This window comes from Patella vulgata, chromosome 2 (assembly GCF_932274485.2).
Source record: "Patella vulgata chromosome 2, xgPatVulg1.2, whole genome shotgun sequence".
NCBI lineage: Eukaryota > Metazoa > Mollusca > Gastropoda > Patellidae > Patella > Patella vulgata.
This window is the reverse complement of record NC_065880.2, coordinates 74,705,195-74,766,142: the sequence shown is the minus strand read 5'-3', so window position 1 is coordinate 74,766,142 and position 60,948 is coordinate 74,705,195. Positions and strand designations below refer to the sequence as shown.

At 33.8% G+C, this 60,948-nt stretch overlaps 3 protein-coding genes across 5 annotated transcripts; 2 read left to right on the top strand and 1 right to left on the bottom strand.

Moving 5' to 3' along the window:
* Window positions 1-7,686: 7,686 nt before the first annotated feature.
* LOC126811414 (ubiquitin-conjugating enzyme E2 J1) lies at window positions 7,687-16,170 on the bottom strand. 3 transcript variants are annotated; one of them, XM_050537012.2, is made up of 6 exons: window positions 15,994-16,170; window positions 13,613-13,686; window positions 12,897-13,028; window positions 11,713-11,797; window positions 11,374-11,479; window positions 7,687-10,786 (listed from the first exon to the last, which is right to left on the bottom strand). In XM_050537012.2, exons 1-6 carry the CDS (start codon window positions 16,022-16,024, stop codon window positions 9,856-9,858), a joined length of 1,359 nt encoding a protein of 452 aa, XP_050392969.2. In that variant the 5' UTR covers window positions 16,025-16,170; the 3' UTR covers window positions 7,687-9,855. The 3 variants fall into 3 exon arrangements, with proteins under 3 accessions (XP_050392969.2, XP_050392971.2, XP_050392970.2); XM_050537014.2 differs by lacking the exons at window positions 12,897-13,028; window positions 13,613-13,686; window positions 15,994-16,170 and adding an exon at window positions 12,713-12,731; XM_050537013.2 differs by lacking the exons at window positions 12,897-13,028; window positions 13,613-13,686; window positions 15,994-16,170 and adding an exon at window positions 12,467-12,485.
* A 154-nt stretch (window positions 16,171-16,324) lies between these two features.
* LOC126811547 (5-methylcytosine rRNA methyltransferase NSUN4) lies at window positions 16,325-21,140 on the top strand. The gene is made up of 6 exons (XM_050537232.2): window positions 16,325-16,441; window positions 17,205-17,820; window positions 18,685-18,816; window positions 19,227-19,369; window positions 19,857-19,984; window positions 20,767-21,140. The coding sequence occupies exons 1-6, from the start codon at window positions 16,343-16,345 to the stop codon at window positions 21,041-21,043; spliced, it is 1,395 nt and encodes a 464-aa protein (XP_050393189.1). The 5' UTR covers window positions 16,325-16,342; the 3' UTR covers window positions 21,044-21,140.
* Window positions 21,141-22,493: 1,353 nt separating this feature from the next.
* On the top strand, window positions 22,494-39,215 carry LOC126811463 (probable ATP-dependent RNA helicase DDX10). The gene is made up of 18 exons (XM_056099197.1): window positions 22,494-22,670; window positions 23,545-23,605; window positions 23,755-23,885; window positions 24,911-25,069; window positions 26,894-27,014; window positions 27,756-27,870; window positions 28,937-29,033; window positions 30,258-30,362; window positions 30,799-31,046; window positions 32,629-32,730; window positions 32,969-33,056; window positions 33,700-33,788; window positions 34,452-34,761; window positions 36,125-36,265; window positions 36,805-36,927; window positions 37,837-37,890; window positions 38,372-38,550; window positions 39,040-39,215. The coding sequence occupies exons 1-18, from the start codon at window positions 22,515-22,517 to the stop codon at window positions 39,197-39,199; spliced, it is 2,439 nt and encodes an 812-aa protein (XP_055955172.1). The 5' UTR covers window positions 22,494-22,514; the 3' UTR covers window positions 39,200-39,215.
* Window positions 39,216-60,948: the final 21,733 nt, after the last annotated feature.

Sequence of the window (60,948 nt, the reverse complement as noted above, 5' to 3'; positions counted from 1 at the left end):
TTATTTATATAAAATGTTTATAAACATGTTGATGATGGTGCTTGTGTCAGATATTAACCATTATTATGAAACATACTACACGAGCTGGACAAATAACACACTGTAGTTATATGCAAAGGTTGCTTTTTTCTGCATACAAAATTCCATTATTAAAGTATCCTATATTTAAGTAGATTTGAATACTTATTTTAGTCAATATTTTGACTACAATTTATCGGAAAACTCCAATGGAACAAGTGTTATGGCCACACCCATCTGATGGGTTGAGTGGCCAAATGGTTAACGCATGCTCGTTTGATCACAAGGTCTGTCATTGAGTCAGGTAGCGTGGTTTCGATTCTCCCGTTTGTACGTGACAAGGAGTAAGGTCGTTTGTACGTGACAAGGAGTAAGGTCGTTTGTCCAACCTTGTGGGTTTTCTCTGTGTCCTCAGGTTTCCTCCCACTGCTTAAGACCCCTACACGCTTGCGAATTATTGAAGTATAATTGAACCATATGTTAGTCCTGAAAAGACCTTGTTTGTATCGAATGAACATTAAACCCCTTTTCTCTCTCTCTCTCTCTCTCTCTCTCTCTCTCTCTCGCTCTCTCTCACGAATCTGAATTTTTGTTCTTCGGGAACGTATTAAAATTTTGATAGTAGATTCAAATACCATAATAGGGTCCTGATTATTTAAAATATTTATGATATAGTGAAATTTAGGCATCCTGCCATATTGTACATCATTAGCATGTGGCAGAGTTAAGCAGAGGGAGCATCCAGGGGGTATCCACTCAATGAAATAAGTTTTTAGAAGTTTTAAATTTTTGCTGTTAACTTTATTGCACAAGCTGTCCTACTTAATTTGAATAAAAAATTTTGTTTCATCTGTTTTTACACATCTAAAGTGTCTACCTTTCTTACATTTCTCACTACATTAGGCCCTATCCTTGAATCTTGGGAGCATATAATTAAAGATTTGGTCCAGCGTACTATTAAATACATAATGACATTCCCATTCCTTAAAACTGTAATAAAAAATTTGATTCCCCGGTTGTACATGACAAGGAGAAGGGGCGCCTGTCAAACCTTGTGGGGTTTCTCCGGTTCTTCTGGTTTCCCCCCACTGCTAAAGACCCCTACGCGCAAGCGAATTATTGAAATAAAATTGAACCATGTGTTAGTCCCGAAATGACCTAGTTTGTGTCGAACGGGCGCTAAACCCCATTTCTCTCTCTCTCTAATAAAAAAAAAAGTTTATTCTTAAAAAAAAAGAAAATACTGATATCCACAGTTTAGGGCAGTATAGGTGTATATATACTGTTATCAAACAGCATAAAAAAAAATATATTAGAAATTCTATTAGAATGTCTAATGAAAATATATCTCTCCATTTGTAAGTGTACATGTTTCATAGTTTGAAAGCATGTCTTTTGAGAATTAGTGTGTGCATTAATATTACACGGTACTAAAGTATAAAGTGTGTTCTTTGATAGTTTAGAAGAAAAGAGATTGATTGTTGATTATTTTGTGATTGTGTATTTTGGAAATCATATATTTTATGTTGTTGTGAATGGTGTGAATTATGAATGCAATATTTTTATAAACATGTATATATATTATTAATATATCATGATGATATTTTCGTATTACATTTATTGTCTAAACCTGATTTTTGACTCAATAAGATCAAGTCTATTTTTTGTTATAATACTATTATATAACACTGTAAACCAGGTATCATTTTATCTTGTGTATTTGGCATTAATTTCTTTCACATTCATTTAATATGAAATCATTGTTAGGGTTTCGTTAAAATCATTAAAATCACCAAAAATCATCCAATTTGTACTTGTGTCCAGTTTAAGGTAGACCATTCAATTTTGATAATGGATGTCCAATTTACAAGCGTTTAATTTCTCGATCACAGTTAAAGTATTAACAAACCAATTGATGTATATTGATTAAGTTTTGAACAGTGATCAGGAAATTAAATACTTGTAAATTGGACACTCATTATCAAAATTAATCAGTCAGCTCTAAAACTGGATGCAACTATAAATTAGATGATTTTAGGAGATTTTAAATGATTTTTACGAATTTTGAAACAAAGATTTGATATTAAACAAATGTGAAAGAAATTAGTGCTGGATACACAAGATTAAATGATACTCGGGTTACAGTGTAAGGGACCGTCTCAAAATTTCAAACGAATAACAGGCGGATAGATCTTGACCTACTTACCCATCCGTGCCATTGGAGTAAGAAAATGTTTACATATTTCCATTTATGATTCAATAACAACCATCAACATTTAATTTGTCATTTTCTATCTGTGGTGTTCTTCAGTTAACTCACCCACCAGTTCAGCCAGTTATTCGTTTGGATGCAAGTCTTGAAAATTTGTGACTGTCCCTAAGCATATTTATCGTTATATTAAAAAGACTCTTTCAGGTATTCTAAAGAGAAAATTATAAACATAAAGGGCTTTTTATTAAATAATTCATTTGTTTTCTCATTTCAATATACCATGGTAAATATATAATGGAATCGAACAGAATATTTATCTTTTATAGAGTCTTTTCAGATATTCCGAAGAGAGAATGAAATGCATTAGGAAACATTCTTTTGCTTTCTTCACATTTCATTGTACTATCATTAATATATAATGGAATTGGATGTTTTTTTAGAACATTTTGTAAACAATTCTGTAAGTATCAGTGGAAAAGCATGTTTTTGCAGCAATATGACAAATTTTATTGACTTTAAATACATTTTATTGCATCGACATTAGGCCAATTAAAAAAAATATTCTGATTCTCAGATAATCCTGCTTTACTTAAAATGGGCCGCATGACAGTCTCATGTTTTATCCCATTACAGGAAGTTGTAAAAAAAAAAAAAAAAAAATATTTGAATCAATCCTGAAATCTGGCATAGGCTCAATTATCAAGTACACAACCCTGATAATGATACTGACAATCATAAATGATACTGGATAATCACACATTCCTGTTAAAACAACATCATGAGATAAATGTATTGCCTTGAGTTGAAATATGATGTTTATGAGATGTTATTTGGTCTGCTATATCACTTTGGTGGAAGCACACTCATTTAGCCCAATAGTGATCCTTTGATAAAATAAAAACCTCCTTCCCGCATTGTCTGAGGACCAGAATATTTTTTTTTTTGTATGGCCTTACCTTGTACAAGGCAAAGAGATGAAACAAAACTTAATAACTTATAACACCTTCTCTTTGAAAATTTATTTCAAACAATGCTGTTAAAAACTCCTTATTTTTTAACTCATCCGAAAAGATTTATTATTGTAAATAAAGAAATATTAATTATTATGGATCATACTAGATTAAGCCTCACAAAAAAAAATTTTCAATTCATCCAAAAAGACTTATTATTGTAAATAAAGAAACATTATTTGTTATGGGTAATTGTTAAATTAAGCCAGACAAAATTTGTTGCATTTTATATCTAAATTGTTATTAAGGCACACCTCAAGTTATATTGAAATATCACAGTTGATCTGAACTCATTTATTACAATGGCAGAATTTTATTATTGATTTTCTTGATCATCAACTAAATCAGGGCAATATTTATTATTTTTGTTTTTAATTTATTATTATTATTATGACTGAGTAAGGCTAAAAAGAATAATACCTGTGTTTGCTGTCCCCAAAAAAGGGACAGTCAGTCTGATGATAGCGTTGGTCGGATAACAATAAACACAGATATTAATTTTTTTAATCCAAAAGAAAATTGAATATTTGAAATAATATAGATTATCATGCCAACACCTGAGTGACATTTAGTAATTGGACAGTAACACACTAAAAACTATTTCGTCGGTGAAGTGTCAAAAGGGTGTATCTAAGAATTTCTAAAGATTAAGAAATAGTACCTCTTGCATTTCAAAATTTCCACAAATCAAGATACAACATTTGGACACATGATACCCAGAACAGTTCTAATTGGCGTAGAGATAATCAGCTTAAGACAGAAATGTGAATATTAATTGGGAGGGTTTAAAAATGCAAAAAAGTGTATTTGACTAATTTCCTGAGATACACCTTTTTGACACTTCACCGACGATTTATGGAATAACAATCATTGGTTAATAAAGTCCAAACCAGTAAGCCTGATTTGCCCTCTTAGGGTGGAGCAGGACGGAGGGCTTGGCAAGGACAGCATCAAGTCATTTGGATTTGACGAAAAACCAAGGTCCTATTCACATATTGGCGTGCCCGTAAAAGAACACTTGACAGTTGGAATTCAAAATAAGAGTACACAATAGTGTCGCTGTCCAGGTAAAATTTCCGTCATAGCACACTGTATGGCTTGAGCTCATCTTCATTATCCCAGTCAGTGCAATAAAGTAGGATGACATTTATAAACCAGTGATTTTTATTCCATATAAAGTTAATTATGATAAAACTACATTTAGTATTCAACCACTAAAGTCTGTTTATTGTCTATATCTGGGTATACATATGTTTTAGGTTTTAATTCATCACCAGTTCAGTATGTAAGACATGTGCTGTATTTGTTATTAAGGCTACACCAATTTGATTTTCTGTTCTTCTGGAACACCTGTCAAATTTCCCTTCTTATTTCTTCACAGAAAAAGACTAATTTAAGACCCAAAGCACTTGATTGTGGAGTTAAAAACCTTTTTGTTCCACAATTTTTAAGTTTTAAAATTTAAACATAACATCTTTCAAGTGGTTTAAATGGCTGTGTGTTTATCGATTCCCCAAAGAGCTGAAAATTAAATTGCTTTGGCCTAATTTGTTTATGTTTTTAAATTATAAGATTCTTTTTGAAAAAAACTTGTTGATTTTATAATATCAGTAGATTGAATAATTTTGTTAAAAGCCTACTTTGATGTGGGAGAAATTGTTGTTACCCCTGCAGTCTGTCTGTTTACAGCCATTGTACATAGTACATACTCGCTCAACAGGTCTGAGTTTTGGAGATTCTTATTTTCAAAATACTTGAATTGTTTGGCTAGTTATATAAGGATGAACTGAAATGATATTTATAATTGTGTATTAAAGATACATTATGTAAGATTTAGATAAAGAGCTAGCCATTTTTGCTATAATATTTCGAAAATAGATAATGTAACATGAATAATTTGAAAATTTTATTCAAATTACTCTATTGCGAGCGAAGATATTAGCCTTTGAAGGCTTGACAAGACGTGTGCAATAATTTCAACCACCGTACTGGTTGTTCGGAGCTAAGTCTCGCTTCTTCATTTTTAGCTTAAATCAAAATATGGCTGAACTGTTCTAATCTATTTAATATCGGAGAAATCTGATGCCATCAAGAGTTGATTATGGCCTGGATAAGTTATTTAATGTCTAATTAATAATTTAGAAAACATTTCAGGCCTAAAGATGGACCTGCAATAGGCAAATTTAGCTCTTGCATAATGTATGTTTAATTTTATGCTGAGTTAGCATCAATCTCGGTCACCAAAACAATCCCTCGTATGCACTGGCCTTTATACTTGATTTATACATGAATTCTATTTTGATGATAAGTAAATCTGCATTAACATTTAATTTGTATTTGAGATTTTAAATATTTATCAATGACTAAATAGTAATTATGAATGTTAATGCACAGTAATATGCTTGTATAAGTATGTAAAACAAGAAATGGTTGGATTGTATTGAACCACATTATTGTGAGATAGGTTCCTATTAAAAACTTCAGGTAGAACTCTTCAAAGTATTAATGCAACATTTTGTTAATATTTAGTTCATCCTGGAGTGTGTCGCCATCCATATCCTGATTTTATGATCTAATTACACATGGGTACTCATGGGTACGGTGCTTGCTCGCCAATCAGGAGGTTGCAGGTTCGCTTCTTGTGTTGGGCAAGAAAGTTCTTCAGGATTTTGCAGCATGGTTTCAATTGGTCAATGTCACAGTACAGAGGGCCTTACAAGAGACAGCATCTAGTTATTTGGATGGGGTGATTAAGCGAGGTCCTGTGTTCTTTTACATGGATGCCAGCGAGTACACAGGTGGACCTGTTGTTTTTTTTGTCCCATCCAAATAACTATACACTTTTTCTTTGGCTGCAGACATTAATATTTTTATATTTTAAGACATTATGTGAAGCCAGCTGAATGTAGGTTTAGATAGAATTACCATTGTAGCACATTTTCTGAAGCCAGTTGAATGTCTATTTAGATAGAATTACCATTGCAGCACAATTAGTGAAGCAGCACATTTAGTAAAGCCACTTGAATGTCTATTTAAATATAATTACCATTGTAGCACATTTAGTGAAGCCACTTGAATGTCTATTTAGATAGAATTACCATTGTAGCACATTTAGTGAAGCCAGTTGAAATTTCTATTTAAAGCATAAGATAAATAGATAGAATTGCCTAAGTAAACAGGCAAAAACAACCTGATAAAATAAATAAATGTAATCTTGTTAAACGAGTGTATAAATTGTTAATTTGTTTTGTGTATTGTTATAATTGTGGTTATTGTATATATGTAATATACTATAAATTATTTTAACCCTAATTAAAGTATCTAAAATAATGTTCAGAAAAAAAATATAAAAATAAACAAAAAACAAAGATGCTATTATACTTCAGTGTGTTTTGTTATTTCATTTGTATATTTTAAAGGAGCTGTTCGCTTATTCTTGAAAGGGGGTGGGGTGGGGTGCAAATGGTGTAATACAGATAGGCGTACCAGGCAGGGGGGAGCAGCTTCCCCCCTAACTTTCGGGCAAGCTGAATTTTCAGGCAGACGCTTAAAGTGAAAAGAAATTTTTATTTCATCTACTTGGCAAAATAAAGTGCCCGAAATCTAATAAAACACTAATTTTTACAGGCTGGAATAGCAGTAAAACATGTTCGCGGCCGTCAAATATTCCAAAATTTTCTTGGGGGGGGGGGGGGTCCACACGAGGTCAGCTCTGCTTCTTCACCTGTCTGTAAACCTAAAATTTCTTCTGGCATTTCTAGTTTTGCTTCCCTAACCGTCATCGAGCCTTAATAAAACACTAATTTTACTTTTCTTTAAATTGAATACCACAAATTTGTGCTGAGTTGACTATGGATTAAAACATTTTGTCTGGAGCCACTCTATTTTGTGAGACTTTTTTCCGGGGAATCAAAACCACACTAAAGCAAAGATACGCTAAACAGTAAATCTTATGCAAGAACCAATAGGAAAGCAAACATGGATAGGATAAACCAGCACGCGGCAGTTGTCATCAACCCTTCCTTGAAGTGTCAAATTTGACAATGAACCCCTCCTACGTGTATGGGTTGCGTGTCGCACTTGCAGCTCAGTGATTCTGTTGAGGCGATAAGTTCTTCATCTGTGAACATACTCTTAAAGCATGTCAAGTGTCCATGACTATTTATCATATCACAACCTGCATAAATATTTGAATTTCAATATCCCCTACTTTTTTTGAAGAGTATATATCATTGGCACATAATTAAATGGTCTAGCTAGTAATGTCCATGTTTAGCTAAATTAAAGCAGCTAAAAAAAATTGAAAGTTTTGATCGACCGACTAGTAATCTTTTGCTCTAATTAGGATAAATGTCTTTCTGTTCCAATACTTGACTGGTAGGGGTACAATACTTGCCCAAGCTACTCCACTGCTTACAAAATCAGAAGTAAAATCAACAAAATATATAAAAGTTATAATTACTGTAATTATTTACATATTTAATATACAATAACGTACAAATATCACACAAAGGAAATTATTTTCACAGAATTAACAAAATCTATCACCTTTTGTTATTTTAACATGGCCTACACATTGACAATCATAACAAATACAATACAACATCATGCATAACCAAAGGTAGGGATATTGTTGATATACATATAAAGACGAAATGCTGATTTAATTACATCCAATAATAAGGTTTTTAGATTATTGTCATACTCCTTGCAGTGTTTCGTTTGATTAGAGCTAATCCCACTAAACACTGCTTTAATGGAAGCAAATTTCTGTTCCAAATTATGACTGGTCAATAGTCCGATTAACAACCAATAGCTAACTGCTTAACAATATCGTTACATTTTAAACAAAGCTCCAAATTGGACCAAATATGTTTACATAACGTTACGTCATGACTCACGATTTTAATATGCCCAATTAACCAGTGCATAGCAGAATATTGCAGAAAAACTAATTGTATGACAAACAAGGCTATCAACACGAATACAATGTAAACAATACTGTATGGAGACGGACAATACTTTCACCGTTTTTAATACCTTAAATCACTGTCCAAAGTTTTAGGGAAGACCCCAGATTAAACGAAGGGCTGTCATGCTGCTGTACTTGGGATAGATTTGATTGAATGGGAAGAATATACACACTCCCTCAAAAGCTCAAGTATCAGAAGCCAATTCAACAATGGCCAGACAGGGATTTCTCGGACCATTGCTTCAGGAATATGAGATATTATCAGCATCCTTATTTCCCCAGCCCAGAGCATGTCTACCCCACACTGTGTGTAAAAATACAAAGGGCATATTATTTATATTCCCAAATATTGTTACATAATATTAAGCAGCTGTGGCTTATAGCTATGAGTTGGAGGTACATTTAGTTAGGTTATTAGTCACTATCTCCTCATATTATTAGATAATATTATATGATTGTCCGTTAAATGGAGGCCACTAATGTATATGTATTATAACTTGTGAATGGCTGTTAAATACTAATAAGGTTGTTGATAACACCTTGATCGTTATAAATGATCTGAGGTAGAAGCATAACTTAGACAAGCTTACAGAGAGACTGCTGTACAAGACAAAACGATTGAAGCAGTCGTGAATTTGGACGATGGCCGTTATGTCTACAATCTGTTATATATATTATGTGCCTGTGTGATGTATTAGTTGTTAGCATAATTCTTGAAATAACTTTTAATGTTTGTTTCTGCATTCTTCAAATAAAGAAGTCGAATCCACAGTCACCATTATCATACTATGTTACAACATACCTTCGAACTAAATGAATTAAATAGGGCTTGACATCCTAGTTTCAACTAAATAAATTAACAGATACATAAATGTAGAGTCATGTTTGCCCTTGAAGTTCTTCAAAATAACATTTAAATTGCAATTGAAATGTCAAATACGAAAAGAACAAACTCTTCTTAATAAATTGTGAACAAGCCAACAGTGAGGCTGATGCCCCCCGCCGAAATCCCAAAATAAATAGATGACACATATTAATTTATTGCACATTTTTTTTTTCAAAAGTATCAAGCAATTAAACTGATTATCAACTATACACTAAGTTTCATCACTCTCTATCAGATAGAAGCGAAGTTATCTTGTCCTAAAGCATTGACCAATCAAATTGCTTAGCTTTAACTCGAAATGTTAATCATTGAACTCAGTCAAGACATTCACTTAATGAACATCAACATCAAGTTTAAACATTCTACCTCAATTAAAAGCAGAGTTTTCATGTTCCAAAGTCTTGACCAATCAAATTGCTTATTGCTCCTTAGCCTAAGCAGAAAATTCTCACCATCGAACTTAGTCAAGGTAATGATATAATGAATCTATACTCAGAGTTTCATCACTCTCACTTAATTATTACCAAAGTTATTGGACGAACCCATTTTAATAGTCCCCTGATTTCTTCGAAAGGCGGGGGGACAAAAACTGATTATTTAATAAAAATACCATAATCCAACCAAAAGTATACCAGGTACTTGGGATACATAATGTTATGTAAGTCAAAGGTAATTAACAATAATTTAACAATTCAATTCAGTATTTCACAGACCATTGGTCAATTAAAAGTCCCAAATTTATTAGTAGTCTATTGTATTAACGAAATAGTAGATTCCATTCAAATGATAAATACAGTCTACGGAATACTAATAAACCAATAGCACATATTAGTATTATAATTAACACTAATGAAAGTTTTCCATCAGATCTTTGAGGCGGGAGGTTAGCAGATTGAAAAGCTTGTCTTATAGTTGGGTTAATCTGTGGAGGTGGGCTTGCACCTGTTCGCCGTCTGGGACCGTCTGTTGATGTTGTCTGGGGATCAGTGTTTGTCGACGTGGGTGGGGGTCTCGTCGTCGGGGGTGAACTAGGAGTGGGACTACTTGTTGTTACTGTAGATGTAGATGTTACAGTTGTTGTATTCGTAGATGCCAATTGACTAGAAGAACTTGTTGTGTGTGATGTAGTGGTGTTTGTTGAGTTGGTACTAATGACTGTACTAGCAGAAGTTTTTGGTGATTCTGGTGGGATATTCAGAGTTGGTTGCTGAGGAAGCCAACCACTATTATTTGTTAAATTATAACCTGGATACATCTGAGGTGGAAACATTGGAGCATAGCATGGTAAGGGAAATCTTGGTACCATTTGATTAGGATTACCAGGTGGATATTGCATGGGAAATGGTAAGCCATATGGTGGCATCATTTGTGGAGGGGCACCTGCCATGAAAGCATTCCAAGGAAATTGTGTGAGCTGAGCATTTGGTGTGGTTGGAGTACTGGTTTCTGAAGCTGTTGTTGGTGTAGTCGATAAAACAGATGTTTTAGTCCCCTGGTTAGCAAAAGATGTTTCCGATGATTCTTTACTCGTATCTGCAGATGTATCAGAGTTTTTGACTTTTTCTCCTTGAAAGTCAATTTGTGTGGCCAATTCCTTTGCTTCCTGTGTTGTTTTTTCTGAGGCCTGTGTAACGGGAGGAAGAATGTGACCTATGGCGCCACAATTTTGACATTTCCAGTCTTGTGATCTGAAGAAAAATGGCACAGAGTAATGTTTCAACTCATAAATTTGAAAATCAGTTTTACTTTAAAGATGCATTATGTAAGATTTAGATAAAGATGCATTATGTAAGATTTAGATAAAGATGCATTATGTAAGATTTAGATAAAGGTGCATTATGTAAGATTTAGATAAAGAGCTAGCCGTTCTTGCCATAACAGTTCAATAGGAAGATTTAGCCCTTAGATAATGCATCTTTAAAGGCAAAACAGCATAAATCAGAAACAGTCTTATCCTTTACTATAAAAATAACCACACAATAGAAAGTATTTTTTTAAAATTTATATTTCACGAGAGATCAACGATTATTGGCAGAACTGAGAGGCCCAGTGCCTAAAGCGCTGGCTCAGTGACTAAAGTGCTGGCTCAGTGACTAAAGCGCTGACTCAGTGCCTAAAACACTGGCTCGCTAACCACAGTGTTGGCTGAGTAGTTCAGAGACAGACTCAGTTTATAAGTTTTTTACTAGAAACTGTCAACAACATTAAGTAATTCCTCAGATATTTTTAATATTCAATTTATTATATGAATGAAAATCAAGGAAAGGTAACTCACTTTTTGGCGAGGACTTTCCTTTCTTCTGGTGTATAATCTAAAGATCCTATAGCTCCAGCACCATGAGTTGGCATAAAACCTATTATAGCTAACAATGCTGTTCTTACTATAAAAAAAACAAAAAATAATTGATATCATTTGTAAGCATTATCTTTAGGTTAAACCAATTTAATTTTTTGTTCTTCTCGGATGTGATAAACAAAAACCCACTCAATAAACAGTTATTGTATTCCATATAATTATGACGTGTGTATTTCCAGTTCAATTACTAAATGTCATTAAAATAACTTAAATATTTTGTGTCTAAAATTGAACGATATTAAATATTTATAATCTTACTTGACCAAGATGGTTGCCATGATTCTGGATGATGGCCAGAGATACTCAGACAAATTTTCTTAAATATCTCAAAACGGCCATTTGGCTAAAATATAGAAGAATTAATTTAGAAAATATAAATTTATTACAATAAATTAAATAAAATCTCCAAAAGATGTATACCTCCGACATATGTTATCAATTTTTGGGATTAAGTTTAACACTCTACTTTCCTGAGCTAAAGAATCGAGTATCAGTATACGCAAGGCAGTGATTTATGTGGAAATTTTGCCAGGACAGCAGCGCTAGGGCATACGTTTATTTTGAATTCCAACTGTCAAGAGCTTTTTTTTATGTGCACCCCAATGTGTAGACAGGAACTCTGTATTTCATACTATTCAAACAACTAGACACTGTTCCTTGCCAGGCCCGCCATCCTACACCACTGACAAGGAGAAACCATGCTAGAAAATCCTAAAAAAGTTTCTCTGCCAACAGCAGGATTGAACCCAGGACCTTGCCAGCACCTTTCTCACTTAAAACAGATTCTTGATGGAATGACATATTAAACTTTGTGCCACAATATTCCTGTACTTTATATCTATTCTTTTAACGACAACACATCAGTTTTCATTTCTTTGAAATAATTAACATGATAGATTAAGTTACTGGGAGGTTTCATATAATACCTACTGCTAATAATTTAATACTGGGAGGTTTCATTTAACACCTATTGTTAATGATATAATACTTGGAGGTTTCATTAAATACCTACTGTTAATAATATAATACTGGGAGGTTACATGTAATACCCACTGTTAATAATATAATACTTAGAGGTTTCATGAAATACCCACTGTTAATAATTTAATATTGGAAGATTTCATTAAATACCTACTGTTAATAATATAATACTTAGAGGTTTTATTAAATACCTACTGGTAATAATATAATACTTAGAGGTTTCATTAAATACCTACTGTTAATAATATAATACTTAGAGGTTTCATTAAATACCTACTGTTAATAATATAATACTGGGAGGTTTCCTTTAATACATATTGTTAATAATATAATACTGGGAGGTTTCCTTTAATACATATTGTTAATAATATAATACTTAGAGGTTTCATTAAATACTGGGAGATTTCATGTAATACCCACTGTTAATAATCTAATACTGGGAGATTTCATTAAATACCTACTGTTAATAATATAATACTGGGAGGTTTCATTGGATAATCTGGAGGTAAAATAATTCTGCCATGATAAATTCCACCATCAAAATCAGAATCGGCCGGACCTCGGATAGTAAAATGCCATTCAAATAAATTATCCTGAAATAAAAATTTATCACATTTTTTCTCATTTCGGATTGTGGTTCAACAATTAGTTCTAGCATTTCATTTACGTTCCAATACCTATTTTCTGGTACTTTGAAGTGTGTAAAAGATTTTGATGTAAGGGGCAATAACTCGGGGTTTAACATCCACTCAACACAAACTAGGACATTACAAGACTAACAAATGGTAAATCTTCATTTCAATAATGAGCTTGCCCGCCGTTGGAAGAAACCAGAGAAAACAACCAAGAAGAGGCAGATGGCCCTCTGGGATCTAAACCAAGACACTCAACTCTATGGCAGACCATATGATCCAGAGTGCATGTATTTGCCACCCTGTCTAACCCCCCAATAACTCAGAGAAACTCCCTCCAAGTCCTTGAATAATGTTAACCTTCTTATATCAGAAATCTGAACAGTTACCTTTTTAGTTAACAAAAAAAAAGCATGAAAAAAAAGCATTTTCAAATGGGGATTTTACAAGGTTATAAAACTTTGTATTGTACTGTGTAGCCTATGTGTCACAGCTTCAACACATCTGTTTGAAGAAAAATTTACATTTTGTCAGAAACTACCTACATCTAAGGGTTGAACATGGTATTGTTCAGTTGGTTGGCTTAATTCTTGAGCTTCTTTCATCAGCCGCTTGACAGCTGTTGATTATTAAAAAAAAAAAATTAAATTAAATGAAATAGGGTTTAAAGATACTTTATGGGAGATTTTAATAGAGAGTTGGCCATTCTTGCTATAACAGTTCGAAAAGAGATGATGAAAGAAGAATATATTGAAAATTTCAGTCAAATTACTTTATTCTGAACAAAGTTATCACTATTGTAATTTTAGAAATAGGAGTCAACTCTCTCTTCACCGTCTCCTAGAACAGGCGATCGTTTGATTGACACTCCACCTACATAATCTCGATTATCAAGTAACGTTTTCAATGGCTGTGGTTTGAGACGGGGTTGCAATTCAATTCGTATCACATTTATTTCTACTACAAATTAAAAATAAGACTTTTATATAAGAAGCGAAAGTTTGAAAGGAATGGACCAAATCAATGAGGCATAATTATAGCCGACTTCTTGTTAGCCTGCGTGTACTCTTATACTGTAACTGGTAGGCCTACGTAACTCCCGAACAGTGATCCAATGGAGCTGCAATTCAACTGGGGTGATGTTAGCTGCGTTGTTTATCAATTTCTATATTTTTTCTGTTAACTGCAAGTGACAAAAGAGCGTACAATATCGACATCCAAACTCTCATTTTAACAACAACTAAACATAATATCAAGGCCGTATATATCGAACTTTCAATCAAATTGACTGACATGCGGCCTCGCTCAACAGCGGCCTTGCTTCGTACAATCTATCATTTAGCCTCGATCTAAAATTATTTCCGGGAGTATGACGTCAACGTAACGGTTAATCTCCGCTTACTACGCCATTTAAAAATTTAATCAATCAACAAAATCCTGTTTAAATCCAAGCCGAATCCAAGCCATACGTGGGTCTACGGAGTTGATTTTGTGCTTGTTGTGTAAATAAAGATCTAATTTATAATTTCTATGACATCTGAAGCCTAAATAAAGACTTGCAATAATCAGATTTAGCTCTTGCATAATGTATGTTTAACTTCCTACTTTTCTACACTAATGTAATATAATTAGGGATTGCTGCCATCTAGAGGTCTAATGTGCTATAAACATCATAACAACCTGACCTAAAAAGATCTCTGTTTGGATATGTGTTTTTTCAAATTTCAATTAGGATGTTTTGTAGATGCATCTTTGACCAACATATAAATGTAGCATAAATAAAATGCAATCTACATTCCAGGTCAGTTGTCGAACCATAAAATATATAAGATGTAGTTTTACATACGGTAATCTGTGTTTGGTTAATTCTCTGCATATTTAGACATATTCAACCTATCAAATTGATACCTGCATGTATTGTTTTTGGTGCTGTTTTGTATGAGTATATGCCATGCAGTGTGTTATGAGGATAAATTTGACCAGACAGCGACGCTACATCCTTCACTCATTTCAAAGTTCAACTATCAAGGGTTCTCTTATGTTCATGCCAACATGTACACAGGACCTCACTTTTTTGTCCTATCCGAATGACTATAAACACCCTTCCTTGCCAGGCCCCTCGTCAGATTATAATAAGATATAATTTTTTTTTTTTTAGTATTTTACTTTGCTATGACAACTCTTTAATATAAAATATTTATGACCTGTACAACATGAAACATGTCTGTGGTCTGCATGTCTGTCCATCGAATCATTTCAGGTCTGATAACCATTATAATAATGGGCTATAAAGACATGTCTAAATGCAGTGTCTTGAGAGGGACCTTAGTTTTTTATCTCCTCCAAACAAATACACTGTTCTTGCCAAGCCCCCCATACTGCACCACTGACAAAGGGAAACAATTATTAAAGAATTAAAGAATCTATAAAAAATATCAAAAAAAAATATTATATTCCATTAGCGAAATAGTTTTTAGATGATTGATTGAGTCAACAATCGGCTCAGGGACCTTCACAATGACTGTCAGCTGCACCGGTAAGATGCATATGTTAGCAGGTTTGTTTTATTCCTCTACATACATGTAGACTACATCATGTATTATAAGGTCCATGAACCTACTAAGTTATAGGTGCCTATGGCATGGGTTTTGTTTTTTAGTTTTTATGTGGTGAAGTCCTCCTGCATTTATTTACTTTATGATTGTGAAATGGTACCCTGATTTGCACTGCAGCTTTTAATATAACAATGCGACATTTCAACAGACTGCAGACAGATTAAAAAATTAAAACTTTCTTTTCATGGTCCTTTTAAAATAGTAAATCACTAAAATATAAAACATAAAACGAAAGTAGCACAACAAATTGATTGTCAAATTACAACCTACGTTCAGTGATTAATTATTTACATAAATTAGAGTCTACCTACCCGGACTTCGCATATTATATTGACTCTGCATTGTATTTGGTTTTAGGCTTTAATAGACATATACTATAATCTCACAAAATTATTTCATCACACTGCAATAATCAGTTAATGCCAATTTGATATGAAACGTATCTGATAACTGTACGTGTACTTTCTCAGAGAATCGACGTTCAATAACATTCACTCCCCGTCTGCATGGTAATTGATTGGTTAGTATAAATAGAATGACATTGATTATCCAATCAAAGAAAAGCTAACATATGGAATCAGAAAACGAATCCCTTCTTCCGACGGAAACACGTGGGTCTATTTATATATTGCTAAAGTCAAAGTCGGAAGGCATGGGAAAATGTTGACAAACGTCTTTCCCAAATGTTTAATCTACCGACAATCAAAACGAATTGATAGTAGCGTCTTGATCAAAAGATACAAACAGAAGAAGAAAAGGGTAGAATAAATCTTGACATTAAAACAGATAGGAAATAACAAAATTAGGCATTTATTTCTTTGAAACCAGATTTAGATCTACAAATTCTAGGCATCATATATTTCCATCATCCATGTACACGTCCATTTAACTTTTCAGCATCGACCGGGATAATGAAGAAGGGCATTGTGTGCTTAGGGAACATGTACACCTACACAAGACTACAATTTTTTTGTCCAATCCGAAGGACTTGTCGTTGTTCCGTGCCAGGCCCTCGTGCCACAGCATTCACAAGGGGAAACTCGAGAAACTTCTCAGCCAACACGTTGGATCGAGGCATTGGATCAAGCCCAGGGCCTCGTTGTCAGGCATGGCCTACATAAATCACATGTATTACACGTGACATATTTCATTTTTCAAATTTAAAATATCACTTTTATATATCCTGCTAAAAAATGAAATGTGGAAAAACGTCCTACTTTTCTGCACCGACTGGGTTAATAAAGATGGGCATGCCATATGCTATGAGGGAACTTCTGCCCAGACAGCGGCGCTACACCCTACACTCTAATATCAAATTCCAACTGTCAAGGGTTCTTTTACATGCACTCCAATGTGAACACAGTACCTTGTTTTTTTTTCGTCCCATCAGGAGGACTTTATATGTAGTATTTTGCCAGCTAGGCCCTATAGCTCTGTCTTGCATATATCACTGACAAGGGGCCGGAAATTCCACTGATCTTTCTCAGGCAACATATAAACAATATGTCTTTTCTTTTTTCAGTCTCTCAACCTTTCAAAACAGTCAACATCTGAAAGAGCACTGGTGTATTTTGACACTTATTATAAACCAGTATATAAAAATTTGTGGCCTTCAATTCGTGTTTCACTCTTGTCTGGACAAAAATATGGGGCTTTAGTCAATAATTTCTCTAACTGTGATTCGTGTAACATTTTATCAAAACTTGGAGCACATGATATAATAGAAAAAGCGAAACATGTGCATGTAGAAGAAGTTAAACATCAATCAGAAAAACCTGTCAAATATGAAGAATTGATTTCATCAATAGATCAAAAACAAAATTTGGACCTATCAGATGACCTTTATTTAAAAGAATCAGATGATTCAGAGTCGAGCGATGATGAAGAATTTGTGAATCCAGATTTAGCAAAGGACTCTGATTTGCATGAGTTTGTTCCAGTAGAAAGAGTCTATACTGAAAAAGAATCCTTGCTAATAGAAGAATCGTATAAGGGTGTTTTTATTGACAATGATATCAATGTTGATGTTGTGAAAGATGAGGAGATAACTCTACCTGACCATCTTAAAGTTTTTACTTTTAAACCTGGAAATGTTTCTGATTTTCCTCCACCTAAGCCCGATCCTGCGGGCTTATTAGGTAGATGATGATTGATTATGTTAAATGATTGGTTGACTAGTTATTAGTTGTTGAAATATCACCATCCGTTGGTCTTTTGTGCTTTAGATCATAAGGTCTGTCATTGAGTCAAATGGCATTGTTGGATGCCAAGCATGTATGTGACAGGAAGTCAGAGGCAGAGCCATGTGTCATGTTGGGTGGGGGGGGGGGCATCAACAATATGAGTCCTGGGATTAGTGTGAAAATGCAAAGAAAATCGGGGGTAGTACCTTCATGTGAGATTACACAGCATGGTGAAAATCATGAATATGTACCTTCGTGCATGAATAGGCAGCAGGGAGCGTGATATCACTGCGGAGGTGGACTTGGATAAATTGGTGACTAAACCTAGAATGTTTCCACTATAGATCGATACAATCAACTTGTTCGATATTATTATAAAACTGGGATATAATAAATGACTGGCGGTAAATTTGGGAGTAAAATTGACCTGATCTCCTTGCAGACTTCAGTGCTTCGCATGTGGGCACTGTCGCTCCGCCATCAATACAATCCACCAATAATTCCCCCACCCCCCCCTGCCACACTTTTTAAACCATGTCCCTGCCACTGTAACAGATTCTAGTTTTCTGTTACAGGTTATTGTAGATGTTTAAAAACCTAATGATAAGTTTCAAATCTGTGTTTCTATTTCAGACTATATGTTTGATGTTTAAAAACCTAATGATAAAGTTTCAAATCAATGTTTTCTATTGCAGACTTTATGTTTGATGTTTAAAAACCTAATGATAAAGTTTCAAATCAGTGTTTTCTATTGCAGACTTTATGTTTGAAGTTTAAAAACCTGTTGATAAAGTTTCAAATCCATATTTTGTATTGCAGGTTATTATATGTTAGATGCTGCATCTATTTTACCTGTGATAGCGTTAGATATTAAACCTAATGATAAAGTTTTAGATTTATGTGCTGCACCAGGTGGAAAAAGTCTGGCTATATTACAAACACTGTTACCAGGTACAGTAAATCTGTTCTATTGGCTGATCAAGGATTTCCAGCTGGGGTGGGTGATTTCAGATCACCTTATAAATTACTGAGTTATTGTAGTGACAATTTGCAAGTGTTGAAGGCACGAAAACCTCGATAAGGGGGTCTGGATGGCCTCCCTTAGAAAATGGAATGCTGTGAATGCAATTTCAGGCCTGGACACCAAAAATAGAATCTGGACCCTGGGTTCACCATTACAAATGTGAATAATTTTAATAAGGCAAACTATCATGAGTTTGATTTCCCTCCACAACAGATTAAAACTTTAACATTAGTTAACTTCAATTAATATTTTATGCTGGGAATAAAATGTATATTTTCAAAAAGGCATGTATTGATTAAAATATATTGTATAATTGGATTAGTACTATTTTGTTTAGGTTCATTAACAAGCAACGACATAGCATCAAGTAGATTGAGAAGATTGACAGAAATTCTACGCTGGTATTGTCCTGATAAAGAAAATTCTTTAACAATCACTAAACATCATGGCGAGGAATTTAATACACCAGATTATGATAAGGTAGAATATAAATTTTGATGGTTGATATGATTTAGTCGAGATATATATAATCGTGACCCCTATCTGTCTGTCAGTCCACATCTATTTATGAACACATTTCTCATCAGATAAAAGTTGGTGTATAACCTTCATGATTCTACATGGAGCTTTTAACACTCGTCACTGAATGAACTTTTTCATTTTTTTCTGATATCTCGATTTAAAAAATGTATCCTTTAGAATCTATTGTATAGAGCATGGGTTCCAGATTGGCCATATATGCCAGTCATGACCACTTGATAAACAAAATGACCGAAACATCTCCGGACCCATCAGTCAATGAATCATGTGTCTACTGAATGAGCATTTTCGTATTATCTAATATCTCGATATAATAAAGAAATTGTCGTTATCATGAACATCAAGCTCTTTTCAACTCAACTCCTTATTGCAATGTGATTAATTGATATTTTTGAATGAATATGAAATGATTTTTTTTCCCTTGTAGGTTTTAGTTGATGTACCGTGTAATACAGATCGACATGTTTTAATGGAGGACACTGAGAATAATCTCTTCTCTGTATCAAGAGATAATGAACGTCTTTTATTAGCTGATAAACAAAAACAACTTCTAGTGTACGTATCATTTTATTCAAGTCTGAGAGCATGTTTTGGGTGAATATTGAGCAATATAGGAATCCCTTCAAACTACAATTTTGTAAAATGGTTCAGTTCCATTCAGTATTTACAAAGATATGTTGAACTGAAATTCCATTAATCTGTGCTGCTCCCTGTGTAAATGGTACACCACTTATCTGAAATCTGATTGATGGGCCTGTTCTTAATCCAATTGAATCAAAGTCTGGACATTTTGATTTTGTTTTATTAATTAAATGTTAAATAATCAATTTGAATAGATATTAGCATGGAGTAATCTGTGAGAAATTTGATATTTTCCGAAAAAGTCTGAAATAAATCTCTACAATGTTTATTTGGAGAAATAGACTTACTTATCCACTTTATATAACCTGGTACTAATCATTCAATTTCTATTTACATCAAGGGATTTGCTTGATTGTCAATTTGGAACGTTTCCAAATTGATGGAATTGCTATCAAATGACATGGAATTGAGTTGTTACTGTACTGATAACAAATGTGGTGTGACTAGAATTGTGACGTAATCACATAATTGGAGTTATGGTATCATATTCTGTTGACACATACATTATCACCTGAAGTTCTTGTTTTGGCTAATATAGGTCTAAATAGAAAATAGACAATAAAAAATGAGGAATATAGGACTTGGAAGGAAAAATGGATATCTTGTTCTCTCTATATAGATTACTTTATTCCTAGTATTTTGTTCATATTACAAATGTGAAAAACTTGACAGATATTTGAATGTAATTATTTCAGAGCTGGTATCAAGTCGTGTAAACCTGGTGGATCGATTGTTTATTCAACATGTACTCTGTCACCACCACAAAATGATGGAGTTATTCAGGCCGCTATTGAAGAAATATGGAATGAAACTCAAATAGATATCGTAATACAAGACATTTCATGTATTGCTCATAAATTTAAAGACACTTTTAGATTTTATAAAGGTTGTAGATATGGACAACTAGTTCTTCCATCATTGATTGCTAATTTTGGTCCGATGTACTTTAGTAAAATTAGAAGATTAAAGTGAATAGAAGCATTTAATTTAGTGTGATTGAGTGATACGAGTATAATAGAATATGTAATGAACTTAAACAATTTCTTTGTATCTCTTTTTAAATAAACAATTTATTTATCATATGATTTAAAAGTTTATGTTTTGATACCACATCAGGGGACACAGTGGGTAAGAGGATGGCTCGCTAGCCTGGAGGTCAGGTGTTCGATCCTTGCATTGGCCGAGAAAGTTCATCCAGATTTTCCGGCGTGGCTTCCCCTTGTCAGTGATGCGGGACGGAGAGCCTGACAAGGACAGCTGTCTAGTCGTTTGGATGGTACGAAAAACCGAGGTCCCATGTACACATTGGCGTGCACGTAAAAGAATTCGAAATAAGAGTAGACCGTAGCGCTGCTGCCCGGGCAAAATTTCCCTCATAGTACACAGTATGGCATATGCCCGTCTTCATTAGCCCAGTTCGGAGCAGAACAGTAGGACCTTAAACCTCATTTCCTTTTTGCTACCAAATCAATTAATGGTAAAGGGGTGGGGGGGGGGAATGCCGAATGGTTAGGATGTGCGTCCTGTATCATAAGGTCTGTCACTGAGTCAACTGGTGTGGTTTCGATTCCCCAAGGAGTAGGGTTGTCTGTCCAACCTTGTTGGTTTTCTCCGGGTTCTCTGGTTTCCTCCCACTGCTAAAGACCTCTACGTGCAAGCAACTAATTGAAATAAAATTGAACCATACGTTAGTTCCGAAATGACCTAGTTTGTGTCGGGTGGACGTTAAACCCCATTTCTCTTTCTCTCAATTATGGCAGCTGCATAATAAAATAAATTCACAGAAGATTTGTGTGACATTCAAATTATTTACATTTGCAAGAGGAATCGGGTAGTCGATCATAAGTGGGGTGGTTGCAATCCCAAGATTGGATGTGACAAGGAGTAGGCTTTTCTCTGGGTCCTTAGGTTTCCTCCCACTGCTAAAGACACATAGTGGTGGATCCAGGCCCACTCAGTCTCCCCCCCCCCCCACACCAAATAACAGTATACCATGCAATGTGTAAATTTGAACATTTTGTTGGTTGGGGTGATGATAGGGGGTTGATTGCTTCTGGGATTAACATATGGTACAATTTAATTTCAATAATTTGCATGCACATTGTTTTCTGAGGCATTGGGGTGGGGTGGGGGGTTAACAGGTAATTAGAGGACCCAGAGAAGACAGACAAGGTTGGGCAGGTGAACCTACAAGCATAGAGTCGAAACCATGCCACTTGACTCCATGGCAAACCTTATGATCTAAAGCACTTGAACACCACCACAACCACCAAATCACCACCACCCCTTCTGGTAACATATAGAAGTGTCCTATAAGTAAAAGTGTAGATTTAATGCTCAAAATTAAATGTAGGTGCGACACTTAAATAAATGCATTGACAGTTGTCTCCCTTCTAAAAACTCTATTAAATAAGGAGTTTAATGGTGTGCGTGAGAAATCGAGATGGATATTAGGAAATTGGTACCAAATACTGGCAGATTTAACAAGAAAAATGACAAATTCAAAAAGAACAAACAGAAACCCGCCCCAGAAGTAAAGAAAAAGAAATGGCAACTGATTGACGAAGAAGTCGCTGTATTAAAGACCAAATATTCGGAGGTAAGGCCTGTCATGTCAATTCAGATGTAAACAAAACCACGTGTTTTACCGTTTACACACGATCACGATGTCGATATTGACAGTCAAGTGAAACACATGTAACACACGTTTATGAACTTTATTTAATATCATCTACAATTCTTTTGCATGTTAATGAGACAACATTAAAGTAGGCAAATTTTTAACTCAATCATCCACACTGCAAACGTGGCTTATTCTACTTCTTGTAGTTTGGTCAATTTAAATCAACATTGATGTTGAGTTACACATGTACCGGTATCTTTTTATATGCATTGCCTATTTGTGTCAATTTCTAGTTGCCAAAGAATAGAGATTTAGCTCCTTTAATGTTCATTAATAGAAATATATATTGGTTCACAATAAATAAAAATATATTATTTATCATAAGATGTTGTTATTGACTATCCTATGAGTCATTGATCCATTTGAGGGCGATGTGTAATGAATGTGCGGTCCACATGCTGCCTGGTAAAAACTCAGATGCACTCATAATCTTTGATTATCTATTGTTATCATCATATTACGTATCATGTAACCAGTTTAGACATCAGAATCAACATTCAAAAGTTGACATGTGATCAACTGAAGTTGTCTCTTAATCAATCTCTTCAACATGCCCTCATCTTGTTAATCTGTAAGGTGCAGATTAAGGAGGATGTTAACCCCATTTCATTTCCTTTAATTTCCTCTCCATATTAAATGGATTTGTTCACGTCAATAATACATCAGACTTTATTTTGATTTGTGAAATCCCACTACTTTAAGTTACAATTTATATTGTGTACTAGCTATATAAGGCTTGTACAGTATATTTAAAAACAAAGTAATAACATAGTATTTTCTCAAATTTCAGATAAATTCTTCAAAAGTAGAAAAATTCACTGACTTTCCACTTTCGAAACTAACTCTTGATGGTAAGTATAACTTAGTCATTACATCTACCAATATTGTTTGAATGGGTAAAGAAATGTCATAGTTTAAACAATTTTATAAATTAAACCAAAAATTGATTTTGAAAAAAACATCTTTTGCTTTATAGTTTATCTCTCCATTTATATTCCAGGTCTTTCAGCATCTAAATATTCAAAACCAACAGATATCCAGAGAGAATCAATAGGTCTAGCATTACAAGGTCATGATATTCTAGGAGCTGCTAAAACGGGATCTGGAAAAACTTTAGCATTTCTTATTCCGGTAAGCTTTGTATCATTTGATTTATTACAAAATGTATTGGCCTGCTGTATGACCCATCTGTGTGAGATATTTTGTTTAATAGGACAGTCATTCATAGTAGAACATTTATTTTTTGCCCTTCTTTTCTGGAAGAAACTACCTCAAAATATTAGAATTATTTCATCGTTGGCGTTATTTAAGAAAAATTTGATAACGCACTTATTCTTAGAGGCTTTTCCTCGGTCAAAAATCATTTTAATTTATGCATTAATGAAATCTATAAGATTTTAAGTTGATTTCAATGTTCACGTGTATATCTTATTTGTATTTTAGTTTATTTATTTTGTTTGTATACTTAATTTCTGTACCATATTTTGTAAAGCACACATAGTCGTAAGCACTTAGTCATTGAAGTTTTGCGCTTTAAAAATGTACAATAATAATGTGATATTAGCATAGTATGACATGTAGGTTGAAGAACTAGTAATAAAGACAGTCTTTAACAGTGTCTAACTGGCAGTAATAATTTATACAAATTTTAAAGAAGACTTGAAAACAATGTAATGGGGTTTAACATCCTACTTTTCTGCACCAACTGGGCTATGGAAGACAGGTTTGCACAATGCAGTGTGCTTTGAGGTATATTTTGCCTAGACAGCTGCACTAAGATTGACCCTGATTTCAAATTCCGACTGTCAAGGGTTCTTTTTTATATGCATGCCATCGTGTACATACATGTAGGGCCTTGGTTTTTAATACCATCTGACTGACAAGACTCTATTCCTTGCCAGACAATCTGTCCTGTAGCCACTAGCAAAGTAAAGCCACGCCGGAAAATCCGGAGACTCGTCCACGGCCAGGATTGAACCTAGGTAGGACCTCCTGGGTAGTGAGCCAGCACCTTTCTCACTAAGACACCATGGCCCATTTTAGAGAAGGATCATACTTGTATTTGCCTGTAAGAAAACGAGACAGTTACTTTAATTAATGAACCCATCAAACATTTGTTTAATACCATGTTCAAGGTTATTTTGATATTAATTTAGATATTAGAACATCTGTACAGAGAAAAATGGACACCATTAGATGGCATGGGAGCTTTGATTATTTCTCCTACCCGAGAATTAGCTTTTCAGACATTTCAAGTTCTAAAGAAAATTGGCACAAGTCATGATTTTTCAGCTGGTCTGGTCATAGGAGGAAAGGTGGGTATTGATACTGAACAGTCCAGTGTTCATTGAAGTTCTCATTTCGGATGTTCAAATTTTTATCAATAAAAGTATTTCAGATATATACATGTATGCAGTACTGTCATATTAGAATACAAAAGGGTGCTTTTAGTTAACATATACTATTCAAAAAAAGTAGGGGATATTTGATTTTTAAGTGTTATTAAAGTCACCTAATGAAACTGACGAAGAAACAAATGACAAAATGAAACGAAGTTCACATTCATCGATTTATTTCAAATGATCGTTAGACTAAGTAAGGCACAGACTGACCATTATAAGGGTAAAATGATACCCGGGGTCAAACAGCAAAGTAACCACAGGATCACAACCAAGTCAGTAACGGGTAAATCCTCCTCTGTTTGCCAAACAAGCATTGATCCGACGTGGCATACTCCTAATGAGACGTCTAAGGTCATTTTGGTCCAGATTGTCCCATTCCTGTTGCAACGCAGCAGCAAGTTCTTGGACATTGGCAGGACGTTGTTGACGTTGACGTAACCTCTGTCCAAGCATGTCCCAGACATGCTCGATGGGGGAGAGGTCGGGACTCAGTGCTGGCCAAGGTAATGTGGTGATGTTCTGTTGTTGGAGGTAACCTGTAACGATCCTGGCCCTTTGACATCTTGCGTTGTCATCCTGGAAGATGAAACGGCGGCCATGACGTCGTGCGACACAACATGGACTGCCAAGATGTTGTCCCGGTAGTACTGGCCTGTAACACGCCCTGCAACAACATGTAAAGCCGTTCTTCCAGCAACAGTGATGCCTCCCCACACCATAACAGAACCACCCCCAAATCGATCATGTCTGATGACGTTAACGTCTTGGAAGCGCTCGTTTCGACGACGCCACACCCTCCTACGTCTGTCCAAAAACTCAAAAGTGAACCTTGACTCATCTGAAAACATCACATTGCTCCAGCGTCGATTATCCCAGTGTTGACGATCCCTACACCAACGACGTCTTGCCTGAATGTGATGATCTCTCAAACAAGGGATCACGTGAGGACGTCGGGCGCGAAGGTGACCCCTATGCAGTCGATTCCGAATCGTCTGGCCACTCACTCTCACACCAGTGTCTGTTTGAAGACGAGCGCTGATCTGATTTGCTGTGATGACACGATTTCTCAAGGCCAAGGTACGGATAAATCGATCCTGGGCTTGAGTTGTCGCCCTTGGTCGACCTGAGCGTGGTCTGTCCTGTTCAGATTGTGTATCACGGTATCTGGACCATAGCCTGCTTATGACAGACTGAGAAACATTCATCGTCCGCGCCACAACCGCCTGTGTTGTGCCGATCTGTAGCATGCCAAGGGCACGTAACCTTTCATTTTGGGTAAGCCGACGCATATCAAAATTTGTTTTCTGGTCACTAAAACAATTAAACTGATGTTTCCACCCTGGAATTCAATGCCACAATGACTGTAACATTCAAAGTCAGAGTCGTGCAAATCTTGGGTTGGACCCCCATGATGATCCCAAGCATCACCTGCATTCCATGCGGTAGCTATTGGTGCGTTTGGGCGTCACATGTAACTGGAAATGTTTCTTCTGTTAGGTTCTATAGTGACTTTTTTCGTAGTCATTTGCATATTTTAGTATTATGCCCCCAAAATCAAATATCCCCTACTTTTTTTGAATAGTATATATTCTTTAGTTAACGGCACCGCACATAATATTACGTTATTAAAGTGGTACTCCAATTATAATATTTAGCTAATACTAGTTAACTTTAGATAAAAAAAAAGGTAACTAAATTGAAAGTAGAAGATGGTATGTAACTATTATCTATTTTTAGCATGTACGAGAAGAGAAAGAAAGAATGACAACAACTAATATAGTAGTATGTACACCAGGTAGATTATTACAACACATGGAAGAAACATTTAACTTTACAGCAGATGCATTACAAATATTAGGTTAGTACACAAGAGAAATATTAGGTTAGTACACAAGAGAAATATTAGGTTCGTACACAAGAGAAATATTAGGTTAGTACACAAGAGCAATATTAGGTTAGTACACCTGACAAATAGCAGGTTATTAGAATTCATAATAATCACAGACATTGAAACAGGCTGTCTTAGAAATGACACATGCATTTCAAACAAGATGTAAAAACTAGCGGTTATGACTTAATAAATTTTAGTCTAACATTGAAAAGTAAAGTTTCGTATTGTATATAAGAGTTAGTCTCTATGGCATGAAAAAGAAGGCAGCTCTAGTCAGGTGACATTTTATTTTGGGGGTGTGGGTCAAACTTTGTGCTGTGTCTTCCTTAGTGTTTGATTGGGTGAATTGAGGATCGTATGGGTAGCTTTGACTTTTGCATATAAAAACATTTGAAAGGATTTATGAATATAATATTGTGTAGTTGAATTCAGTTGTTTTACTTTTCTGCAACAACTGGGTTAATGAAAACGGTCGTATGCCATACAGTGTGCTATAAGGTAAATTTTCCATGTACAGCAATTGAACTTTAACTGTTGCAGGCTCCTTTATGTGAAAGCCAACATGTGCATGGAACCTTGGAACCTTTGTTTTCCATACCATCTGAACGACTAGAGGCTGTCCTTGCCAGACATACTCAATGAGCCACTGTAGCTCTCTTAAAAATGTGATAATATTATACAGCCTAGTTTTGTATTTTCCTTTTTAAGTGTTAGATGAAGCAGATAGAATATTAGATCTGGGTTTTGCTGAAGCAATGAATGCAATTATAGAAAACTTACCAGCTTCAAGACAGACACTTCTCTTCTCAGCCACACAGACAAAGTAAGTTTTTTATGACATTCCCCAAGTGTATGTGTATTTATTCCAAAATGCTGTTAAAAAATGATGAAAGAAGTAATATATTGAAAACAATTACAAAGAATTAACAATACATACTTCTTTCATCTGTTTAATTCTTTGTAATTAATGATTAATCTGTTATATGGTTTCCAATTTTTATCTATATATTGCATCACATTTTTGTTAAATATCATTATTTGCTTGATAACAATATATGTAACAAAACATAGCATGTTAATAAATTCAGAAGTAGTATATCCATATAAGTGTTTTTAATTTGTGAAATCTACCTCTATATGTCATATAAGGATTATATTTAACATTTTAATTTATATCAGTGATAGATAATCTCCCGTGCTGTATTCAGTTTTATTGGAAAGAGGCTTATCAAGATAGATGGCACTAGCTTGTATATATCATCTACAGAGAATGTCAAATGTTGCAAAATTTTCAATTCATCTTAATCTTATATTTGTAAATACTGAACGGTATTGACCCATTTTTGGACTGATATAAATATGTAGAGATTAAGCTTTTACAATATTGTACAAAATCGCTCGGAAACTATAAGTTATCATTGATTTTATAAATGGTATCAAAATCGCCACAATCAGATTACAATAAGATAATTTCGTTTTTATATAGTATTTTAGTTTGCTATGACAATTCTTTACTATAGAATATTTATAACTGTACATGAAAATCATCTGTGGTCGACATGTCCATCCATTGAACTGACAGCATATTATTTTAGACCGTATTTAATTTTAGACCTATTGACAAGCCAAAATTGTTTCTGTAAGATGACCAATGAAAGAATGTGCTAATGAAGTTGGGTATGTGCCATACAGTGTGCTATTAGGGAAATTTTGCTCGAACAGCGGCGCTATGGCTTACCCTTATTTTGAATTCCAACTGTTAAGGGTTCTTCTAGACACCGTCCTTGTCCTGCACCACTGACATGGTTTTAGAGAGGACAAAATTAAAAGTAGTCTTTAGTAAAACTCAGGTTTTTTTGTTAATCTTGGTTGTTTTTTTTTCTCTTCAGATCTGTGAAAGATTTAGCTCGACTTAGTTTAAAAGATCCAATGTATGTATCAGTACATGAACATGCTACACATAGTACACCAGCTAAACTTGAACAGGTCAGTTATATTTTTAATAATATTACTCATACTTGAATACCCCAGTTCCTTAAAGAAAGTTGGGGGTTGGATGGTTGAATGGTTAGCACGTGCTCACTGCATCATAAGGCTTGTCATTGAGTCAGCTGGCGTGGTTTCGATTCCTCGGTTGTACGTGACAAGGAGTAGGGTCACCTGTCCAACCTCGTGGGTTTTCTCCAGCTCCTCCGGTTACCTCCCACTGCTAAAGACCCCTACGCGCAAGCGAATAATTGAAATAAATTTGAACCATATGTTAGTCCAGAAATTACCTGGTTTGTGTCAAGTGGACGTTAAACCTCATTTCTCTCTCTCTCTCTCTCATAAAGAAAATTAGAGATGAATACTGGTACACACCCAGAACAGCAAGAAACTGTTATTCCTTAGACAATCTCAAACCATCTGAGATATGTGAATAAATTTCCGTATTATAGGACAGTTGTGCGTGTGTCACAGCTGTGCACATGACAGTGCGGATTGGGGAGGTCTAAGTGCTAAAGGGTTAAATATTACTGTTATATAATGGTTTCATTTTGAAAAAGAGTTGTAAGTCGAAGTCCTGAAACATTATGATTAAACCACAACCATATTCTACATAAAATCTGTTTGTACTACTGTTGATCGGGGATTATTCCTTGATCTATTCTTATCTACAACCCATAAAAGTAGAAGGTTCCAGGAATTTAACATTAAAACACAATAAATAGAATTAAATTATGTGTAAAACTGCTTTAAAATATATTTTTTAAAAAACTAAGCAAATGCTAAAAATTGTCATATTCTTTGAACAAAAAAAATCTTGCTAATCTGAAATAAACAAAACATGTCAAAAATGAAGCGACTGACAAAATTTAAAGTGAAAGTAGATAAGATGTTGTATGTATTTACAGCTTACAAAATATATTTACAATTTCTATTTCTAGGAATGTAAAATCTATGTTACTTTCTCATGGCAAATTATAATAAATTATATATATATTTTCAGAGTTTATATTGTTTGTTAACTACATCATAAGATAAATGTATTATGGTCATTTATATATATTTTCAGAGTTATATTGTGTGTGAACGTGGTTGATTATATATTTCTTTGTGAACTACATCATAAGATAAAGGCATTATGGTCCTTTAGATATATTTTCAGATTTATATTGTTTGTTAACATCATAAGATAAATGTATTATGGTTGTTTATATATATTTTCAGAGTTATATTGTTTGTGAATTACATCATAAGATAAATGTATTATGGTCGTTTGTAAAGAATCATCTATATAGTAAAGTTTTAGTATTTATCAGCTGCTGTAAATTGGTGAGTATATTTTTGTGGATTTTTGCTGCTATAGAAATGTAATGTAATATGAATTAAAATGTGTGTACTGATAATAAGAAGGCAAATACATGTACGGATAATATGAATTAACCATTCAGATTTTGAAAACTTTAATGTTTTGCCATTCTTGTATATAATTGTATGTTATTTTATTTTAAAATATTTGTATAATTGTATGTTATTTTATTTTAAAATATTTTTTATAATTGTATGTTATTTTAGGTATGTTAAATAATTGTATAATTGTATGTTATTTTAGTTTAAAATCTTTGTATAATTGTATGTTATTTTAGATGCGTTATATATTTGTATTTATTTTAGGTATGTTAAATAATTGGGTGTTATTTTATTTTAATATCTTTTATGTAATGGTATTTTATTTTAATATCTTTTATATAATTGTATGTTATTTTAGGTACGTTATATACATGAAGCATTTAGAATATTACGTCCCGGTCAGACAATACTAGCTTTACATGGTGGTATGAATCAGATAAAGAGAATGGAAGTGTATGATATGTTCTGTAGAAAGAAACATGCTGTATTATTTGCTACAGATATCGCTGCTAGAGGTTTAGATATACCTGCTGTTAATTGGGTTGTACAGATGGATTGTCCTGAAGATGTTAATACTTATATACATCGAGTAGGACGAACAGCTAGGTACCTATCTTGTCAATTAGACTGTAAATATTTCCATTTACCCTTCACTTTTGTTGAGGAAAAATAATTAAATTTGCTGATCGTCATTCAAATTAAAAAGAGGCTCATCAAAAGACTTCATGAAATGAAATGAAGTTTAAAGTTTGATTGTTCTGCTCCAACTGGGCTAATGAAGATGGGTATACACAATACAGTGTGCTATGAGGGAAATTTTGTCCAGACAGCGGCACTATGGCCTACTCTTATATCGAATGCCAACTACCAAGGGACCTTTTTCATACACGCCAATGTGTACACGGGACCTCAGTTTCCATCCCATCCGAAGGATTAGACAGCTGTCATTGTCAGGCCCTGCACCACTGACGAGCGGAAACCATGTTGGAAAATCCTGATAAATTTTCTCGGCCAGCACCGGGATTGAACCTACAACCTCCAGGCTAGTAAGCCAGCGTCTTACCCACGTAGTCCACAAAAGAGAGAGAGAGAGAAATGGGGTTTAACGTCCACTCGACACAGACTAGGTCATTTCGGGACTAACACATGGTTTAATTTTATTTCAATAATTCGCTTGCGCATAGGGGTCTTTAGCAGTGGGAGGAAACCGGAGGACCCGGGGAAAACCCACGAGGTTGGACAGGCAATCCTACTCCTTGTCACGTACAACCGGGGATTCGAAACCACGCCAGTTGACTCAATGACAGACCTCCTGATACAGCGCGCGCATGCTAACCATTCGACCATCCAACCCCCCAGTCCTCAATTCCTCAAATGGCATTCAGAGACTTTTATATCTTGAAACAAAACACTGTAGTGTTATTTGCATATCCTTATCTTCATTCACAGTTCTTTAAATGAGCTGTCTCAGATTCTTGGAACACCATAAATGTATGGATGCCAAATGTCAAAATGTGTCTGAATAGACTGTTTACTTAAACAGAATGTATTATAAGTGAAATGATCGCTAAATGTGCAGTGAGGTGTTTACTTTACTCATTTTTGAAATAACATTGTTAAATTATATGTGAGTAACTTAGTAATCATGACAATCACTTCGCTACTAAAACTTCAGTTTGGAATTTGTCGAATTTCGGCCAGCTCTACATGGAAATAAAATGATTGTAATTTTTTTCGAAGAAGTATAACAGAGTTTCATATATTTGAATAAAGTGTCTTTCACACAGAATTTTATCTTGTAAAATACATCTGGGATGACTTCTTTAATTCCTTTATCTCGGTTACGTTGCTAAATCAAAAATTAACAGATTGCAAATTCTCTTTATACAAAGGTGTCTTATAGAAGATCCCCATTTTTGGGGGACCAAGAATTGGTCGCTACACACTACTCATCTTGTTCTTGTTCTTCTTGGGGTGACACTCTTTGAAAAAGCCTAAGGCTCCATTAATTCAAGCCTGATTGACATGAAAATTGGCATGTTTTTTCTTTGAACAATCTTGCATCGATTTGGTGAATTCGATTTTTGAATTTCATCCAACAACATGGCCAGTTCCTGGTCCATAGTACTATCGTACTTGTTTTAATCTTTCAAGTTACAATTCAAAATCCACATGCCCTGTATTTCAGATTTGAACAAAATGGAGAAGCTTTGTTGATATTATTACCATCTGAAGAAGAGGCTATGGTAAAACAACTTATAGATAGAAAAATACCCATCAATCAAATCAAGTAAGTGTATTATTTAAACCATTTTATTTAGAATCTTCTTGATACACCTGATCAAATTATCACTGGGTTTTGACTTCAAGCAAAGTTTTGAGTCATAAGCATCCATTGTGACATATATACATATATATTATTATGTTTCAGAAGGTGTTGTATATATTTTGTTTTGTTTCAGGTGGTGATGTGTATATGTTTTTATGTTTTAGAAGATGTTATGTGTATATATGTTATTATGTTTCAGAGTTAACCAACAGAAAATAGTCAATTTAAAATGTAAATTAGAAGCTAATTGTGCATCTTGTTTAGAACTTAAAGCCATGGCACAAAGGGTAAGACACTATTATTAACCTATTACTTCTTGGATCACTCAGAACTACAACTCCCTCTAATGTCTGAATCAAGTGTTTTGAGTCAATCAAGAGAGTATAGTCTGAATCAAGTGTTTTGAGTCAATCAAGAGAGTATAGTAGTTTTGGGTAGTTTCGAAAATAAGCTATAAAACTCAATGTAAAAATTATCAATTTCTATAATGTTTGTACATATAATAAACTTAAACAGTCAGTCTCCTCAAGAAAAATAGGTGTTTTTAACTGGATGTGGGGTTTAACTTCTGCTTTCACCGATAAAACAGACAAATGTCTACCTAGAGACAATTAGCTTTTTATACTACACATTCTTAGCTGTTAAAATAGAAAAAGATATGTCTATGTGTGTCAGTTTTTCTCAAATCTGTTCTATATTCCTGTCCTGATCTGAAAACGTGCTTTTCTGCTGTTGCATTCTTTTTTCATACGAAAGCCATCTTATTATCTTCGTTATAATATACCAGTCTGTGGTTTAATCATTTTGATTTATATACAGCATGGAACTTGAGACGTGTTTTCTTATCTAAAACCTGTGTACACAGGACTTGACTGTAGTATTTAGAATGAAAAAGTATAAATAAACTGAATGATTTTTGTATAATTTCAGGCTTTTAAAGCTTATATAAAGAATATTTATTTAATGAAAAATAAGAAAGTGTTTGATGTTACAAAACTTGATACAGAATTATATGCCAGGTAAGCTATACATAGATATATATGTACTTTACTCTCTTGTTATATACAAGCTCGGCATTGAAACCATGTCACTTGACTCAAGGACAGACTGCATGATCTAAAGCTCAAGTGTTAGACGACTTGACCAACCCCCAGCTCATTCAGTAACACATGTAAGAATCATTTAATAGTTATATTCATTGATATGAATGTAAAACTAATAAAAGAAAGGCATAATATATATTTAAAGATACATTATAGGAGATTAGATAAAGAGCTGGCAGTTCTCACTATAATAGTTAAAAACTAGATAATGTAAAGGGAATTTGCTGAAAATTTCAGTCAAATTGATCTACTCTGAACTGAGATTTTAGCGATTAAATTTTCGGCCTAGCCTCGATCATCATTTCTAAAGTCAGTACGATAAAAACATAGTCTTGATTATCCATTTCATTATTAAATTATTAATGGAAGTCGAACAGCAAATCGGAACCTAATCCAATAAACATCGCAGGCTAGCAATGCCATCGAGAATTGATTATGGTCTGGATAAGTTAATGTCTAATTAATAATTTAGATAACATTTCAGGCTTAAAGAAAGACCTGCAATAGGCAAATTTAGCTCTTGTATAATGTATGTTTGAGGAACTGAATATATAGTAAAAACTATTGTTACCATTTCAGATCCATTGGTTTAGCATTTCCGCCACGGATACGTTTCTTACAAAAACATAATAAACAATTAGCATCGCAAAAACCTAGTGATACAGATCCTTATAGTAAACATAAGACATTTAGTGATAGTGAGGGGGAGGGGGAGGAGCAATCAGAAAATGAAAGTAGCGGTGAACAAACAGAAGATAAAATGGTTTGTGCATACGATAGTGGTAATCACAGTAAATCCAATGCTGCATTAGGATTTGAAGTTGATGATGAAGGGGAGCAACTCTTCTCAGTAAAAAATATAGATGTTGATGTTCCAGAAGGGTTTGGTGTAAGTACATGAAATTTGTTCTGTTGTTGAATTACTAATGAAATGGGGTTTTAATGTCCTACTTTCCTGCACCAACCAGATTAATGAAGACAAGCCTACTTCATGCAGTGTACTATAAGGGAAATTTTACCTGGACATCAGAGCTACAACCTACTCTTATTTTGATTTCAACTCTCAAGGGTTTGTTATGTGTACATGAGACCTGAGTTTTTACCAGTCATCTGAGAAACCTTCTCATCCAACACTGTAAGCAAACTCAAGACCTCCTGGTTAGTGAACCAGCACCTCACTGACTGATCCACTGAGTTTCCCAGAGCTTGATTAACCATTAAGTAAAATAAGCACGTGCTTAGGGCATCATGAGAAGGGGGGCACCACAGAATTTCTGCTTTGTTAGATGATGAATTCAAGATATTTAATTTAAAATTTAGTTAAGAACTTTCAATTAGTTTTTCATTGTTTTTTGTCTTTTCTTACTGTTTTGTCGCGATTATTACAACTGTATAAAACCCCAGAAAAACTCCAACCCTGTACTTGATGGTTGTTTATCGTTTAATATTGTTTGTAGTTTGAATTACATATATATGGGGGAACCAAAGTCTTTAAAGTGCATAAGGCCTCTATAGGTCTTAATCCGGTACTAAATTTCACTATTGCATTACAATAATAAAGAAATTTATCAAGACCTGAATTTGGCATGAATCACATCTGATTTTAGTTACCCGCTCAATTTAGAATTCAGTTATTTTAATTCTAAGAGAAGACTGCTATTTAAGTTAATTCTAATAGGGAGCAGGATATTGTTTATAAGGCATTTAGTGATAGGACTAACATTGAAAAAACACAACACTTGTTGAACCGTTGCACTATTAAAGTTGCTAGTGATTGTTATCCATAAAGTTGTGTTGTGTTTTTTCAAGGGAGCAGGATATTTGCATTCAAGATAACTGTGGTCTGACTGGATATATTCAAAGTTTTTACTTGCGACATGATTGATTTTAGTTATATGTTAATCAGGGGGTTGGGTGGCCGAATGGTTTAATGGATGCAGGTTAGATCATAAGATCTGTCATTAAGTCAAGTGGCGTGGTTTTGATTCTGCACTTGTACGTCACAAGTGTTGAGTCACCTGTCTAACCTGGTTGATTTTCTCCAGGTCCTCAGGTTTCCTCCCACAGCTATAGACCCCTACGTGCATGCGAATTATTGAACTAAAATTGACCCACATGTTAGTTCCAAAATAAAATAGTTTGTATATATATTTTAAAAATTGAAGGCCTGAGTTAATTCCAATAGGGAACAGGATATTTGCATAATAGTTGTCTGACCAGATATATACATTATACCTTTGACAATTTTTCAGAAAATAGATATGAATATGTTGACATCGACTAAAAATCGTACTATTACCAGAGAAGAGGAAGTAAAGAAAAAACAGAAATTAGCAAGAAAAGCCAATGTGTCTTTGAATAAGAAAATTGTATTTGATGAGGGTAAAGAGGAGGTGTGTATTGTTATAATTAATTTTCAAAGCATTTATTTTAATGTCAAGGCTTATCCCTAAAGACTAGCAGGCTCTATTCTCTGTGTTGTACTTAATAATAGTGGATATATTGCTGCTGTTGAACTGATCTAAGAAGGTAGAATGCTTGGAGTACTAATCTATAGTCTAGGGCCCTTGTGTCAGTCATATTTAATTCCACCGAGTCCTAATATAGTCTGATATCATATTGTTGTATAGTTGTTATATAGCCTGATAGTCTTATATTATATAGTCTGATATAACATTGTTGTATTATATAGTCTGTTATCATATTGTCTGATATATTGTTATATTATATACAGCTTGATATAATATTGTTGTATTATATAGTCTGTTATCATATTTTTATATTATATAGTCTGATATCATATTGTTGTATTATATAGTCTGATATCATATTGTTATATTATATAGTCTGATATCATATTGTTGTATTATATAGTCTGATATCATATTGTTGTATTATATAGTCTGATATCATATTGTTGTATATTATATAGTCTGATGAAGAAGATGTAGAAGAAAAGAAAGGATTAAATATAGAATTAGCTAAGAAACGAATGGAAGAAGCTGATAAATCAGATAAAGAACTTTATAGACAATTAATTAAACAAAGAAAAAGGGTAAGAGAACTTAATCTTTTAAAGGTCTTCATTTTAAAGACTACAATGTCTTGTATGACTAGAAATATATTTAATGATGATAAAAGAATAAAGTTGTAGACCTTGAGATCTGTGAATGTTCACTTGAATCCCACAGGATTCTCTTAAAACCATTGACTCTACCTGAATATTAAAGATACATTATGGGAGATTCGATAACGAGTTGGCAGTTCCCACTATAGTAGTTAAAAACTAAATAACGTAAAGGCAATTTGCTGAAAATTTCATTCAAATTGATCCACTATGAACCGAGAACTAAGCGATTGAAATTTCCGCCTAGCCTCGATCATCATTACTGTTTAAGTCAGTACGATAAACAGCAAAGTCTCGATTATCCATTTAATCGTTAAATCGTAAAAGAAAGTTATGCAGTGCTAGCGATGCCATCTAGAGTTGATTATGGTCTGGATAGGTTAACTAATGTCTAATTAATAATTTAGAAAACATTTCAGGCCTAAAGAAAGACTTGGGCCCTTATTCACGAAAACTTAAACTAAGATACAATCGAAATTTTAAGAAATACTGCAATTTGATTGGCTGACCAGTAAAATCAATTTGCATATATCCAATTTGCATATTGGTCAGCCAATCGAATTGCAGTATTTCTTAAAATTTCTCTTAGTTTAAGTTTTTTGAATAAGGGCCCTGCAATAGACAGATTTAGCTCTTGCATAATGTATATTTAATAGAGAGTTGCATAACTAGTTGTGTTAAAAAAATAATTGAAAATTTTGTGAGAATTTTCTGGGGAATCTTGGGCTCAGCTCTGCAGGAATCTTTGTGCAGATTCGCTTCTAAAATTCTCTCAACATTCAGGGTATCAATTGATTGTGGTTACATCAGTATTTTTATAACCTAAATCTATTATAGGATGAGAAAATCAAATTAAAGGAGAAAAAGAAGGCTGAACTGGATGAAATGAGGGTAAGAGATTTACTCATTAAATTATGGAGAATTATGTAGTATGCTGTAATATAAAACTTATTTAAAAAATATTAGCTAAAAATATATTAAAAGCTAGTAGTATATATGTAGAGTTCTATGTTTAGTAAATAACACTTGCGTACAGTAACAGTACATACTGGTTGGGGAGCCGCAGTGGCTAAGTGATTAAGACGTCACCTCGCTAACCTGGTCTTCCCATTTTCAATCCTGGTGTTGGTCGAGAAACCTCAGATGGGACAGTAAAAAAACGAGGTCCTGTGTACACATTGGTGTTCACGTTAAAGAACTATTTTCAGTTAGAGTTCAAAATAACAGTAGGACGTAGAGCCGCTGTTCGGACAAAATTTCCCTCATAGCAAACTTTATGGCTATTGCCTGTCCTCATTATCTCAGTCGGTGCAGAAAAGTAGGACGTTAAACTCCATTTCATTTCATTTCACATATTGGTTGTTTTTATCAGAAAAGATTAGCAGCTGAAGATGGAGAAGAAGATGAAGAAGTAGAAGTTGTATTTCATAAAGGTGATGTAGATGATGATCAGGATCCATTAGACTTTATACCTGATCCTGATCAAATATATAACAATACAGATCAACAATCTTATAGTGATGATGATGAGGAGGAGGAGGATGATGAAAGGTACGACAATAACTTTGATTCTAATTAGATGAGAGTGATGAAACTCTTGAGTGTAGTGTTGTTACATCAATACCTTGTCATGAAGTTGCTCTGTTTGCTATTTATAGTTAATTTTAGTCCAAAACTGTCAGCTGTGAAACACGCAGTTGGTGATATCTCAATTTATCTGTTGACATAAAAAATTTAAACAAACACATATTATACTCTCACAAAACACATCAAACCATGTTTGGTCTGTGTTGGCTGGCTGAGAAATCCCCTTGTCAGTGATACACAAATTGGCGTGCACGTAAAAGAACCCTTGAAAGTTGGAATTCAAAATATGTGCAACATTTCCCTTATAGGACACTGTATGGCATAATGTCTGTCTTCATTAGCCCAGTCGGTGCGGAACAGTAGAACATTAAACTGCATTTTACTTAATTTTCATTTTCAATAAAAAGTGAAACTTCATAAAATTACAAGAAAATAATGGTTTTTTTTATATAGACCTAAAACAAAGAAACAGAAGATTGAAGTAAAATCTGAAAGTGAAAGTGAAGATGATGATGATGATGACACTAGTGATGAAGATAAAGATGTATCTGGTGTAGGTGCATCCCTACCTGATGATGAAGAATTAGCATTAAGATTGTTACAAAAATATTAAATCATACTAAAATTTATGTCGTCTTTGTCAATTAATTACAATCTCATGGGTTTTCTTTGGTTCCTCTAGATTCTCCCCACTGCTAAAGACCCCTACACTCAACTAAAATTATTTTAAAAAAATTTGTTAGTCACAAAATGAGTCGACGTTAAATCCAATTTCCCTCTCTTGTTGATTAAAGTTTCTTAGTTGAGGAAAAGCAAAATGACAAAATTTGAACAGAACAGATCTAGGAACATGAGGATTTTGAATTCAGCAATTGTTGGAAGGCTGCACGTCCTTTGTGGATCCTAAATGGGTGCTAGATTTGCTTGGCAATCCTCTCTGGTTGTCTAATTTTGAATTTAGAAAGAAAATTACCAGATATTCCCTGAACAAGAATACAATTAGCAGTCAATATGTGCTTCTAGCATACGACCTACGGGTATAGTAGTAGATACGGTAATTTTCAGAAGGGCTTTTTAAAACGTCTTCTGGTTTGAAATAAAAGTGTACAATATGTTAGTCTTGAAATGACCAAGTTTGTGTTCAGTGGACTTGAAACCTATCTCTCTCAGATAGTAAGAGCTATGGTATAAAGGGAGGTAATCATCTGTATTTAAAAACTAATTTGAGGGCCCATTTAATAATGGAGCCCCTGGCTGCAGATCGACTGAGACCTGAAGTATCCACATCTTTTTCTACTCCGGATTATCTAAGAATAACTGAATATGTAGGCTTACTGTCGGTTCTCACCAACTATTATTAAAGAATATCAGACTTGAAGTATCGAGTAATGAATGGACATTCCTCTGTGAGCATGCTAGTATGATAATCGGGCTTGTTATTGACGACACGCTGTCTGATCGCCTCGTGTCTCTAATTCTTGTTAACAACTCATTATTATTGACAACTGGTTAACAATGGCACTACTGTATACTGATACATCCAGATACGTTAACTAAATCGTTAATATTTGGCAACTAGAAATTGACACAAATGCGTCGCAATGCATATAATAATGTAATATGAATGTATATAAACTGATTTACATTCAGTTGTTTCCGTTTTTACTCTAATTTCAAATCAGCTATGTTCGGCGAAATACGCCAGAAATCTCAATCATATTGCAATCTCTAGCGTCTGGTTATTCCAGTCTATACCGATAGTGTTTGTTGCGTATTCTTTCCAGATAAGAATATGGCATCACCGTTTGACATGACTTATGGAATATGTCTAGCCTCGTTCTTCGAGTCCATTGTTACAAATGGCGCTGAAACGCATTATGGTACAAGATTCGTGTACCAATGGTAAAATGTTTATTTTGTCTTAATTATTAAATATCTGTATCCCAACTTTTCCCGGTAAGATCACAACATCAATGTTGATTTAAATTGACAAATAATTCGTGTTTTCAATGTCGAAGACTTTAGATGATACTAAGTTAAAGACTTTAAATGGGGTTTCCAGTCATCAATAATTGGATATTTTTAACCTCATACATAAAATAATCAAACAATTTACAGAACATTTCGCCAGTGAGTTGCTCACAAAATAGCCAGCCACCCAGCGACGCTAGGGCCAAAACTATTTATTTCGAATTCCATCTGCCAGGGTTCTTCTACGTGCAAACCAACGTGTAAACGAGACTTCAATTATCGTCCCATCCGAACGACTAGAGACCATTAGCTGGAGAATAGCTGGAAAGTTCCAGTGAAACTTTTTCGGTTAACACCGGAATCGAACCCAGGACCACCTGCTTAGTGACCCACCGCCTTATTCACTGAGCCACCAGTTTGAAGACAAAATTTGCCATCAGTTTAATCAATATTTTGGCGAATTCTACCACCACGTGACCCAACCAGGAAGAATTTGTATGTGCCGGGCCGGGACAAGACGAATTTTGCCCACCACCAAGTTTGCCGGAACATTCAGAAAATACACTACATTTATAAAAAAAAACCAGCTTTAAATAGATACTTATGAGCCCCAACCCCGCCCCCAGTTGGGCTTTATGCGCCTCAGAGTTATGTATCGGCAGCACCCCCCTCCTCCTGAGCATGGACTAACCGGTGCTGGTGAAGATTCGTTTGGTCGACAACGTATAGTCGTTTGAATGGGCCGAAAAACCGAGGTTCCGTGTACACATTGGCGTGCACGTACGAGAACCCTTGATGGAATTCTATGTAACAGAAGAGGTGTAGCGTCAATGTCCTGCCAAACTTTCCTTCGTAGCACACTGTTTTGCATATAACCGTCTTCATTAACCCATTATGTCAAGAAACCCCATTTCGTTTGATCGATGCATTTAGCTGATTATTATCCAGTTTCTCACAACTACATTAAAATTGTCGCATGTTTAAGCTTAGTTTTTCCAATACTTCGTCAATTCGTCAACGCCGCTATTTTGCTAAATCTGGTCTGAGGATGGTTCTTAAAGCTGGTTGTATTTACCGATAAAGATTACAAGGAGTTTTTGAGGAGTAATTTGGCATAATGGACCATTTGCGGGCATTATCGTATTTCTTATTGGACAGGTGCTCCTTAGATTAAAGCTCTTATCACACGCGTACTTATAATTCAGTCAATCTGGTTATACTCTATTAAATGAAAATTTCGACAGAGATATTCAGTTACAGTTTCTGTTCTTTAACCAGTGTAGTTATTTAAAATGGTTCAATCTAAGCCTCAATATTTTTTGCATATTTTCCTTTGGGACGAAAAAAACAAGGCCCGGTGTACCTTCGGCGTACACGTAAAAGAAGCCGTGACATTGCAGATGGAATTCAACCGCTGTTCCGGCAAAATATCCCTCATAGCACACTGCATGGCGTATTCCCGGTCGATGCAGATAAATAGGACGTTATCATTCATTCATTTATTGTATATTTCACCTATTCATTTCAATATAATAATATTCATTTCAGTAATAAATATAATAAACTGAAATAACAACATTTGTGGAGGAAATTTTATTCCTATATATCAACAACATGCATTTTTGAAAAAAAAAATATGAATAAAATTAAAAAAACAAAACAATTATGCCGTCGAATTTTCTCAATGCCACAAGGAGTAACATGAGATCTGAACTTCAGAATAACATGCATAACGGTGCTACACGCGCAGTTTGGTAATTTTATCCCCGGACACGATTCGGACACGCGCCTCGTGACCGGCACGCGATCAATGATAATAGATTGAATTTCATTTAACCCCAACAAGTGATCAGATGACATAATTTGCTAAATTTAGTTTTTATTGTCAAGTACTCTATTGATAAAATATAAATTATAACAGTTTCATTTCCTGAACGTAACTTGGTTGTTAATTTTTTAGGGGCCAAGGAGGCTCTGTGAGTAAGAGATAAATGATAAAAGCTAAGGCCCATTGCAGATTTCGTCATAGGTCACGAAATGTAAATAGGGTTAGGGCACGCCATTGTTGACGAGATTGTAGGTTAGGGTTAGCCCTAAACTTAACCCGTGCCCTAACCTTCATTACATCGCGTGACCTATCACGAAATTTGCAATAGACCTTAGCTTTTAGACCTAACCGTGATTAAAGAGCTGACTCAATAACCAGGATGTCCCGGGTTCAATGCCGGTGTTGGCCAACAAGTTCCCGGTAATTTCCATCGTGGTTTCCCTTTGTCGGGGCAGAGAGCCTTTAAAGGAAGTGAAAAATCCTTTGAAGATTGGAATTCGGCGGGTATTAGGCGGCAACACCACTGTCCAGGCAAAATGTCCCTCATATTTGCATTATATCCCGGTTGGAGAAAATGAAATGAAATGAAATAGGGCTTGATGTTCTACTGTTCTGCTCCGACTGGGCTAATGAAGACGGGCATACGCCATACAGTGTGCTATGAGGGAAATTTTGCCCAGGTAGCGGCACTATGGCCTACTCTTATATCGAATTCCACCTGCACGCCAATGTATACACGGAACCTCGGTTTTTCGTCTCATCCGAACGACTAGGCAGCTGTCCCTGTCAGGCCCTCTGTTCTGCACCACTGACAAGGGGGAAACCACGTCGGAAAATCCCGACGAACTTTCTCGGCTAATGTAGGGATCGAACACGATCTCCAGGCTATCAAGCCAGCGTCTTACCCACTGAGCCACCGTAGCTCCCCCCGGTTGAAGAGGAAACGTAGGACGTTAAACACAATTTCATTATTTTCAAAAGCATCCCTGTTCTTTAAATGGTTTTGATTAGGCCCTATGCTATTTTTGGAAATTATCTGTACGTTGTTTTAAGATATTGAACGGGTCTGTATACTGTGTTTATGATATTTTAAGGGATTGTATTATGGTAAAAGATATTGAACGAATCTGTATACTGTGTTTATCGTACGTGTATATAAATGTATATCGTCTTTTATCAGCTGTGCAGGTGAATTATATAAAATTTATCTAAGTGTATGCTGATTAAATACACAACTTATGGCCCCACTTTCAGTTAAAGGGGCAGTGCCTTCCTAGAATGTGAAATGAAACAACCATGGGTTGAAAATAAATTACGATGTGAATCTCCATAAATAGTGCAATGAAAGTGTTCAGAAATAAGTTTGGCGTTTGCATGCTTAACTGGTAAAAATTTGTTTGTTGCAAGCATAGACTGTACTCCAGTAGTTTATTTAGAATATTATTTATTTCACAGTAATCTACTATTTTGAACAGTGTTTGTTTGTCTTTTTAGCAAATGTTTTAACTCACAAATCCACCTCTGCGCAAATGTAAAACCCACCCCTGCGCAAATGTAAAATCCACCACTGCACAAATGTAAAAAGCACCACGGTGCGAATGTAAAACCCATCCCTGCGCAAATGTAAAACCCACCACTGCGCCAATGTAAAAAAAACCACGGTGCAAATATAAAACCCACACAGCGCAAATGTTAAACCAACCACAGCGCAAAATAATGTTAAACCCACCATAGTGTCCTAAGAAGGACATTTTGCCAGGACAGCGGCGCTACGGCCTACTCTCATTTCAAATTCCTACTGTCACACGGACCTCGAGTTTTCGTCCCATCTGAAGGACTAAACACTGTTCGCTGTCAGACGAACTTTCTCGGCCATCACCAGGATCGACCCCCCCCCCCCATCGTCTTTTTTAACGAACCAGCGCCTTACCCACTGAGCCACCGTGGCTCCCTGAAAATCGTAAATGGTTTGAGCCGAAAACTGATATGAATAATTGACGTGTATAGTTTATTTAACCCGTTAAAAGTGACACTGTATTGACAGTTCATAAAGTTGTTAAAACACGCGAGCAGTGGCCATGTACGTGCTCTTAACATATACTATTAACATATTTACACCTCAAGTGTGGATTGTAATCACTATTTTTAGATCACTTATCGATTCTTATAATTTAAAGTCATTGTCTACCAACCAAAAATTATAAACATTTGAAACTGTATAAGACGCGCGCGTGGTGTGACGTACCATCAGGTACCCCTTGTGTCGAAATCCTTAGACTACGATCGCTAAAGATAAATAATGGCACGGGTGTCGAGATCATGACAAAGTGTAAAGTATATCGTCACATGAGGATGGAATTACGTGCACCTTTATATGGAAACTATCAAACAATACGCCTACATAAAAAGCTTACACTGTTAGAAAATCATTTCTGGCCCTCATAAAATTTTAATGTTAATTTAAGCTTTTTATTTTTATCTTACAATAATCCAAAACAAAAAAAATGTTTAAAACGTATCAAAAGACGTAGAATGTTTTGTGTTGTTTTGTTTTTTTTTAAAATCCTGTTTGGGAACTGTAGAATTTTAATATTGCATAAAACTTCCATCTCAATTTTTTAAGAAAGATGTCCAAAGACAGAATGGTTATATAAAAATCGTTCCATGCTCTCATAGAATTGAATGTTAATTTAAGATGCGGTAATACTTCCATCTGAATTTTTTTTTTTTAAATAATTTAATATTGAAAAATATATTTTAAAAACGCGTCTAAAGACAGGAAGGTTTTATAAAAAGCAGTTTTATGTTAATGTAAGTTGGGTTTGTATTTTTTAGATATTTAAAAATTATTTTTTTTAAAAATGTGTCAAAAATCATTTCTTGCCATCACAGAAATTTAATGTTAATTTAAGCTGAAAAATATTTTTAAAAAACGAGTCAAAAGACAGAATAGTTCTTTTAAAATCATTTCAAATCCTCGTATAATTTTGACATTACATCTAAATATCAGCTATGATAATGGAATGTTAAATATTTTATCTGAATATCAGCTATGATAATGGAGTGTTAAATATTTCATCTGAATCTCTACTACGATAATTTAGTGTTGAATATTTCATCTGAATCTCAACTACGATAATTTAGTGTTGAATATTTCTTCTGAATATCAACTATTATAATTTAGTGTTGAATGTTTCATCTGAATATTACCTAAAATTGCGTGTTGAATATTTCATCTGAATATCAACCATAGAATTGAATGTTGAAGATGTCATCTGAGATCAACTAAAATTGAGTGTTAAATATTTCATATGAATATTATCTGTATAATTATTGAGCGTTGAAAATTTATTCTGAATATCAAGTAAGATTGGGTTCTGAATAATACATCTGTATATCAAACTATCATCCAAGCCCTGACCTATTCCGTGTACTACATGTTGGTATATGCACGTAAAAGAACCCTTGGCAGTTGAGATAAGGGTAGTCCGTAGTGTCCGGGCCAAACTTCCTTCATAGCACATTGCATGACGTATGCCATCTTTAATATGCCCCGACTCAGTGCAGAAAATAGGACGTTAACTCCCATTTCATTTCATTTATCCTATTTCTTTCTATACCTTATACCCGTCTTCGTTAGCCCAGTCGGAGCAGAATAGTAGGTCGTTAAACGCCATTTCATTTCATTTATTTCATTTCTATACCTTATAAATGTACGGTATATATGTCAAAAGATATACCCTTACAATAATAAAAGCCAATAACTATATTTGTAGAATTTGTATTTGATTTACAATTTAAGAATTTACAATTTCCCTTGATTTAGAAAATATTTGAAAAATTTGAAAAAAAATTTTAAAAATATTTGAAAAATTTGAAAAATATTTGAAAAATTTGAAAAATATTTGAAAAATTTGAAAAATATTTGAAAAATTTAAAAAATATTTGAAAAATTTGAAAACTATTTGGAAAAATGTGAAAAAAAAACCCCAAAATTAAAAATATTTGTAAAATTTGAAATATATTTCAAAGATTTCTTTTTCTTCTTCTTCTTCTTCTAAGGATAATTATTATTATTACAAAATTTATACAGTACGCTTTCACAGATGTGTTCAGGGGCACTTTACAGAGTAACAAAATATATAGATAAAAAAGTTCATTTAAAAATAAAAACCCTATTTGAAGATTTCTTGAAAGTTTGATGAGTTATCAAAATATAATGCATTGAATTCTATTGAATTGTTCTACTGTCGTGTCAGTATGTAGCCGGGGGTTTTAATTGCGTTTTTGTGTTGTAATTAGTACATTAATGGGTAAATAAAGGTTTCAATCTAGGATTATAATCACCAAATGACATGCGTTTAAACACCTCTATCAATCGTTATTAGTCTTACTGTTTAAATACTGCAATACCCAACATCCAATTCCTCTCGGCAGTTTATATCCAAATCCGCTTTAATATCAACACAAGGTACAATTTTATGGATACACAATTACTAGATTTATTACTATACAACGTTTTGATGAGCCCTCGTTTTTAGCAATCAAATGATTCAAATATTAATATTTTTTACGAGTTTCAATTTTTAGTTTGTTTCATTTACCACTACAAATGATACAAATATTAATATTTTTTACGAGTTTCAATTTTTTGTTTGTTTCATTTACCACTACAGAAACTGAAAACTGAATATTAATACCATTAGTCTTATTATATAAATACGAACCGATACCCAAAATTCAATTCTTCTCGGCAGTTTTTATTCAAATCCGCTTTCAATTTTATTATGTTTCATTTACTACTACAGAACCTGAAAACTAAATTTGAATATCAATCGCTGTTAGACATACCGCGACTGATCCTCTTATCCATTCACTGTTTAATATATGTTGTTTGTTTCTTGTAATCCCTGCTTGTTTGTCGTGTCCGCAGGTTTGTCTTACCGCAAGGACTATAATATAATATGTTGCTCTCTGTTGTATGTTTTTATATTCAATTTAAGGAAAACAATGCAAAATTCCTTCAACCCAAATGTACTAAAACTAAGAAAATATTGCAAATATGTAAGACACAGATCTATGAAATTCAATTACTGTTTATAACTGAGCGACGTTTCGACTAGGCATGTCTAGTCTTTTTCAAGCCCCGAGTTCACAAAGCATTCTCAGATTTAAGTTAAGAATTTACTTTAAAAATGTTCGCCTTATTTTAACTAAAATATAGCCCTTTATAAAGCGTTTGTTGTTTTTATGTATCAAATACATCAATAAGAAACTATGTGCAAAGTTTTGTGTTTCTGGATCAAAGATATTTCTCACAAACAGTGATTGAAAGTTGAGTAAATTCTTAACTTAAGTCTGGGAATGCTTTGTGAACTCGGGGCCAGTATGATTACTAGATGCAATTCAAACAATTTAAGAAAAATATCCGTGTTTTGTAAAATAAGGTGCTATTGTACGCTGTCTTCATTCGTATTTTATTCAATATAACGAAAACAGTTCATACTATCCCGAATTTGCATGACAAAGTTCTATAACAATAACTATACTGAGCGGTCGAATAACACACTTATATGGATTAACAATTAATATGGTAATATCCTTAAATGACATTTAGAAGTAGAGGTATAATATTCATAATAACACAACTTTATGGATTTACTACTTCTTAGTGCATGTAAATCCATAAAGTTGTGTTATTATGAAAATTACTATGGTATATTTCACAGCGACGTTTCAACAAGATTTAACAAGTTGTTATCAAGCATATGCACAGATATGCGCATCTACTTGTGTATATGCTTGATAACGACCTGTGAAACGTCGCAGTGAAATAAACCATAGCAATTGTTGATCATAAAAGTGTGTTATTTGATTATGTTTCAGTTACTAAATGCCATTTAAAGAAATGTACTGAGACGAGTTTCGACTACAGGCTTAATGAAAGACCAGTTGGATTAATAAATAGCATTGAAACAATTTAAGAAAATATAGAAATATTCCTTCAATTTTTCAGTTCGAATGATATAACATTGAACCAAAATCAAACAAAAGAAATTCTTGCCAATATCTGTGATACTGAGAAATGTGTAGAAAGACAAGGGAATATTGGATTATTACATCTATATAATCCCGGGATTTGATATTTTGGAGAGAAATGCCCGAGGCGCGTGTATTAGGCACGCGTATTGGCGCATCGATATAATATTGATCCCTCTCTAAGTATTGCAATGATTAGGTTTAAGTAGAGAGAGGGGCGTGTTATATTGACATAATGAATTGTATAAAATAAACTGATCACAAATTAACTTTACTTCACTCATGAACTCACAACAGATCATTTAATTCATTACGTTAGCCTGGACATAGACGGGGACAAATATTTCATAATAAAGAATTTGGATTAACTTTAAAAGGAAATTATCCCAGCACACAGAAAGTTATAGACACATAACAGGTAAGAATATTTTACAAATGATCCTTTTTTATGAAATAAGTTTTGAAAAGAGGGAAATGAAAATGTTCCATTTAAATTTCAATGAATTGAATTGAAAAAAAAACCACTTGCTAAGTATTCAGAAGTTATATCGTAAAAAAAAGGGTATAGCAATATTTTACATATACCCGGTAATCACTTTTTGTGAAATATTATCTCAAAAAAAGAAAATTGAATATATTCCATTTAAACTCTAACGAATTAAACAAAAATAAAACCGCTCAAAAAGTATTTAGAAGTTATATCATTACATAATCATTTTTTATGGTTTAAAATATATAATCCATAATCTCTAATCAATTTTAAAAAGAACATTCGAGACCTATTCAGAAAATTATAAACACGTAAAAGGAAAAAAATATTTTACGAATGATCAACTTTTATGAAATAATATTAGGAAAAAGAAATTGAAATGTACCATTGGAACTTTATTGAATTCATGTGTTGTTTGTTTTAAAACATGTATCTGAAAACTTTAATATTTCTAAGCTTTATCTGAAAACTTTAATATATTTCTAAGATTTATCTGAAAACGTTAATATATTTACAAAGTTATAATAAAAGGGATATTTAACAGATGATCACTTTTTGTACAATAATATTTGGGAAAAGAAAATCATTCAATCAGTTTTCAAGAGCTGTTTATGTTATAATATTTATCTGAAACTGTATGAAATAATTTTTGGAAAAACAAAATGAAAATGTACCATTTAAACTTTATTAAATACAAGTGTTGTTTATTTTAAAACATGACTGTCTGAAAACTTTAATATAATTATTTCTAAGATTACCTGAAAACTTTAATACATTTCTAAGTTTATCTGAAAACTGTAATATATTTCTAAGGTTTATCTAAAAACTGTAATATATTTCTAAGATTTATCTGAAAACTTTAATATATTATTTCTAAGATTTTCCTGAAAACTTTCATACATTTCTAAGTTTATCTGAAAACTGTAATATATTTCTAAGGTTTATCTGAAAACACTAATCTATTTCTAAGATATAATTGAAAACTCTCATAAGATTTATCTGAAAGCTTGCATGCATTGCCGCGAGTGTAAATTTATGAAGTAAAATACATTCTTTAATTAAGAAAAACTATATACAGTCTGTTAATATAAATATTTGTAATATAAAATGGAATATTATAAGTTTCACATCAAACAAAAACATTTAGAAAATGGAGAAACCTATGCAGGGAATATAAAAAGCCTTTAAAAAAATTCAGATTGAGCTAATAGAAAATATTTCTAGAATTGAAACTGAATCAATGTAAAATGTATGTAAAATTTATGCCTTTATACTTTAGTTCGGAAGGGTAAAATCATTACATTTGAAACAACAGATTATATATCAATATGCTCGAATTCGGAAAATGGACACATCGGGAATCTTTAATTGATAACAAGTCATTTATTTTTTTCCTTTATTTCAGCCATGAATCCACATATTGGAACCTACATGGAAATGAATTCCGTGCGACTTTCCTCCCCGACATGTGAAGATTTGGGAATTCCTTTTGATGCTGAAGACGAACATTACCCGATGACATGCCGAAACGTTATGATAAAAAATCCATCGTTACACCTAGAAGGTCTCAAATACGACGTTTCGCATTTTTCTCCTGTGTGTATGATCCCCTTGCCGGATTCTTTAGCCCTTGAACCCAATTTTATTCGAAGACGTAATGAAAGGGAAAGAGATCGAGTCCGGTGCGTGAATGAAGGATACGAGAGATTAAAAGAACATCTACCTTTAGAGAATAAAGAAAAACGAATAAGTAAAGTGGAAACTTTAAGATCAGCTATACAATATATAAAACATTTACAGTCATTACTAGCAGAGAGTGATGATGATAGTTTTTACGATATGGCCACTTCTCGAAAAAGAAAAATTAAAGATTCATCAACGGAATTAGACAAAAATCTGAAAATGAGAAGACAAAGTGATGATGCCGAATCCGACGGTTAAATTTCGAATTGAAGACCGACATTTTCAAATTCGGTTATAACATTTTTATGAAATAAATAAAAAGGAATAAGATCTTATTTAATTTGTCAGTTTCTCAAATCTATATTCGGAACGTGCATATTCGTTGGTTGGATTATTGTTTGCTGATGTGCTTGAACTTAGTCGAAAGGACGTACAAAAAAACTTTTAGCTATTTTTAAAAAAAAATGTACACGTGTGTAGACTCGCCATAAATGTGGAAATGGTCGCTTTGGGCGTAAGTGCAATATTTATGTTTATTGTTATTTAATGTTTTGTTAATATTTGTTTCCAAACGGAATAAAATCAAGTGTTTCGTATATATTTATTTTGTTGAGATTTTCTTTTTCTTCTGCCTATTGCAGGTCTTATATGTTATCAAAATTATTGATAAGACATTTGAGGGGCATTATTTAGGCAAATTTAGCGCTTGCATAATGTATGTTTAATTAACTTACCAAGACCATAAGATCGGAGTTTGCGATATTTACAGGATTTGAATGCGTTTTATGACGATGATTAAACGTAAAACTGGATAATCGAGAATTTGTTTATTATCGTATCAACGGTAGTAATGACGACCGAGGCTAGCCGTAAAATTGAATCGCTAGTATCTCGGTTAAGAGTGAAGCAATTTGACTGAAATTGTCAGAATATTTTTTTTTTTATTATCGATTTATTAACTATTAAAACGAGAACTGTCATCTCGTTATCTAATCTTACCTAATGCTTCTTTAAATATAAAAATATTCTTAATGAGGGTACGTACAAACTACATTTCATTTTATGGTCAGTTTCTCAAAAATAAGTAACTAGATAGCGTATCAAATATTTTAAGGAGATTTATTAAATCAGGGCCGGCCACATTAATAGAAATGTCGATCATCTTATTATGGATTTAAGTACTCCGTTTTGGCCAGAATGCAGATCGTCAACACAATGAACATACGAAAACTAAATATAGATATCTGTATTTTCTTCACAGATAGCGTGTATCTTATGTTCAGAATGAAAACTGAAATGTATGATGTTATTATGATACATAATGTTTAAATCATGTTATTCCGTAATTCTAGATGTCCGGGTCTTCGAACACTTCTAAAATGTCCCACAGGGTCTGTGACTGGAAAAAAGGTTGTGAACCTTTATTATTATTCACCCCTTTCGCCTGCAATAAGAGACTATTGAAGAGAATTTGACGCTGTTAAAGTATTGCTGTTCGAAAATACCAAGTTAATAATTCCATTTTATCATCCCTTCTATCTGCTTCATCAAGAGTAATAAATTATAATTATCTATCTTATGAAATTATTAACTTGGACCCTATGGGCAGTAGGGGCGAGAGAGAGAGAGAGGGAGAAAGAGAGAGAGAGGGGAGGAGGGTTTAACGTCCACTCGACACAAACTAGGTCATTTCGGGACTAACATGAACGTTGGGGTCGTTAGCAGTAGTCACAACTCGGAGGATCCACGAGGTTTGACAGGCGAACCTACCCCTTGTAACGTACATGCGGGGAATCGAAACCACGCCACTTGTCTCCATGAAAGACCATAAGATCCAAACCGCACCCAACTTCACCCCAACCTAACCGATTCCGAGGATAAGTTATGTTAGCTTTATGTATATTTCAATATACTTAAAAGTATTATTACATGTATTCACGACTTTCCCTTCTCTCATATTAATAATTATCTTAGTTCTGGAAACAAAACTAAAGATTCAATATTCTGATGGTATATATTCAATATTTAGACAATATAAGTGTAAATTCTTAAAAAAAAATATAAATTCAGTTTTAACTCAGAATAAATATGCACCTTCAAGGTTGGTCTGATATGAACTTGATACTCAGACAATATAAAATACCGACATCACAAATAAATTCAATGTTCAGACATCACAAATCACAAATATAGCTTCAATGTTCAAACGTCACAAGTAATGAATTCAATGTTCAGACATCACAAATATAAATTCAATGTTCAGACATCACAAATATAGCTTCAATGTTCAGACGTCACAAGTATAAAATAAATATATAATGAATTCAATGTTCAGACATCACAAATATAAATTCAATGTTCAGGCATCACAAATATAAAAAAAAATATATAATGAATTCAATGTTCAGACATCACAAATTTAATTCAATGTTCAGACAAAATTTAGATATTTTAAACTTAGATATTATAAACTTAAATATTATAAATTTATAAACTTAAATAATATTATTTTATAAACTTAAATATTATAATTTTAAATATTATAACTTTAAATATTATAAACTTAAATATTATAAACTTAAATATTATAAACTTAATTATTATAAACTTATAAACCTAAATATTATAAACCTATAGACTTAAATATCATAAAAGTAAATATTATAAACTTACATTTTATAAACTTAGATATTATAAGCTCAAATATTATAAACTTAAATTTTATAAACTTAAATACTTAGAAATTATAAACTTAAATATTATAAACTTAAATATTATAAACTTAATTATTATAAACTTAATTATTATAAACTTAAATATTATAAATTTATAACTTATAAACTTGAATATTATAGTTAGCCCCCTGTCACAAAGTGACCTCAGGTTCTTTAACTTACTTGCCCCCTTTTCCAAATTTCCAACAAACAACACAACTAATTAATTTATTTTAAATATGTATATTGTACAATCAATTTACATATACAATTTAAGAGGTTTTTACAAAATTAAATGCTTTAAAGTTACAGTTTATTCCGGAATTTAATACTCTGTTGCTTTAATTCAATCAATCCTCCTGGTTAGCATTCAGATTAATTCTCCGTCTTAATTCCACCATCCCAATCGCGTAAGTTGTTTTTTTAAAACATTTTAATTCCGAACACAAATTCTCGGAAAACACAAAAACCTTCACATGTCACAGATCTATTTCTCGTATTCACCTAGACTCACTAATTGTATTAAAACTTCACCAAGATCGAAATGTACTTCACCAAGACTACATGCGTACGATTCACCAAGTTCACCAAGATTAAACTACAATATGATTCACAGGTTACCCCTGGGTTGAAATATGATTTATATCGATCACCTAGACATTACCGGTTAAATGTTATTTCATCAAGGAACGGATTCATCACATTTAAATACATCGTATTTAATTACCAGGTTCTAAGCATCTAAAGCCAGTCATTGGTGTTACTGTAGATACTGAAAAACAGTCATGTCTGGTCCTTTAAAATCTCTCTGATCTAAGTAGAGAAAACAGCCATGTCTATCCTGTAACTTATTTTAAACCTCTCTGACAAACTTTTCTAATTCCTACACCAAGAAACTTTTAGTCACTCAAACATCCAATCAGAATTATGCACCACCTGCACATGCATCACAATCCAGACACATTCATTACTTTACACCCTCATTACCTAACTTGCTCAGACATACCAACAATCGTTCTGTAAAAACAACGCATATACATTGAAAATAATTAAACTTTATTAACCAAAACCTGTACAACCCTTAATAAATGTCTTTAAAAGAAATAAATATTCCCTTTAGCCATGTACCAAATTAATTAGGTACCCTAAATCACAGAAATAAACCATGTCACAATTATACATAGCAAATTAACATACCAATTGTGACATTACCCCCCACCCCAAGGGTAAACTTAAGAGAAATAGTTTATCCGACTAACTAACTAACTGATCGACTCAAATAATCTGCCCCAATATTGTCTCTACCCTTTATTGCCCTGACAATAAATGAAAAATTCTGTATACTTAATGCCCATCTCATAATTCTACTGTTAGCAATTTTGGCCTTGTGTAAATACTGTAACGGTTCATGATCAGTTTCAACCAAAAATTCAACTCCATATAGGTATTCCTCAAATCTTTTAATACCCCAAACTAAGGCTAAGCATTCTTTTTCGATAATAGCATAACTTGTTTCACGCGGTAAAAGTTTCTTACTGGCATAAGCCAATGGAAACTTGCCATCCTCGAATTCCTGTAAAAGAATAGCCCCTAAACCTGTTCCACTAGCATCAGTTCTTAAAATAAATGTTTTAGTAAAATCTGGCAAACGCAGCACTGGTGAATTTGACAAAACCTGTTTTAGAAAAATAAAAGCATTATTTTGAGCATTTCCCCATTCTAGTTTATTTGGTTTTCCCTTTCTAGTTAAATCTGTGAGTGGAACTGCTACCGCTGAAAAGTTAGGTACAAATTGTCGATAATATCCCACTAACTCTAAAAATGATTGTAATTGTTTTTTCGTTTTAGGGGGTTCTGTCTGTTTGATGCTTTCAATTTTATTCTCCATGGGACGAATCACTCTTTGACCTACAAAATGTCCTAAATAATTTAACTTTGAAAACCCGATTGAACATTTGCTGGGACGTGCAGTCAAATTAGCAGCCCGTAATCGTTCAAATAAAGATCGAAGTATCTGTAGATGATCTGACCAAGTCTCTGAAAAAACTAAAATATCGTCTAAATAGTTATCAGTTCCATCCAAGTGATACAAGAGTTTCCTCATAATTTTACTAAATGTCGCTGGTGCTGTTACGCAGCCAAACGGCATGTTTCTAAACTGCATCAAACCTAAAGGGGTTACAAAAGCTGTCTTTGACCTAGAACTCTCTTCTAGGGGTATTTGCCAGTAGCCCTTTGTTAAATCTATTTTTGAAAGGTAGTTACTTTTTGCAATCCTAGCAAAGATATGATCATGTCTAGGCATAGGCTCAGCATCAAATTCTGTTATACGATTGAGTGCTCTAAAATCAATACAAAATCTGTTAGAACCATCAGGTTTTTTAACAATGACAATAGGAGAACTATACGGAGATGTCGAAGGCTCAATAATACCCAAATGTAACATATTCTCAACTTCTTTAATCACAACATCTTTCATAGCGTACGGAGTTGGATATGGTTTTAGTTTTACTGGTTTATCTGAAATTAAATTAATCTTATGTTCACCCAAGTTTGTACAACCTGGAACATCTGTTAATATGTCTGAAAACTCCTGGAATAAATCAATTAAATTAGTTATTTTATCTAAACTTAAATCTGTATTATAAACAATGTCTTTAAAGGTTTCTTTTTGGCTCAAGTTTGGTAAATCTATCATCTCCGTCTCTGTATCAACTTCGACAAGATCATCATAATCCTCTATTACTGCTGAACAAAATACATTTTCATCAACATCCATATCAATATTTGTTACATCTGCCTGTAAAAAATTCAGATCTTTATCATCATTGTTTCTTGGAATATACTTTTTAAGTAAATTTATATGAAAAGTTTTTAATTGATTTTTAATACTGATTTTGAAATCCATTTCTCCAAATTTATCCACAACAGTAAAAGGACCTTTCCATTGCATGAGTAGTTTATTGGCATCTGTTGGCAATAATACGAGAACCTGATCACCTATGCTAATATTCCTTACCTTGCTCTTTTTATCGTAATACTTCTTATATCGATCTGTACTTTTAATCAAACTTTCTCTTGCTAACTTACATGTACTTTCTAAACGTTCTTTCAGATCCAATACATACTGATAAGTGTTTTTAACTTCAGTTTCCGCAACATTACCTGTCCATAATTCATGTAATATAGCCATCGGCCCACGCACTGTTCTTCCATACAATAGTTCAAATGGACTAAACTCTAGACTTTCCTGACTAGATTCCCTATATGCAAACAAAACTGCTGGTAAATATCTGTCCCAGTCCTTTGGTCTCTCTGCACAGATCTTTTTCAACATACTTTTTAAAGTACCGTTAAACCTCTCACAGAGTCCATTACACATTGGATGATAAGGAGTCGTTACTAACTGCTTTATAGATAATAGTTCACTTATCTTTTTCATTAGACAAGATGTAAATTGCGTACCCTTGTCACTTAAAATTTCTCTCGGAAAGCCGATGCGAGAAAAAATGTCAACCAAGGCTTCCGCTACTTGCTCAGTTTCTATAGTCCTTAAAGCGACAGCTTCTGGATACCGAGTAGCGAAATCTACTAATGTAAGAATATATCTTTTACCGTTGTCAGTTATTGGAAAAATCGGACCAATCAAATCAACAGCTACACGTTCAAATGGAACATTTATCAGTGGCATAGTACCTAAAGGAACTTTTGTTACTTTACCTTTTGGGCACGTGCGTTGACAAATGTCACAAGATTTACAAAACCTTGAAACATCTCCATGAACATCTGGCCAAAAGAAATTACATAATACCCTATCCGTAGTTTTACGAATCCCCAAATGAGCACCAAATATAGACTCGTGAGCTAATTTAAGAACCTGACCCCTGTAACACTTAGGTACGACAAGTTGTTTGAAAGTTTCCACATGTTCAACATCTGAAGACATAAAACACCTGTAGATTAAACCCGTGATTAGTATAAACCAAGATATTCTAGAACCACGTTCAATTTTGTCACCATTAGTCATTTTATCTCTTACAGATTTCAACGTTTCATCTTTAATTTGTTCATTCTTTATTTCATCTACAGTTACTTCCCCTAACGCTGCAGGCACTGAAAGAGATTTAAACTTTTTATTTTTAGATATTACCTGGTTTCTAGTTTCTACAGCCTGTGCTAATGGTTCAGAAACACATTCCCAATTTTGATCTGGGTTGAAAGGCTGTCTTACGTCAGGTATATTGCCTATAATAAGATCATAAACTGGGTTAGACATACAAAGAACATCAATGTTACCTGTATAATAAGGAGTTTTTACATAAATCGTAGCAACCGGTACATTTCTGACAGTTCCATCGATTAAGACACACCGCTGAGTTGCTCCTGTAAATTGAAACTTATTAACTAAACTTGTTCTAACTACAGCCCCATTACAGCCCGTATCCCGTAATACACTGATCTTTTTATCATTAACATATCCCTCAGTAATCGGCATATTTGAATTATCCCTAGAAGAAGAAACATTTTCCTTACAAGATACACTTAAAACGGGTAAAATATGCCCACATTTTAGTTCAACGCCGTTTTCTAAATTAGTACAACTGCATAAAGTCTTGGCTTCTGTATTTTCTACGTGGTTCGATTCAACTGGACCATCTGAAAGATATGAATCAGCTTGACAAAAATTAACAAATTTATTTTGTTGATGTCTATTTGGTGTATATGAAGGCGCAGACGCATCTAATCGTGCTATCGGCTCCCTTGATTGTGTATTACCTGAAAACCTATTAGAAGTGTATGAAGGTTTATATTTAAAATCTTGATTTTGATAATTAGAATTTGGAACTTTAGCATCCTGAAAAGTTTTCAAATCTGGACAAAATTTCATTTCATGATCTGGTGATCTGCAGATGTAACATCGTCTGATGAACTTTTGTGTCGTTTCTCTGAAATTAAATTTAGTGAAACGGTTATTACTATGTGCCTCCAAATACTGTTCAGCTAAAGATACCAATTCTTTATTCGTATCCGGTACTCTCTCTTTAAGAAACATTACTAAATCAAATGGACAACATGACAAAAATTGTTCTTTAAGGAGTAAATCCTTCAGCCCATTAAAGGTTCTCGTAGTACGAGATAAGTCCAACCAACGATTAAAATAACCCTCAAGTCTGGCCATAAATTGTTGGGACATTTCGGTGGGATAAGGTTTACAGTTACGGAATTTCCGTCTGAACCCTTCTTCGGTTAAGTCAAAACTCCTTAATAATGCATATTTAAGACCATCAAAATCATTTATTTTCTCTGCTGGCAGACGTGAATATACACTCAAAGCCTTACCTTTTAAAAGTGAACCTAAATTTACGGCCCATACCGACTTATCCCATCCTTGTGCGGTTGCAAATCTTTCGAATCTGTATAAGTAGGCATCCATGTCATCATATTTGTCATCAAAAGGCGGAAGTTTTATATACGGTTTACGTGTATTTTCGGACCCTTCGTGAATACGAGTACTCGTTAAACTGGTATCTGCAGTTTCTTTTTTCATTTTAGCAACTTCGAATTCTGCATCGCATAATGATTTTCTTAGTTGTATTTCTTTTAACGCCAAATCTGTACTTTCTTTTTCACGCAAAAACGCTTTTTCAGACTCTGCAATTTCTAAATCACGTCTTTCTTTCTCAATTTGTAACTCATACTCACGATTCAATTTCTCTTGTTCTCGTCTCTCTTTCTCTTGTTCTCGTCTCTCTTTCTCTCTCTCCAACTCAAACTCTTTCTCCCTCTCTCTCTCTCTCTCAAGATTAAACCTTTCCTCTTTAACAAATTCTTGTAAAGCCTCCCCTTTCAAACCAAAATCTTTACCTATCTTAGTTATCTTTTCTAAATCCATACTGACCCAAAAATCTTATTCAAAACCTGATCCTACACAGTCTTAAATAATAAACTTATGTTATTTGTCCGTCAGTGTCTCAGTAATTGTGTTAGTATACATATACAAAGCATGCACATTTCAATATACATTACTAATGAATATACCATAAAATTAAAATTAAATAGGCCTCTATTTCAAAAACTAATCTTAAAGAGCTATATATACTATATCATACCAAATACAATATCATTTAACTTTCTTAAATACATGTATCCCTAAATGTTTTACAGTGCACTTTCATAATGTTATTGGCAATTCGGAAAAGGGTTCATTATATATATAAGCAATGGCAAGCTCGCCAAAATGTCACAAAGTGACCTCAGGTTCTTTAACTTACTTGCCCCCTTTTCCAAATTTCCAACAAACAACACAACTAATTAATTTATTTTAAATATGTATATTGTACAATCAATTTACATATACAATTTAAGAGGTTTTTACAAAATTAAATGCTTTAAAGCTACAGTTCATTCCGGAATTTAATACTCTGTTGCTTTAATTCAATCAATCCTCCTGGTTAGCATTCAGATTAATTCTCCGTCTTAATTCCACCATCCCAATCGCGTAAGTTGTTTTTTTAAAACATTTTAAACCCGAACACAAATTCTCGGAAAACACAAAAACCTTCACATGTCACAGATCTATTTCTCGTATTCACCTAGACTCACTAATTGTATTAAAACTTCACCAAGATTGAAATGTACTTCACCAAGACTACATGCGTACGATTCACCAAGTTCACCAAGATTAAACTACAATATGATTCACAGGTTACCCCTGGGTTGAAATATCACCTAGACATTACCGGTTAAATGTTATTTCATCAAGGAACGGATTCATCACATTTAAATACATCGTATTTAATTACCAGGTTCTAAGCATCTAAAGCCAGTCATTGGTGTTACTGTAGATACTGAAAAACAGTCATGTCTGGTCCTTTAAAATCTCTCTGATCTAAGTAGAGAAAACAGCCATGTCTATCCTGTAACTTATTTTAAACCTCTCTGACAAACTTTTCTAATTCCTACACCAAGAAACTTTTAGTCACTCAAACATCCAATCAGAATTATGCACCACCTGCACATGCATCACAATCCAGACACATTCATTACTTTACACCCTCATTACCTAACTTGCTCAGACATACCAACAATCGTTCTGTAAAAACAACGCATATACATTGAAAATAATTAAACTTTATTAACCAAAACCTGTACAACCCTTAATAAATGTCTTTAAAAGAAATAAATATTCCCTTTAGCCATGTACCAAATTAATTAGGTACCCTAAATCACAGAAATAAACCATGTCACAATTATACATAGCAAATTAACATACCAATTGTGACACCCCCTTTAAACGACTTGATATAGGTGTTGGTCTTTCAAAGCCTTCTTTGTTTTAAAACCTCCTATTACCACTGGGAAGTCGGACGTCAGACATTTGATATACCAATCAGCGGGTTAAATCTATTTGTTAAGGCCAGCTCAATTTTTGTCAAGGTCGCTGAGATGTAAATAAGGTTAGGGCACGTGATTGTTGGCGAGATTGTAGGTTAGGATTAGGTAAACATTGCTGCTAGGTCTAGGGTTAGGGTTAGGGTTGGGGTTAGCGCTAGCCCTGTTTACATCTCGTGACCTATGACGAAAAACTGAGCTGGCCTTAACAAATAGATTTAACCCGCTGATTTATATATCAAATG

What these genes read in the sequence shown, in the direction of transcription:
- LOC126811414 (XM_050537012.2), bottom strand. Translation starts at nt 16,024, where the DNA reads ATGCAGAGTCAATATAATATGCGAAGTCCGG. An exon ending in ATGGCAACCATCTTGGTCAA is followed by an intron (nt 11,480 to 11,712) that starts GTAAGATTATAA and finishes TTTTTTTTATAG; the next exon opens with TAAGAACAGCATTGTTAGCT. An exon ending in AGGAAAGTCCTCGCCAAAAA is followed by an intron (nt 10,787 to 11,373) that starts GTGAGTTACCTT and finishes ATTTTTCTTCAG; the next exon opens with ATCACAAGACTGGAAATGTC.
- LOC126811547 (XM_050537232.2), top strand. Translation starts at nt 16,343, where the DNA reads ATGTTGACAAACGTCTTTCCCAAATGTTTAATCTACCGACAATCAAAA. An exon ending in ACAAACAGAAGAAGAAAAGG is followed by an intron (nt 16,442 to 17,204) that starts GTAGAATAAATC and finishes TTCTTTTTTCAG; the next exon opens with TCTCTCAACCTTTCAAAACA. An exon ending in AAACAAAAACAACTTCTAGT is followed by an intron (nt 19,985 to 20,766) that starts GTACGTATCATT and finishes TAATTATTTCAG; the next exon opens with AGCTGGTATCAAGTCGTGTA.
- LOC126811463 (XM_056099197.1), top strand. Translation starts at nt 22,515, where the DNA reads ATGGATATTAGGAAATTGGTACCAAATACTGGCAGATTTAACAAGAAA. An exon ending in ATGTTCCAGAAGGGTTTGGT is followed by an intron (nt 34,762 to 36,124) that starts GTAAGTACATGA and finishes ACAATTTTTCAG; the next exon opens with AAAATAGATATGAATATGTT. An exon ending in TAATTAAACAAAGAAAAAGG is followed by an intron (nt 36,928 to 37,836) that starts GTAAGAGAACTT and finishes AATCTATTATAG; the next exon opens with GATGAGAAAATCAAATTAAA.